We start from the raw sequence: 60948 nt of genomic DNA, 5'->3' as shown, positions 1-60948 counted from the left end.
CAGACAGTTGCATGCCAGCTCCAGGGTGATTTCATTGCCCAGGAAAACACAGGAGGAGGAAGAACCGCAACAAGGCTCTGGAGCCCTGCTCTGATCTCTGTGCGGATCTTTGCAAGCCCATCAATGGCTAGTTCCACTCGTCGTGCAGAAAGGCCAGCACAATGGAGCATGGAAGTGGCCATGAGGGGCTGTATCGAAGTAGCCTTAGTGGTTTTCCCATTGCCTTTGGGAAGGGGACGTCCAAAAGCCCCCAGCTGAGGAGGCCTGGCGGTGGCCGACAGCATCTTCCGAAGGCCTTGCTTTTGCCGTGTGCTCTCCGGGGCGTCTGTGCCAGCCGCCCTTCTGACGGGCAATCCTTTCTGGTCCCAGCTCAAGACAGGCTCTGCCATTCAATGTGCCGCTGGACCGGCATCGCCTGCAGCGGCCAGCTGTCCCCCAGCTGCCGGCACTTCATCCAGCAGCCCAGCCCAGCAGCCCGAGATGAGAGAGGAGCAGGGCCTGAAGACACTGAGTACGTCTGCCGTGTTTCTTGTCTGCCAGAGCAGTGCGTTGTCTGCCTGTCTCGGTGCAGGCTGCGCCAGAAGTTCCTCCTCGGTCTCAGAGGCGCTGAGGCCTCTCTGCAGAAGCTGTTGTTGTGCTTTGAGGCAGCGAGGGAGCGCTCGGGGTGTTCCTGCTGCCTCTGGGGGCACCTGGGCCTGGCTTGGCTCTGCCTGGGCTGCCTTTTGTGGCACGTCGCGAGTGACTGGCCCCTGGGAGCTCTCAAGCTCCTGACAGTGGGCATGCATTTTGGATTGTGTGGGCAGCAAGGCCTCCGGTTGAAAGTGAGCTCCTGGCACTGCTTTTGTCTCTCTCAGGGAGCATTGTGAGTCTGGGCGAGCCAATGAAGAAATACAGGGCATTTGAAGAACTTGGACGAGGGTAAGTGTGACGTCTGCTCCATAGAACAAACTGTGGGCCGGGTCTTCAGCTTGTGCAATATCCAGCGTGAAGTCAGGCCAGTTCCAAACGCGGTCAGCCTCGGGCTTTGCCTCCTGTCACCTCTCAGGACGGCTCAGTCAGAGCAGTCAGGAAGCATCAGCAAAGACAACTTGATGCAAGCGACGCCTTGCTGCAGCAGTGAGGAGCAGGACCTGGAAGATCTCCTGGCCCTGTGTCTGTATGGCCTCCAAGGGCACCTTGCCACTCAAGAGCTGTCTGAGGACAGTTCTTGAAGGCAGTGTTTTCCAAGTTAGTCTTCTCCAGATGTAAGCCCACTTGCACACTTGTGCGCAAAGCCACACAGAGATCGAGCCCCCCTTGCACTGGAATGGAACCAAGTGGGCGTGTGCCTTGGAGATTTGCACGGGTCCTTGGTCTCCATGAGGGAGCTCCGTGTTCCCTGTCCGGCATGGCAGAGGGCTGGTGGGCTGCCGTGCTGCCGGCTGAAGAGACGCTGCAGCCAGGCATTTTCTAAGGAGTCCAGGCAGCCTAGGGAGATCTCCTGCCTAGGCTTGCTTTCACTGCCAGGGCTATAAAGGGCTTTTTCTGCTGCCCTTTTCTTTCTAGGGGCTTTGGAGCTGTTTATAAAGCCCTCGACACCAGCACAGGACAACAGGTAAAGTGTCCATACCCGCGGCAGTTTCTCCCTAAGCTCTGCTGTCTGGCAACAGGGCAGATTGGCACAGCTCGCTGTGTCATGGCACGAGCGCTCGCTCCGTGTTCCTTGAGTCTCGTGCAGGGAGCGACTTCTCAAGTTAATGGTGGCCAATGTCTTTGTAGGTGGCCATCAAGATAATGTCTCTTCAGGAGAAGATGTCTGAGGAGCTGGCTGTCAATGAAATCTTGGTGATGAGGGACAGCAGGAATCCCAATATTGTCAGCTACTTAGACAGGTTGGGGTATTCTCACGTCTATGTAGCTTTAGACATCTGCATGTGCACGGGAGGAGTTTGCAGCTGGCTTTCAGTAATCTCTTCTGGCATGTGTAGCTTGGAGAGCAGTTGCAAAAGCCTGGGTCAGGCCCTCAGGTGCCTGAGCCGTGCCCATTCCTCTCTCTCCATGCCGTGGTTTCCTTCTTTCAGCTACCTGGTGGATGCGGAGCTCTGGCTGGTGATGGAGTTCATGGACGGCGGCACGTTGTTTGATGTGCTCAGGGCAGTGTACCTGGAGGAAGGACAGATAGGCGCCGTCTGTCGGGAGGTGAGGCGTCCCGCTTGTGCTTCCCCTGGCCTGCCCAGGATGGTTCTTGTCAGCTGGTGGTTAAGGAGAGCAGAGATTTCTTGGCCCCGGCTTTCTTTTGGCGCTGCTCTCACGACACAGAGCAGAAGAAAGAGCATTAATCTGAAGGGAACTGCCTGCTGGAGTCCCCGCACGCCTTAGGCTCTGTTCTTGCACTCTTCCATGCTGTCCGTCCTCTGGCGCTCGTGCACACTCACTTGTTTCATTTCCTGGCTTGCTCCTCTCAGCTTTGCCTCTGAATGTTTGTCTGGAGCCTGTCCGTCTGTCCGACATTCCTTGACATTCTAAGCCCGCATGCGGGTGGCAGAATTTCAAGCCGAGGGCAAAGGAGATGTCCTCAGCTTCAAAGCACGGCATTGCAGCCTAGATGGCGAGGGATTCTGAAACAGGTCTAATGTGCTGCTTCCTCCTCTGCTGCCACAGGGCTTGCAATGAAATTGTTGCCATGCTGCTTGCCAGCCAAAGGTCACGTGCTTGGTACCAATGGCAGGATGGACTCGTGCAAGCTCAGATGCCTTCGCTTTGAAATATCCAAAGCACTTCTAAGAGCGTTGAAGCAGCAAGCTCTTGCTCTTGACAGCGCCGTGCTAGTGCTCCCTCCTTCACAATTCCCTGAGAAAGCTGTCAACCTCTTGGAGCCCTTTTCTTTCTTCTGGGATTAAATCAGATGCTGAATGTTAACTTTCCTTCCCTCCTTTCTCTCTCAGTGCCTGCAAGGACTGCATTTCCTTCATTCCCGCCAAGTCATCCACAGGGACATCAAAAGCGGCAACGTTCTCGTGGGCATGGACGGATCTGTCAAGCTGGGTGGGTATCGCCCCTGCTCAGGGGCAGCCTTCCCCGCGTGTGCTGTGGGGCTGCTTTTTGGTGACTGCCACTTCCCCAGAAGCGCTGCTCAGCCAGCGCGTGAATCGTGAGGGTGTTTCTGAAATGGCCAATGCCCTATTTCCCTGGCTCCAGCCACGGGGAAGGCGAGCTCAGCTGCCTTTTCAGCTAGACTGGGCATGGCCTTGGCAGGCTTGGAGTGGGCCATCCTTCAGGCCGGTTTGCCAGCGGTGGCTGGCTTTGACAGGCTTTGTTTTTCTCCTCAGCTGACTTTGGCCTCTGCGCTCAGCTCAGCCCTGAGCGCAGCAAGCGCAGCTCCAGAGTGGGCACTCCCAGCTGGATGGCCCCGGAAGTGGTGAGAGGAGAAGCCTACGGCCCCAAAGTGGACATCTGGTCCCTGGGGATCATGGGGCTGGAAATGGTGGAAGGGGAAGCTCCTTACGAGAGGATGGCCCGTGTCAGGGTAAGGTGCAGCTTAGAAAAGGGGCTCTGTGTGGAGAGAGCTGTTGTGGCTAGGAAAGGAGCAGCTAGAGTGTCCTCTTCCATCCATGTGTTGTAGGTTTTTGAACTGATAGAAACGAACGGGCCCCCGAAACTGCAGAACCCCAGGCACCACTCGGCTCTCCTGCGCGACTTTCTGCGCTGCTGCCTGCAGGCAGACGAGGACAGGCGCTGGTCTGCCCAGGAACTCCTGCAGGTGAGAAAAAGCAAAGGGGCAAAAAGCCCTGCCAGCTGAGGACACCTGCATCCAGGGATCAAGAGGAGTGTGGGCTGCGTGGGTGAGGCAGCTTCCAGGAGAGGAAGGCCCACGGGGAATGTGCTGCCCTCGGTCCTCTTGGTGTGTCTTTTGGGCAGCCAAGGAGTCCTGCTTGGGCCCGTGAGGATGTGCTCGTGGAAAGTAACGGGGGTTCCCTTCTTTTTGGTTTTTCTTCCGGGCAGCATCCGTTTGTGACCTCAGGCGAGCCAGCCTCCAGCCTGGCTGCTCTGGTCACCTCAGCCAAGCAAGTGCTGGAAGACTGGAGAGGAGACGCTTGCGCCTGAGGAGGCCCTTGTGCCGTGCCAGCTCCGAGCAGGGGCAAGGGGATGTGTTGTGTTTGGGCAGAGATTCAGCCATCCCCTGACTTTTTAATAAGGGGCTGTGCTGTAGATAGGAAATGTAATGGTTCCGGAATTTTCTTAGTTTAGCTAGGTTCAACTTAAACCGTTGTTGGGGTTTTTTTTTCATGAAAAGATTAACTTTTAAAACTTAAGGAAATTCAGGCAGAGAATTCAAAGGACTGTAGAATCTAGATAGCTTAGATAGTAGAGGATAGTTTAGCTTAGAATATAGTCTTGTTAATTTAGGTAAGTTCTGAGCTCTCTTTTAAGTAGAAAAGAATGAATTGTCATAATCAGAATTAAGCTGTGAGAGGAAAAGCTGTGATGCAGCAGAAGTGCACTGTGCAGGCGCTACAAGCTGTCAGCCTGATCAGGCCAGCTGCCGGGCAGAATGATAAAGATGCAGAAGTAGTGAGGGGACACTTTGTTTCAGCCAGAGTGGCAATAAAACTCTGACATAGGCCGAGCGTTGGAAGACTCCCTTCCTTGCCATGCTCTAGCTAAGCTGGACAGTCCCTTGCAGAGGCCCAGAGATCACGCTGAGGTAAGCAGCTTTGCTTACCGCAAGTGGGGAAAGCAAGTGCAGGAAAACTGGCGTGCAGACGCCTGCGCCTGAGGAGGCCCTCGTGCCCTGCCAGCTCAGGGGAGGGAAACGGGGATGGATCGTGCATAGGCAGAGCTTCAGCCATCCCCTGAGTTTTACGAGGAGCTCTGCTGTAGATAGGAAATGTAATGTTTTGAGGTTTTCTGAGCTTAGCTGTCTTTAGTTAGGACTAGAGACCATAGAAGGCTTCATTCATGAAGCATTGTTTAGAAAAGAGTAGAGTAGTGTTGATGTAGGGAAGCTCAGAATTATCCCTTAAGGAGAAATGAATGAATTGTCATCAGAAGAATTGAGCTATCCAAGAAGAATGTGGGATTGAGCAGATCTGGAGCAGGCATGTCCCACGAGTTGTCTGCCTGAACTGGCCACCTGGAGGAGGCCACCTGGAGGACAGATTGAGGAAGATGAAGATGGTGAAGTAACCAGGAGATGCTCTGTTCCAGCTCTTGCTTTCAGCATGACTGGCAATAAAACCTCTAAACCCCCCAGAGCCCTGGAGTGTTCCCTTGCGTGTCACGCTGTGCCTAAGCTGGTCAGTGCCTTCCAAGCTGTGCGCTGCGGACGGGCTCTCCCGTTCACGGCTTTGCGCTGCTTCCGAGCGGCCCAAGGCTCTCCCCCTTGCCAGAGTGGCCCTGGCCTGCCCCACACACCTTCCCCGACAGCTGCCCCACACCGCCCCACCTGCCTGGCTGAGATGTTCCCCACCGTGCCCTTGTGTCCCTCCGTGCCAGCTGCCCCTCACGCTGGGTCAGGATGAGGGACCTGGCCTGGCTGTCCCCCGTTTCCTGGCGGTCACTTGGTGCTGAGGAGTAAAGGAGGGTCGAAAGGGCACGTCTTCCTTACGCTTCCCTCTCTTGAACCTCTGGGGCACCAAAGCGCCCTGCTCAAGGGGGCCTGAGGGCCTACACTGGGCTTTCCATGCTACCGTGTCATTCCTCCTTCTCCAAAGCCCTACAATTTGCTGGTTGATGTGAGCGGACTTGGAAATGGGGAAAATGAGATGCTTTCCAATGGAGGCAATCCTTCTGGGTAACTACTGCAGTGTTTCAGCAAGAGAATTTGAAGATAGTGCTGGGCCTTGCATCAATTGCATTGATTTTGAAATGCCACCCTCAGCTTCTGAAGTGTGAGGAGCCCAGGGTAAAGCTCCTTGAAAGACTGGACTGTGCTGTCCACCAGCAGAGGACTTGCGGGTGCGGAGTCACCAGGAAAGCAAGTCTGGCATCCTTGTTCTACAGGTGAACCGAGTTGATTTCCAGAGGAGTTGCGTGCACTTTTCCGCCCTCTCACGCAGTAATTTCTTTCTGCTTTCAAGCTGGCTCCTGGGTCTAGCTGAAGATTTTAACAGAGAGGGGAATGACTACAACTCATTTTCATTGGCATGTGGCTGTGCAAGTGTCCGCCAGGAATCTTACAGGGAGCATGGAGCCTGGGCAAACATCTGTGAGACTGCGGCTTTGGCCTGTTCCAAAGGGCCCTTCCTTGGGCTCGACATCTGCAGGGCGTTGCAGAGCAGTGGGCTGCAGGCTGCTGCCAGAGCTCCAACACAACACAACTGTGGCAGCCCAGGAACCACTGCAGAGCTCCTGTGGTTGTTCTGAGGCTTTCAGTGGCCAGAGAAAGAGCAAGCAGGACAAGAGGAGCTTTGTGTCAAGAGCTAAGCCAGCATCTCCCTGCCACAAAAGGGAGGCCGTGCAGCAAACAGAGTGGGAGAAAAAATCAGCATGCACCGGTGTGCTCAAGAAGCATCTGCACGCTGCAATACTCCTGGAAATTTATTTTCTTTGCTTCTTTTTCCCCCTACATGTCATGGAAGAAGCTGGCTTTTCAGAACCAACTAAGATGCCAGGGAGAAGAAGCACACTTGCTTTCTGTTCTCGCGTGCAGGCTGGGCCGCCGTGTCTTCTGAGTTGCCCTGGGACGCCTTGAGCTCTGGCTTATGGACTGGAAGGACATATTCTGCTGCTTCACGACTGAGCAGAACTTCCCAGGCTTTTCTTTTGCGTCATCTGTACAGAAGGTTTGGTTGCTGGGCACAACAAACCCAGAGCAGCTGCTATTGTGAGGTCAAGGGAGCGGTGCCACGTCACAGTGCCGCGTCACAGCACAGCGATGTCCCCGTGAGCCCGAGGCCTGGTTGTCCAGAGCAGCTTTTCCGCTCGCTCCCTGCAGGAGGATCCTTGCGACCAAGGAGTTCTCAGCAGACGGCCTGCACCCCGAGAGGAGTCTTGCTTTACCCCTTGGGTGGCATTCAGTGTGCGAAGCAGCAGAGCATGGCCAAAATGTTCGGGCAGGTCTGTGCCGCGGTTTGCACCATCTTTACCGTTGCTTATTCTGGATATTACCTGACCCACCTGACTCGTAAGTAAAGGTTTATCCTGGGGCTGGCGTCCCCTGGCTTTTGCTTCGCTCTGCTCTATATGCCGCGGTAGTGACCGAGTTGATCAGGGAACAAAACTGCCGTTAGGATGCCACCAGTTTGGTAAATCTCCTGCCAGCAGCATCAGCTAAGAAGGGGGTATCTGTACTGGGTGGTAGGTGCAGAGCGTTTGCAATGTAATTTGCAGCCTGCAGCGCTTGCCTTCCCTCCCCGGGACAGCGCGTGGCAGTGGAGTGTGTCATTTCCTCAGCTTGCTGCTTCAACCAAGACAACCTGGAAATTGTAGACTCTGAGGGGAGATGCTCAGAAGTACTTCTCAAAACCCTGTGGCTCTCTCCAGGAGTGAAGGAAAGCCCCTTTTGCTCCAAATGCTGCCATTTAGAGGCCTTGGCTGTGTGCCTTGACCCTTTCTAGGCTGCGCCAAGGTAGCCATTCTCCTGGCGATGCAGCACAAACTCCAGTCCAGTTAGGGTTTGCTGCTGAAGGCAGGAGCTGTTCTGGGGCCGCTGCAGCGGAGAGCTGCCACAGCAAAGGGGCCCTTTGTGGAAGCTTTGCTGTTGTATTGTCTTCCAGCAATTGATGGGAATGGCTTGTGCATGCAATTAAAAAAACGATCTATAAAATACTGGGAAGAGAAGAGGAAAAACTGCTTGAGCTGTTGCATTTCCTTGGCCGTGTTTCTGTTTCTTTCCTGGCAAAAGAGGCCCAAACGTAGACAGCGCCTACTCTAGTGTCCTTGTTTGTTCTCTCGCTTGCTGTGGGAAAGGGCTCTTGCTCCTGGAGGCATGTTGGGAAAGGGAAATGCTCTCCGTTGGGAATGACTTGTGCTGTGGGAGCCCCCAGCAAAAGGCACTTTTCTAAGGGCCTCTGGTTCCTTTTCCCTTGCTCCCTGCAGGTCACCTCACACGTGGATGGAGAAAAGCCTGTGCTTTGGTGAGTGGCAAAGGAACCCCTGACGTTGCTGGCGTGTTAGAACTGTGCAGCAAGCTGTGAGCTTGGCCTGTTGCAGTAGAGTGTAGAGTGCCAGCGTGGGAGGCTGAAGGAAAGGCCAGCTGCCTGGTGGCAGCAGTAGTAGCAAAGGGAGCACTGGCTCCTTCCTTATTTTCCCATCAAGAGCCTTTCAAGAGGTGAAAAGCAAATGTGACAGCTCCAAGGTGTCTTGCTGCTTCTAGCCAGCATGGAAGATCAAATGCACAGCAAGAGGCAGTAGCACCTCATGCAGCCATCTTCCTAGGGCTTTCATGACTCAGAATGCCACTTGTATCCAAGTCTATGATTTGCCCTTATTCTGGGTGCTTTCCCAGCGCAGTAGAAAGCAGCTGCTGCAAGGGTTGGCTGTTCCCAGTCTCTCTCACTTCTGTCTGTCTGCAGGGCTCAGCCGCAGGGTCAGCGCCTCGTCTGGCTGGCACTGTTACAGAGGGAGAGGCTGAAGAGGAGCAAAACAGCAGCAAGCTTCCAGCTGCTGTCCCTCCACAGGCTGAACTTGCAGAGCCAGTAAGTGGCATCTGAGGCTGGCACTGCCTTGGGTGCAGGGCCAAGCTTCAAGCCAGGCCTTCAAGCCCAGCCCTTGTTGCTTGCGGCTGAAGATGCTGGGGGCTGTGTGCCTGCCATGACCTAGTGCTGCTTCAGCCAAGCCAGGGAGCCCTGGCCAATGGGTCCTGAACTTTGACACTTGAGCATCACTTTGCTGGGATGCTGAGAGGGCTCGAGAATGCCTCTTGGCATCAGACAAGAGGCAGCATTCAATGATTCCCAGCGTAGAAATGAGCCCCTTGTGCCCCCTGGCGATGCGGGCCACCTGTGGCCAGCGGACAGAGAGGTCCAAAGACTCAGCTGACAGCCTTGCAGGATATTTGGGAAACACTGGCCCCTGGAAGGGACAAGCCACACTCCATGGACTACTTAGGTTCAGGCATGATGTAGACTGCGCTTCACTTGCACATGGTCAGAGCAGGGTTTGGTGAGGAGAATCCTAGAGGGCTCTGCATTGTAAAGGGCGGGTGGGGCTCAGCAGGGCTGGAATGCAGCCCCGAAGGGCCGCCCCCTAATGCCTGAAATACAGAGGGGAAATCGGTGAAAGGGATCAGAGAAGGGACACGCTCTGGGCTTCTGCTCAGACAGTTGCATGCCAGCTCCAGGGTGATTTCATTGCCCAGGAAAACACAGGAGGAGGAAGAACCGCAACAAGGCTCTGGAGCCCTGCTCTGATCTCTCTGCGGATCTTTGCAAGCCCATCAATGGCTAGTTCCACTTGTCGTGCAGAAAGGCCAGCACGATGGAGCATGGAAGTGGCCATGAGGGGCTGTATCGAAGTAGCCTTAGTGGTTTTCCCATTGCCTTTGGGAAGGGGACGTCCAAAAGCCCCCAGCTGAGGAGGCCTGGCGGTGGCCGACAGCATCTTCCGAAGGCCTTGCTTTTGCCGTGTGCTCTCCGGGGCATCTGTGCCAGCCGCCCTTCTGACGGGCAATCCTTTCTGGTCCCAGCTCAAGACAGGCTCTGCCATTCAACGTGCCGCTGGACCGGCATCGCCTTCAGCGGCCAGCTGTCCCCCAGCTGCCGGCACTTCATCCAGCAGCCCAGCCCAGCAGCCCGAAATGAGAGAGGAGCAGGGCCTGAAGACACTGAGTACGTCTGCCGTGTTTCTTGTCTGCCAGAGCAGTGCGTTGTCTGCCTGTCTCGGTGCAGGCTGCGCCAGAAGTTCCTCCTCGGTCTCAGAGGCGCTGAGGCCTCTCTGCAGAAGCTGTTGTTGTGCTTTGAGGCAGCGAGGGAGCGCTCGGGGTGTTCCTGCTGCCTCTGGGGGCACCTGGGCCTGGCTTGGCTCTGCCTGGGCTGCCTTTTGTGGCACGTCGCGAGTGACTGGCCCCTGGGAGCTCTCAAGCTCCTGACAGTGGGCATGCATTTTGGATTGTGTGGGCAGCAAGGCCTCCGGTTGAAAGTGAGCTCCTGGCACTGCTTTTGTCTCTCTCAGGGAGCATTGTGAGTCTGGGCGAGCCAATGAAGAAATACAGGGCATTTGAAGAACTTGGACGAGGGTAAGTGTGACGTCTGCTCCATAGAACAAACTGTGGGCCGGGTCTTCAGCTTGTGCAATATCCAGCGTGAAGTCAGGCCAGTTCCAAACGCGGTCAGCCTCGGGCTTTGCCTCCTGTCACCTCTCAGGACGGCTCAGTCAGAGCAGTCAGGAAGCATCAGCAAAGACAACTTGATGCAAGCGACGCCTTGCTGCAGCAGTGAGGAGCAGGACCTGGAAGATCTCCTGGCCCTGTGTCTGTATGGCCTCCAAGGGCACCTTGCCACTCAAGAGCTGTCTGAGGACAGTTCTTGAAGGCAGTGTTTTCAAAGTTAGTCTTCTCCAGATGTAAGCCCACTTGCACACTTGTGCGCAAAGCCACACAGAGATCGAGCCCCCCTTGCACTGGAATGGAACCAAGTGGGCGTGTGCCTTGGAGATTTGCACGGGTCCTTGGTCTCCATGAGGGAGCTCCGTGTTCCCTGTCCGGCATGGCAGAGGGCTGGTGGGCTGCCGTGCTGCCAGCTGAAGAGACGCTGCAGGCAGGCATTTTCTAAGGAGTCCAGGCAGCCTAGGGAGATCTCCTGCCTAGGCTTGCTTTCACTGCCAGGGCTATAAAGGGCTTTTTCTGCTGCCCTTTTCTTTCTAGGGGCTTTGGAGCTGTTTATAAAGCCCTCGACACCAGCACAGGACAACAGGTAAAGTGTCAATACCCGCGAGCAGTTTCTCCCTAAGCTCTGCTGTCTGGCAACAGGGCAGTTTGGCACAGCTCGCTGTGTCATGGCACGAGCGCTCGCTCCGTGTTCCTTGAGTCTCGTGCAGGGAGCGACTTCTCAAGTTAATGGTGGCCAATGTCTTTGTAGGTGGCCATCAAGATAATGTCTCTTCAGGAGAAGATGTCTGAGGAGCTGGCTGTCAATGAAATCTTGGTGATGAGGGACAGCAGGAATCCCAATATTGTCAGCTACTTAGACAGGTTGGGGTATTCTCACGTCTATGTAGCTTTAGACATCTGCATGTGCACGGGAGGAGTTTGCAGCTGGCTTTCAGTAATCTCTTCTGGCATGTGTAGCTTGGAGAGCAGTTGCAAAAGCCTGGGTCAGGCCCTCGGGTGCCTGAGCCGTGCCCATTCCTCTCTCTCCATGCCGTGGTTTCCTTCTTTCAGCTACCTGGTGGATGCGGAGCTCTGGCTGGTGATGGAGTTCATGGACGGCGGCACGTTGTTCGATGTGCTCCGGGCAGTGTACCTGGAGGAAGGACAGATAGGCGCCGTCTGTCGGGAGGTGAGGCGTCCCGCTTGTGCTTCCCCTGGCCTGCCCAGGATGGTTCTTGTCAGCTGGTGGTTAAGGAGAGCAGAGATTTCTTGGCCCCGGCTTTCTTTTGGCGCTGCTCTCACGACACAGAGCAGAAGAAAGAGCATTAATCTGAAGGGAACTGCCTGCTGGAGTCCCCGCACGCCTTAGGCTCTGTTCTTGCACTCTTCCATGCTGTCCGTCCTCTGGAGCTTGTGCACACTCACTTGTTTCATTTCCTGGCTTGCTCCTCTCAGCTTTGCCTCTGAATGTTTGTCTGGAGCCTGTCCGTCTGTCTGACATTCCTTGACATTCTAAGCCCGCATGCGGGTGGCAGAATTTCAAGCCGAGGGCAAAGGAGATGTCCTCAGCTTCAAAGCACGGCATTGCAGCCCAGATGGCGAGGGATTCTGAAACAGGTCTAATGTGCTGCTTCCTCCTCTGCTGCCACAGGGCTTGCAATGAAATCGTTGCCATGCTGCTTGCCAGCCAAAGGTCACGTGCTTGGTACCAATGGCAGGATGGACTCGTGCAAGCTCAGATGCCTTCGCTTTGAAATATCCAAAGCACTTCTAAGAGTGTTGAAGCAGCAAGCTCTTGCTCTTGACAGCGCTGTGCTAGTGCTCCCTCCTTCACAATTCCCTGAGAAAGCAGTCAACCTCTTGGAGCCCTTTCCTTTCTTCTGGGATCAAATCAGATGCTGAATGTTAACTTTCCTTCCCTCCTTTCTCTCTCAGTGCCTGCAAGGACTGCATTTCCTTCATTCCCGCCAAGTCATCCACAGGGACATCAAAAGCGGCAACGTTCTCGTGGGCATGGACGGATCTGTCAAGCTGGGTGGGTATCGCCCCTGCTCAGGGGCAGCCTTCCCCGCGTGTGCTGTGGGGCTGCTTTTTGGTGACTGCCACTTCCCCAGAAGCGCTGCTCAGCCAGCACGTGAATCGTGAGGGTGTTTCTGAAATGGCCAATGCCCTATTTCCCTGGCTCCAGCCACGGGGAAGGCGAGCTCAGCTGCCTTTTCAGCTAGACTGGGCATGGCCTTGGCAGGCTTGGAGTGGGCCATCCTTTAGGCCGGTTTGCCAGCGGTGGCTGGCTTTGACAGGCTTTGTTTTTCTCCTCAGCTGACTTTGGCCTCTGCGCTCAGCTCAGCCCTGAGCGCAGCAAGCGCAGCTCCAGAGTGGGCACTCCCAGCTGGATGGCCCCGGAAGTGGTGAGAGGAGAAGCCTACGGCCCCAAAGTGGACATCTGGTCCCTGGGGATCATGGGGCTGGAAATGGTGGAAGGGGAAGCTCCTTACGAGAGGATGGCCCGTGTCAGGGTAAGGTGCAACTTAGAAAAGGGGCTCTGTGTGGAGAGAGCTGTTGTGGCTAGGAAAGGAGCAGCTAGAGTGTCCTCTTCCATCCATGTGTTGTAGGTTTTTGAACTGATAGAAATGAACGGGCCCCCGAAACTGCAGAACCCCAGGCACCACTCGGCTCTCCTGCGCGACTTTCTGCGCTGCTGCCTGCAGGCAGACGAGGACAGGCGCTGGTCTGCCCAGGAACTCCTGCAGGTGAGAAAAAGCAAAGGGGCAAAAAGCCCTGCCAGCTGAGGACACCTGCATCCAGGGATCAAGAGGAGTGTGGGCTGCGTGGGTGAGGCAGCTTCCAGGAGAGGAAGGCCCACGGGGAATGTGCTGCCCTCGGTCCTCTTGGTGTGTCTTTTGGGCAGCCAAGGAGTCCTGCTTGGGCCCGTGAGGATGTGCTCGTGGAAAGTAACGGGGGTTCCCTTCTTTTTGGTTTTTCTTCCGGGCAGCATCCGTTTGTGACCTCAGGCGAGCCAGCCTCCAGCCTGGCTGCTCTGGTCACCTCAGCCAAGCAAGTGCTGGAAGACTGGAGAGGAGACGCTTGCGCCTGAGGAGGCCCTTGTGCCGTGCCAGCTCCGAGCAGGGGCAAGGGGATGTGTTGTGTTTGGGCAGAGATTCAGCCATCCCCTGACTTTTTAATAAGGGGCTGTGCTGTAGATAGGAAATGTAATGGTTCCGGAATTTTCTTAGTTTAGCTAGGTTCAACTTAAACCGTTGTTGGGGTTTTTTTTTCATGAAAAGATTAACTTTTAAAACTTAAGGAAATTCAGGCAGAGAATTCAAAGGACTGTAGAATCTAGATAGCTTAGATAGTAGAGGATAGTTTAGCTTAGAATATAGTCTTGTTAATTTAGGTAAGTTCTGAGCTCTCTTTTAAGTAGAAAAGAATGAATTGTCATAATCAGAATTAAGCTGTGAGAGGAAAAGCTGTGATGCAGCAGAAGTGCACTGTGCAGGCGCTACAAGCTGTCAGCCTGATCAGGCCAGCTGCCGGGCAGAATGATAAAGATGCAGAAGTAGTGAGGGGACACTTTGTTTCAGCCAGAGTGGCAATAAAACTCTGACATAGGCCGAGCGTTGGAAGACTCCCTTCCTTGCCATGCTCTAGCTAAGCTGGACAGTCCCTTGCAGAGGCCCAGAGATCACGCTGAGGTAAGCAGCTTTGCTTACCGCAAGTGGGGAAAGCAAGTGCAGGAAAACTGGCGTGCAGACGCCTGCGCCTGAGGAGGCCCTCGTGCCCTGCCAGCTCAGGGGAGGGAAACGGGGATGGATCGTGCATAGGCAGAGCTTCAGCCATCCCCTGAGTTTTACGAGGAGCTCTGCTGTAGATAGGAAATGTAATGTTTTGAGGTTTTCTGAGCTTAGCTGTCTTTAGTTAGGACTAGAGACCATAGAAGGCTTCATTCATGAAGCATTGTTTAGAAAAGAGTAGAGTAGTGTTGATGTAGGGAAGCTCAGAATTATCCCTTAAGGAGAAATGAATGAATTGTCATCAGAAGAATTGAGCTATCCAAGAAGAATGTGGGATTGAGCAGATCTGGAGCAGGCATGTCCCACGAGTTGTCTGCCTGAACTGGCCACCTGGAGGAGGCCACCTGGAGGACAGATTGAGGAAGATGAAGATGGTGAAGTAACCAGGAGATGCTCTGTTCCAGCTCTTGCTTTCAGCATGACTGGCAATAAAACCTCTAAACCCCCCAGAGCCCTGGAGTGTTCCCTTGCGTGTCACGCTGTGCCTAAGCTGGTCAGTGCCTTCCAAGCTGTGCGCTGCGGACGGGCTCTCCCGTTCACGGCTTTGCGCTGCTTCCGAGCGGCCCAAGGCTCTCCCCCTTGCCAGAGTGGCCCTGGCCTGCCCCACACACCTTCCCCGACAGCTGCCCCACACCGCCCCACCTGCCTGGCTGAGATGTTCCCCACCGTGCCCTTGTGTCCCTCCGTGCCAGCTGCCCCTCACGCTGGGTCAGGATGAGGGACCTGGCCTGGCTGTCCCCCGTTTCCTGGCGGTCACTTGGTGCTGAGGAGTAAAGGAGGGTCGAAAGGGCACGTCTTCCTTACGCTTCCCTCTCTTGAACCTCTGGGGCACCAAAGCGCCCTGCTCAAGGGGGCCTGAGGGCCTACACTGGGCTTTCCATGCTACCGTGTCATTCCTCCTTCTCCAAAGCCCTACAATTTGCTGGTTGATGTGAGCGGACTTGGAAATGGGGAAAATGAGATGCTTTCCAATGGAGGCAATCCTTCTGGGTAACTACTGCAGTGTTTCAGCAAGAGAATTTGAAGATAGTGCTGGGCCTTGCATCAATTGCATTGATTTTGAAATGCCACCCTCAGCTTCTGAAGTGTGAGGAGCCCAGGGTAAAGCTCCTTGAAAGACTGGACTGTGCTGTCCACCAGCAGAGGACTTGCGGGTGCGGAGTCACCAGGAAAGCAAGTCTGGCATCCTTGTTCTACAGGTGAACCGAGTTGATTTCCAGAGGAGTTGCGTGCACTTTTCCGCCCTCTCACGCAGTAATTTCTTTCTGCTTTCAAGCTGGCTCCTGGGTCTAGCTGAAGATTTTAACAGAGAGGGGAATGACTACAACTCATTTTCATTGGCATGTGGCTGTGCAAGTGTCCGCCAGGAATCTTACAGGGAGCATGGAGCCTGGGCAAACATCTGTGAGACTGCGGCTTTGGCCTGTTCCAAAGGGCCCTTCCTTGGGCTCGACATCTGCAGGGCGTTGCAGAGCAGTGGGCTGCAGGCTGCTGCCAGAGCTCCAACACAACACAACTGTGGCAGCCCAGGAACCACTGCAGAGCTCCTGTGGTTGTTCTGAGGCTTTCAGTGGCCAGAGAAAGAGCAAGCAGGACAAGAGGAGCTTTGTGTCAAGAGCTAAGCCAGCATCTCCCTGCCACAAAAGGGAGGCCGTGCAGCAAACAGAGTGGGAGAAAAAATCAGCATGCACCGGTGTGCTCAAGAAGCATCTGCACGCTGCAATACTCCTGGAAATTTATTTTCTTTGCTTCTTTTTCCCCCTACATGTCATGGAAGAAGCTGGCTTTTCAGAACCAACTAAGATGCCAGGGAGAAGAAGCACACTTGCTTTCTGTTCTCGCGTGCAGGCTGGGCCGCCGTGTCTTCTGAGTTGCCCTGGGACGCCTTGAGCTCTGGCTTATGGACTGGAAGGACATATTCTGCTGCTTCACGACTGAGCAGAACTTCCCAGGCTTTTCTTTTGCGTCATCTGTACAGAAGGTTTGGTTGCTGGGCACAACAAACCCAGAGCAGCTGCTATTGTGAGGTCAAGGGAGCGGTGCCACGTCACAGTGCCGCGTCACAGCACAGCGATGTCCCCGTGAGCCCGAGGCCTGGTTGTCCAGAGCAGCTTTTCCGCTCGCTCCCTGCAGGAGGATCCTTGCGACCAAGGAGTTCTCAGCAGACGGCCTGCACCCCGAGAGGAGTCTTGCTTTACCCCTTGGGTGGCATTCAGTGTGCGAAGCAGCAGAGCATGGCCAAAATGTTCGGGCAGGTCTGTGCCGCGGTTTGCACCATCTTTACCGTTGCTTATTCTGGATATTACCTGACCCACCTGACTCGTAAGTAAAGGTTTATCCTGGGGCTGGCGTCCCCTGGCTTTTGCTTCGCTCTGCTCTATATGCCGCGGTAGTGACCGAGTTGATCAGGGAACAAAACTGCCGTTAGGATGCCACCAGTTTGGTAAATCTCCTGCCAGCAGCATCAGCTAAGAAGGGGGTATCTGTACTGGGTGGTAGGTGCAGAGCGTTTGCAATGTAATTTGCAGCCTGCAGCGCTTGCCTTCCCTCCCCGGGACAGCGCGTGGCAGTGGAGTGTGTCATTTCCTCAGCTTGCTGCTTCAACCAAGACAACCTGGAAATTGTAGACTCTGAGGGGAGATGCTCAGAAGTACTTCTCAAAACCCTGTGGCTCTCTCCAGGAGTGAAGGAAAGCCCCTTTTGCTCCAAATGCTGCCATTTAGAGGCCTTGGCTGTGTGCCTTGACCCTTTCTAGGCTGCGCCAAGGTAGCCATTCTCCTGGCGATGCAGCACAAACTCCAGTCCAGTTAGGGTTTGCTGCTGAAGGCAGGAGCTGTTCTGGGGCCGCTGCAGCGGAGAGCTGCCACAGCAAAGGGGCCCTTTGTGGAAGCTTTGCTGTTGTATTGTCTTCCAGCAATTGATGGGAATGGCTTGTGCATGCAATTAAAAAAACGATCTATAAAATACTGGGAAGAGAAGAGGAAAAACTGCTTGAGCTGTTGCATTTCCTTGGCCGTGTTTCTGTTTCTTTCCTGGCAAAAGAGGCCCAAACGTAGACAGCGCCTACTCTAGTGTCCTTGTTTGTTCTCTCGCTTGCTGTGGGAAAGGGCTCTTGCTCCTGGAGGCATGTTGGGAAAGGGAAATGCTCTCCGTTGGGAATGACTTGTGCTGTGGGAGCCCCCAGCAAAAGGCACTTTTCTAAGGGCCTCTGGTTCCTTTTCCCTTGCTCCCTGCAGGTCACCTCACACGTGGATGGAGAAAAGCCTGTGCTTTGGTGAGTGGCAAAGGAACCCCTGACGTTGCTGGCGTGTTAGAACTGTGCAGCAAGCTGTGAGCTTGGCCTGTTGCAGTAGAGTGTAGAGTGCCAGCGTGGGAGGCTGAAGGAAAGGCCAGCTGCCTGGTGGCAGCAGTAGTAGCAAAGGGAGCACTGGCTCCTTCCTTATTTTCCCATCAAGAGCCTTTCAAGAGGTGAAAAGCAAATGTGACAGCTCCAAGGTGTCTTGCTGCTTCTAGCCAGCATGGAAGATCAAATGCACAGCAAGAGGCAGTAGCACCTCATGCAGCCATCTTCCTAGGGCTTTCATGACTCAGAATGCCACTTGTATCCAAGTCTATGATTTGCCCTTATTCTGGGTGCTTTCCCAGCGCAGTAGAAAGCAGCTGCTGCAAGGGTTGGCTGTTCCCAGTCTCTCTCACTTCTGTCTGTCTGCAGGGCTCAGCCGCAGGGTCAGCGCCTCGTCTGGCTGGCACTGTTACAGAGGGAGAGGCTGAAGAGGAGCAAAACAGCAGCAAGCTTCCAGCTGCTGTCCCTCCACAGGCTGAACTTGCAGAGCCAGTAAGTGGCATCTGAGGCTGGCACTGCCTTGGGTGCAGGGCCAAGCTTCAAGCCAGGCCTTCAAGCCCAGCCCTTGTTGCTTGCGGCTGAAGATGCTGGGGGCTGTGTGCCTGCCATGACCTAGTGCTGCTTCAGCCAAGCCAGGGAGCCCTGGCCAATGGGTCCTGAACTTTGACACTTGAGCATCACTTTGCTGGGATGCTGAGAGGGCTCGAGAATGCCTCTTGGCATCAGACAAGAGGCAGCATTCAATGATTCCCAGCGTAGAAATGAGCCCCTTGTGCCCCCTGGCGATGCGGGCCACCTGTGGCCAGCGGACAGAGAGGTCCAAAGACTCAGCTGACAGCCTTGCAGGATATTTGGGAAACACTGGCCCCTGGAAGGGACAAGCCACACTCCATGGACTACTTAGGTTCAGGCATGATGTAGACTGCGCTTCACTTGCACATGGTCAGAGCAGGGTTTGGTGAGGAGAATCCTAGAGGGCTCTGCATTGTAAAGGGCGGGTGGGGCTCAGCAGGGCTGGAATGCAGCCCCGAAGGGCCGCCCCCTAATGCCTGAAATACAGAGGGGAAATCGGTGAAAGGGATCAGAGAAGGGACACGCTCTGGGCTTCTGCTCAGACAGTTGCATGCCAGCTCCAGGGTGATTTCATTGCCCAGGAAAACACAGGAGGAGGAAGAACCGCAACAAGGCTCTGGAGCCCTGCTCTGATCTCTCTGCGGATCTTTGCAAGCCCATCAATGGCTAGTTCCACTTGTCGTGCAGAAAGGCCAGCACGATGGAGCATGGAAGTGGCCATGAGGGGCTGTATCGAAGTAGCCTTAGTGGTTTTCCCATTGCCTTTGGGAAGGGGATGTCCGAAAGCCCCCAGCTGAGGAGGCCTGGCGGTGGCCGACAGCATCTTCCGAAGGCCTTGCTTTTGCCGTGTGCTCTCCGGGGCATCTGTGCCAGCCGCCCTTCTGACGGGCAATCCTTTCTGGTCCCAGCTCAAGACAGGCTCTGCCATTCAACGTGCCGCTGGACCGGCATCGCCTTCAGCGGCCAGCTGTCCCCCAGCTGCCGGCACTTCATCCAGCAGCCCAGCCCAGCAGCCCGAAATGAGAGAGGAGCAGGGCCTGAAGACACTGAGTACGTCTGCCGTGTTTCTTGTCTGCCAGAGCAGTGCGTTGTCTGCCTGTCTCGGTGCAGGCTGCGCCAGAAGTTCCTCCTCGGTCTCAGAGGCGCTGAGGCCTCTCTGCAGAAGCTGTTGTTGTGCTTTGAGGCAGCGAGGGAGCGCTCGGGGTGTTCCTGCTGCCTCTGGGGGCACCTGGGCCTGGCTTGGCTCTGCCTGGGCTGCCTTTTGTGGCACGTCGCGAGTGACTGGCCCCTGGGAGCTCTCAAGCTCCTGACAGTGGGCATGCATTTTGGATTGTGTGGGCAGCAAGGCCTCCGGTTGAAAGTGAGCTCCTGGCACTGCTTTTGTCTCTCTCAGGGAGCATTGTGAGTCTGGGCGAGCCAATGAAGAAATACAGGGCATTTGAAGAACTTGGACGAGGGTAAGTGTGACGTCTGCTCCATAGAACAAACTGTGGGCCGGGTCTTCAGCTTGTGCAATATCCAGCGTGAAGTCAGGCCAGTTCCAAACGCGGTCAGCCTCGGGCTTTGCCTCCTGTCACCTCTCAGGACGGCTCAGTCAGAGCAGTCAGGAAGCATCAGCAAAGACAACTTGATGCAAGCGACGCCTTGCTGCAGCAGTGAGGAGCAGGACCTGGAAGATCTCCTGGCCCTGTGTCTGTATGGCCTCCAAGGGCACCTTGCCACTCAAGAGCTGTCTGAGGACAGTTCTTGAAGGCAGTGTTTTCAAAGTTAGTCTTCTCCAGATGTAAGCCCACTTGCACACTTGTGCGCAAAGCCACACAGAGATCGAGCCCCCCTTGCACTGGAATGGAACCAAGTGGGCGTGTGCCTTGGAGATTTGCACGGGTCCTTGGTCTCCATGAGGGAGCTCCGTGTTCCCTGTCCGGCATGGCAGAGGGCTGGTGGGCTGCCGTGCTGCCAGCTGAAGAGACGCTGCAGGCAGGCATTTTCTAAGGAGTCCAGGCAGCCTAGGGAGATCTCCTGCCTAGGCTTGCTTTCACTGCCAGGGCTATAAAGGGCTTTTTCTGCTGCCCTTTTCTTTCTAGGGGCTTTGGAGCTGTTTATAAAGCCCTCGACACCAGCACAGGACAACAGGTAAAGTGTCAATACCCGCGAGCAGTTTCTCCCTAAGCTCTGCTGTCTGGCAACAGGGCAGTTTGGCACAGCTCGCTGTGTCATGGCACGAGCGCTCGCTCCGTGTTCCTTGAGTCTCGTGCAGGGAGCGACTTCTCAAGTTAATGGTGGCCAATGTCTTTGTAGGTGGCCATCAAGATAATGTCTCTTCAGGAGAAGATGTCTGAGGAGCTGGCTGTCAATGAAATCTTGGTGATGAGGGACAGCAGGAATCCCAATATTGTCAGCTACTTAGACAGGTTGGGGTATTCTCACGTCTATGTAGCTTTAGACATCTGCATGTGCACGGGAGGAGTTTGCAGCTGGCTTTCAGTAATCTCTTCTGGCATGTGTAGCTTGGAGAGCAGTTGCAAAAGCCTGGGTCAGGCCCTCGGGTGCCTGAGCCGTGCCCATTCCTCTCTCTCCATGCCGTGGTTTCCTTCTTTCAGCTACCTGGTGGATGCGGAGCTCTGGCTGGTGATGGAGTTCATGGACGGCGGCACGTTGTTCGATGTGCTCCGGGCAGTGTACCTGGAGGAAGGACAGATAGGCGCCGTCTGTCGGGAGGTGAGGCGTCCCGCTTGTGCTTCCCCTGGCCTGCCCAGGATGGTTCTTGTCAGCTGGTGGTTAAGGAGAGCAGAGATTTCTTGGCCCCGGCTTTCTTTTGGCGCTGCTCTCACGACACAGAGCAGAAGAAAGAGCATTAATCTGAAGGGAACTGCCTGCTGGAGTCCCCGCACGCCTTAGGCTCTGTTCTTGCACTCTTCCATGCTGTCCGTCCTCTGGAGCTTGTGCACACTCACTTGTTTCATTTCCTGGCTTGCTCCTCTCAGCTTTGCCTCTGAATGTTTGTCTGGAGCCTGTCCGTCTGTCTGACATTCCTTGACATTCTAAGCCCGCATGCGGGTGGCAGAATTTCAAGCCGAGGGCAAAGGAGATGTCCTCAGCTTCAAAGCACGGCATTGCAGCCCAGATGGCGAGGGATTCTGAAACAGGTCTAATGTGCTGCTTCCTCCTCTGCTGCCACAGGGCTTGCAATGAAATCGTTGCCATGCTGCTTGCCAGCCAAAGGTCACGTGCTTGGTACCAATGGCAGGATGGACTCGTGCAAGCTCAGATGCCTTCGCTTTGAAATATCCAAAGCACTTCTAAGAGTGTTGAAGCAGCAAGCTCTTGCTCTTGACAGCGCTGTGCTAGTGCTCCCTCCTTCACAATTCCCTGAGAAAGCAGTCAACCTCTTGGAGCCCTTTCCTTTCTTCTGGGATCAAATCAGATGCTGAATGTTAACTTTCCTTCCCTCCTTTCTCTCTCAGTGCCTGCAAGGACTGCATTTCCTTCATTCCCGCCAAGTCATCCACAGGGACATCAAAAGCGGCAACGTTCTCGTGGGCATGGACGGATCTGTCAAGCTGGGTGGGTATCGCCCCTGCTCAGGGGCAGCCTTCCCCGCGTGTGCTGTGGGGCTGCTTTTTGGTGACTGCCACTTCCCCAGAAGCGCTGCTCAGCCAGCACGTGAATCGTGAGGGTGTTTCTGAAATGGCCAATGCCCTATTTCCCTGGCTCCAGCCACGGGGAAGGCGAGCTCAGCTGCCTTTTCAGCTAGACTGGGCATGGCCTTGGCAGGCTTGGAGTGGGCCATCCTTTAGGCCGGTTTGCCAGCGGTGGCTGGCTTTGACAGGCTTTGTTTTTCTCCTCAGCTGACTTTGGCCTCTGCGCTCAGCTCAGCCCTGAGCGCAGCAAGTGCAGCTCCAGAGTGGGCACTCCCAGCTGGATGGCCCCGGAAGTGGTGAGAGGAGAAGCCTACGGCCCCAAAGTGGACATCTGGTCCCTGGGGATCATGGGGCTGGAAATGGTGGAAGGGGAAGCTCCTTACGAGAGGATGGCCCGTGTCAGGGTAAGGTGCAACTTAGAAAAGGGGCTCTGTGTGGAGAGAGCTGTTGTGGCTAGGAAAGGAGCAGCTAGAGTGTCCTCTTCCATCCATGTGTTGTAGGTTTTTGAACTGATAGAAATGAACGGGCCCCCGAAACTGCAGAACCCCAGGCACCACTCGGCTCTCCTGCGCGACTTTCTGCGCTGCTGCCTGCAGGCAGACGAGGACAGGCGCTGGTCTGCCCAGGAACTCCTGCAGGTGAGAAAAAGCAAAGGGGCAAAAAGCCCTGCCAGCTGAGGACACCTGCATCCAGGGATCAAGAGGAGTGTGGGCTGCGTGGGTGAGGCAGCTTCCAGGAGAGGAAGGCCCACGGGGAATGTGCTGCCCTCGGTCCTCTTGGTGTGTCTTTTGGGCAGCCAAGGAGTCCTGCTTGGGCCCGTGAGGATGTGCTCGTGGAAAGTAACGGGGGTTCCCTTCTTTTTGGTTTTTCTTCCGGGCAGCATCCGTTTGTGACCTCAGGCGAGCCAGCCTCCAGCCTGGCTGCTCTGGTCACCTCAGCCAAGCAAGTGCTGGAAGACTGGAGAGGAGACGCTTGCGCCTGAGGAGGCCCTTGTGCCGTGCCAGCTCCGAGCAGGGGCAAGGGGATGTGTTGTGTTTGGGCAGAGATTCAGCCATCCCCTGACTTTTTAATAAGGGGCTGTGCTGTAGATAGGAAATGTAATGGTTCCGGAATTTTCTTAGTTTAGCTAGGTTCAACTTAAACCGTTGTTGGGGTTTTTTTTTCATGAAAAGATTAACTTTTAAAACTTAAGGAAATTCAGGCAGAGAATTCAAAGGACTGTAGAATCTAGATAGCTTAGATAGTAGAGGATAGTTTAGCTTAGAATATAGTCTTGTTAATTTAGGTAAGTTCTGAGCTCTCTTTTAAGTAGAAAAGAATGAATTGTCATAATCAGAATTAAGCTGTGAGAGGAAAAGCTGTGATGCAGCAGAAGTGCACTGTGCAGGCGCTACAAGCTGTCAGCCTGATCAGGCCAGCTGCCGGGCAGAATGATAAAGATGCCGAAGTAGTGAGGGGACACTTTGTTTCAGCCAGAGTGGCAATAAAACTCTGACATAGGCCGAGCGTTGGAAGACTCCCTTCCTTGCCATGCTCTAGCTAAGCTGGACAGTCCCTTGCAGAGGCCCAGAGATCACGCTGAGGTAAGCAGCTTTGCTTACCGCAAGTGGGGAAAGCAAGTGCAGGAAAACTGGCGTGCAGACGCCTGCGCCTGAGGAGGCCCTCGTGCCCTGCCAGCTCAGGGGAGGGAAACGGGGATGGATCGTGCATAGGCAGAGCTTCAGCCATCCCCTGAGTTTTACGAGGAGCTCTGCTGTAGATAGGAAATGTAATGTTTTGAGGTTTTCTGAGCTTAGCTGTCTTTAGTTAGGACTAGAGACCATAGAAGGCTTCATTCATGAAGCATTGTTTAGAAAAGAGTAGAGTAGTGTTGATGTAGGGAAGCTCAGAATTATCCCTTAAGGAGAAATGAATGAATTGTCATCAGAAGAATTGAGCTATCCAAGAAGAATGTGGGATTGAGCAGATCTGGAGCAGGCATGTCCCACGAGTTGTCTGCCTGAACTGGCCACCTGGAGGAGGCCACCTGGAGGACAGATTGAGGTAGATGAAGATGGTGAAGTAACCAGGAGATGCTCTGTTCCAGCTCTTGCTTTCAGCATGACTGGCAATAAAACCTCTAAACCCCCCAGAGCCCTGGAGTGTTCCCTTGCGTGTCACGCTGTGCCTAAGCTGGTCAGTGCCTTCCAAGCTGTGCGCTGCGGACGGGCTCTCCCGTTCACGGCTTTGCGCTGCTTCCGAGCGGCCCAAGGCTCTCCCCCTTGCCAGAGTGGCCCTGGCCTGCCCCACACACCTTCCCCGACAGCTGTCCCACACCGCCCCACCTGACTGGCAGAGTGTGGGAACTCATAATATCTCTCAGACATTTTTAGAGATTCTAGGCCATGGTCAGATGCAGTCTGGACCCCGGCAGGCAGCTGGATTTAGCTGTGATTTCGAGTTTGAACCATGGAATGAATTACGAACTTTGAAGGTGGAACAAGCAGTCACAAAATGCTAGATAGTATAGTAAATGCAGTCACAAAGTAGAGAGAAAAATTTTTTGGTAGTGTACAGGGGGGTTGTAGTGCATGTACAGGGGGTTTTTTTCTTTGTACATGGGAGTCAGAAGTTCTAAGATGGAGGAAAGTGGGCTGAACCCATCCTTCTTCTTTCTTCTTCCTTACCTCCATGTTCTTGGTGATGTTGGCACTCACAGATTGGTTTAGAATAGAGAAACACTTGGCAACGTAGGTAATAGGTATTGGGGAATAATTGTAAACATGTTATACGTAATATGTCTTATAAAAGATAGCAGCAGCCCTGGGTGGGGGGAGAGGAGAAGAAGACACCAGACAGTGAGGGTGTCAGGAGTGTGTGCCTCTCTGCCTGGGCCGCTGACCAAAGGGCCGCAGCTCGAGGACCTCATCTGTTAGATAACTAGCAATAAATCATCTTGAGAACGAACAAGAAGAGGCTGCAGAGTTTTTCTTTGGGAACACGGGTTGGAGGAGAAGCTTTACCACCACACGAGACCCCAGACCAAATCTGGGGTTCTCACATCTGGCTTCCCTGGGTGGGCACCAGCAAGAAGACTGAAAAGAAACATCAAACAACATCCAGCCTGCATCAGCGGAGAAGAAAAATAAAAAGAAGGGCAGAGCACACACTCGCCGTAAATTCCAAGAAGAGAGGGAGCGGACAGCTCGAGATAAGAACCTGACCTTCACCGAAACAACTCGCCTCGGGGACTTTCCAGGGAGGAGACGACCCAGAAGTGTGCCTGGGATCTCTCACCTGTGACCTGCTGGACGGTAATCAGTGCCATCTCCGGACTGACCTCGGGCCAACACAGCTTTTGGTGAGAACGGTCAAAATTAAGAACATGGGGGGGGGAATTCTCCCAAGAGGAAAAAGAAATAGTATCTGCCTTCCAGGGCATCATCTCTGCCCATCCGGTGGAGATTGCTCAAAAGGAGCTGAAAGATTTATTATTATGGGTGAGGTGTAACTTCCCACACTCAGATCCAGATTTATTGTATGAGCCAAATTTTTGGCAGGAAATTAATAAGAAATTATATTATCAGGCTATAAAAATAATTAGCTTGCCGCAAAACTTTTATCATCAGCAAAAACAGTTTTAGAGACACTCTCACAACACGGCAGCTCAAGCCAGGCAGCTACGGCTCCTGGTGAAAAACGGGGGGGGGACAGTCCGGCCAGCAGCTTGGGACAGCCCCTCTCAACACAGACAGAGGGCAGGCAGGATTGCTTCCTGTGGAAAATCAGGGAGATGATACCCCATTGCATCCCGTGTCCCAGGGTTCTCACTGTTCCTCAGTTTCCCAAGAGTCCCTAAGCTCCTCCGATGCAGAAATTCCCCAGACGGAGGCGGGCGAGCCAGGCACAGCCGCGACCCTCAGTGGGGGGAAGGCATTGCCCGAGTCCAAACCCACGGTGGGGGCAGCGGCGGCGGCAGCAGCCCCAGTGGAGGAGGGTGCGAACGTGAGCGCAGAGCAGGGGGAGGAGGGAGAGGAAAGTGCCTCCACATCTGCGCAGGCTGGGAGTTCAAAACAGCCCGCACAGAAAGCGAGGCCGGGGAGAGCGGCGGGGGCGGGATGGATCGGGGCGAAAGCGGGGGGTGCGAGTGCGACGGTGGTACGCTCGGAGCGCCTGGTGACGCGTTCAATGTCGAGAATCCGTGAGGCCGCAGAAGCGGCCGCCCAAAGGGCGCGGGAACTTCGCTCCCTGACCGCGGCAGCCAGGGCTGCCGAGGAAGCGGCAGAGGGACAGCGGGAGGCGTTCCTCGCTGCAGCTCAGGCGGCGGGCATGCGCGTGAAGGTCGAGCAGAACCCGACAGCCACGGGTGAAGGGGATTTCTCACATTTCAAACGCGTGGAACAGGCACACAGGGGGCGGAGCCGACGCGCGCGGGCTGTGGGTGCTGGCATGGAGCCAGGAGATGGGCAAAGTGAGACGGAGACATCGGGGCTGGAATGGGAACAGGAGGGTGGATACGTCAGCCTTGGGGGAGATGGCAGTGGCTCTGATTCGGAGGCGGTGCGGGGCGGAGCGTGGCCAAAGCATAGCCTGGGTTGGAGAAGGAGTGTTCACTCCCCTGAGATGAGGCAGGCAGGGATGGGGCGTGGCCAGGAGGTAAACATTCCTCAGGGCACCGTTCCATCACAGTTCCCATGGCAACAGACGGCCCAAGCTCACGGCCAATCCCTGTCTGCTTCTGACATGACCAAATTAGAACAGTTGTTACAACAAGAGTCAGTTTCATCAACTGCAGGGATTGCAAACGTGAATCAGTTATTAGGAGAAATGCTCAAAGGTTTATCGGGAATTAGTGCGGGATTTGCAAATGTAAATCAGTTGACAGAAGAGGTGTTAAAATGTTTGTCAAAAGTGCAGATTGAAGAGCAAAGTGCGGTTCCGACCTCAGCTGGTCAGGCGGCAGCGCCATCTAGCGGCGGAACCACAACATTGCAACAGGCTTCGCAGAACTTGTCGGGTCGAGGCACTGCGCCACCCAGTGGTGGGACTGTGACATTGCAGGACTTTTTTCCAGTCTCTTAGAAGAAAAAATCCAGGGTGAAAAAAGTCACATCTGCACAGCAGCAGGAACCTCCACTGACACCGGAACAGTGCGGGACTCAGGACACTTCTGCTGAGGCGCAGCAACGGGAGGAAACGACACGCATCACCGCTTCGGAGGGTGTCCCAGCTTGGACAATTCCAAAATCAAGGTCTGCCAAACTTTCGGGGCAGGGAGAGTCAATTCTAATATCAAAGGGGGTTGTTGAATTTCTTTTACGATATTTAAGCACAGCCTTGGAGTCACAGCCAGAACTGTTGGTTCATCTTCCAAAAATTTTCCAAATAATGCAAGGCAGTCGTGTGTTCTCCTCCACAGCAGATGCTTCACTTTTCTCCAGAGGCTTCCACCCTTCATCTTCGCAGATGCTGCAGACGCCATTGGTATCGGTGAGTGCTGCTGCACCAGAACTGCAGCCACAGCACATGACTCCACTCTACAGGCAAGTACCCACTGAATTTACAGCTTTGCAGAGCGCAAAAGTGGACTGGCAGGACATTCGAGCAGAGTTGGAGAAAGAGAAAGGTTTATTGCAGGGCTCGGGAAATATAATGATGCCAGTGAACTATGACTCTCAGGGCCAAAACCCGAGATGGGAACGCCTGGACCATGGAGCAATCAAAGATTTAGCTAAGGCCATTCGGGACAATGGGTTGTCATCACCATATTTCAAGCAAATGTTAAAAAGTATTTTTGGAATGTATGACTTAACACCGTATGATCTTAAATATCTTGCGACATCAGTTCTTACAGACACCCAAGCTCTCATGTGGCAGAAGGCGCGGAGGAGATCCCTGGAGGAGCTGAGAGCCAGATACCAGGGCAGGCTGAATGCGAAACTCACCGTGGTGCAGCTTGCTGGTGATCCTCCTGAGGACGATCCAACTCCACAGGCGGTGAGGCTCCCGCGTCACGTGCTCAGTGACATCAAAGAGGCAGCATGGAGGGCGATTCTTCAAATTGCTCCAGCGGGGGTCCAGGACACAATCTACACCGAGATCAAACAAGGTCCTGCAGAGCCATTTTCTTCATTCGTGGATCGTCTTTCTCAGGCGGTGGAGCGGCAGGTGAGCGAGGAGGGAGCAAAACCACACCTGATCAAAAGCCTCGCATTCTCCAATGCCAATCCGGAGTGCAGACGGATCATCAGCATGATGCCGCACCAGGCCACCTTGGCAGACATGATCGAGTCGTGCAGCAAGGTGGGGACACCACAACATGTTGCTTCCATCATGGAGGAACACTTGGGGGATCAAATTGAAAAACGTGTTAGGGAAGTTCTTGCAAATTATACAAAGAGCAACCCTAATGCAGAGAGACGGTGCTTTGGGGGTGGGGCACAAGGACATATTAAAAGGAACTGCCCACAACTTTCAAAGCCCAACAAGCCACCAGACCTTTGCCCTCGGTGCAGGAGAGGGAAACATCTCGCAAGTGAGTGTCACTCACAGACAGATGTGGATGGGAAACTTCTTCCTATTCCGGGAAACGGGAAAAAGAGCGTGAATCAACGCCAGCGCGCTCAGACACAAATCCTGGCAGTGACACAAAACCAGCAGGGACAATCCTCAGGGAGCAACAAACAGAACCCCTCAGCAGAGCAATCTCCAAAATCCCCAGCGACCCAGACTTGGTACCACCCGGATTCCAATGCGTCCTGGCAACCTCCAAATTGACGTGTCTTTTGGACAATAGCCATGCAGTGATACCTACAGGTGTCACAGGGACTTCTTGGAAAAGGCAGGATTTTTTAATAATGGCCAGGGACAGGAGCAGTATCCTTGGACTTGTTGTTTATCCATCTTTGATTTCAGCAAACCATAATGAGGAGTTGATGGTCACGGCAAAAGCCTTGCGACCACCTCTGACAATTCCACAAAACACACCGATTGCTCGAGCTATGGCTTTGCCATCTCATCCAGAAAGGCAAGCCATGCCGGTGTTCAACAAACGGGACTCTTTTCCTGGTGATCAAGCAGAAGTGCATGCATCTTGGGTGAAACATTTGAGCCGGGATCGTCCCATTGTTATTTGTCAGTTGACTTGTAACGAGAAGACAATTGCTATTACAGGGATGCTTGACACAGGAGCGGATGTTACAGTTATTTCATACATTTTTTGGCCTCGGGAATGGGACTTGGTTGCACCTTTGGGTTCTCTCACAGGCATAGGGGGGAGTTCCCTGTGCATGCAAAGTGAGAACGCAATTGTTGTCACAGGTCCGGGAAAAAAGACAGCAGTTGTCCGTCCTTTCATTGTGCAAAAGCCCATCACAGTATGGGGAAGGGACCTTTTGGCACAATGGGGACTGAAATTAGAATTGGATTTTTGACAGGGGTCACTGTGGCACTCGCCACTTTGAAACTGACCTGGAAAACAAATGATCCTGTTTGGGTGGATCAGTGGCCCCTGGAGCAGAAAAAATTGAGTGCATTGAAAAAGTTGGTCCAAGAACAGCTGCAGAAGGGACACATCAAACCAACAAACATCCCATGGAATTCCCCAGTGTTTGTCATTCACAAGAAAACTTCAGGGTCTTGGAGACTGCTTCATGATCTCAGGAAAATCAACGAGGTCATTGAGGACATGGGGCCACTGCAGCTTGGGCTTCCATCTCTCTCGATGATCCCGAGGGACTGGTCGCTTGTGATCATTGATCTCAAAGACTGTTTTTTCAGCATTCCACTTCATCCAGATGATGCTCCACGCTTTGCATTTTCTGTCCCAAGCATCAACAGAGAAGAACCTTTGCAGAGATACCACTGGACGGTTCTTCCTCAGGGACTCAAAAACTCTCCAAGCATTTGCCAATGGTACGTGGCCCAAGCTTTGCATCCAGCACGAGAGAAACATCCAAAACCAAAAATTATCCATTATATGGATGATTTGCTCATTGCAGCACCAACAAAACAGGAGGTGCAAGAAGTTCGTGACTGTGTGATTGCGCAGGTGCAAAAAGCAGGACTGGAAATTAGTACACCAAAAATACAGGAAATTGCACCTTGGAAATACCTAGGGTGGAAGATCACGAAACAAACAATAAGGCCACAGAAACTGGAAATCAACACAAAGGTCACCAATCTCCAGGATTTGCAACAGCTTTTGGGAGAGATCAACTGGATGACACCGATCCTGGGAATTACCAATGACGACATCTCGTCGTTGCTCGATCTTTTGAGAGGGGACAATAACATCAAATCTCCCAGAACTCTGACGCCTGAAGCAAAAAGGGATCTTGAAAAGATCACAGACATGATTCAGCAGAAACAAGCACATCGCTTTGTAGAATCATTGCCTTTTCATTTAGCAGTGTTGGGGGAAACAGCACAGTTATATGGGTTGATTTTTCAATGGGATTTGTCTCAAGTGGACCCTCTTTTGTTGATAGAGTGGGTTTTCTTAGCTTACAGGCCCTCAAAAACAATTCTCACGGATTTAGAAATGGTAGCACAGATTATTATTAAGGCGAGAACCAGGTTGCTGACAATGTCAGGCAGAGATTTCTCAGTTATTCATGTTCCTTTGAAAAAAGTATATTTTGAATGGGCGATGCAGAAATCACAGGATTTTGCAATAGCTTTGTTAGGTTATCCAGGAATTTGTACTGTTCATTTTCCAGCTCACAGGATGCTGAATGCGAAAGTAAGTCTCAGAGAAAAGCCAAAAATAAGCCAGGAACCAGTGGATGGGGTGACAGTGTTCACCGATGGTTCAGGAGAAACTCACAAATCAGTAGTTACATGGCAAAATTCAAAAACAGGGGAGTGGGAATCAGACATAAAAATGGTACAGGGTTCACCACAAATTGTGGAATTGGCAGCAGTTGTCAGGGTTTTTCAATTGTTTCAGGAACCTCTCAATCTGGTCACAGATTCAGCATATGTTGCAAATGTGGTCAAACGGTTGGAGGGGTCACTTTTGAAACACACTGACAATGAAATTTTATATTCATATCTGTCATGCATGAGGACAATTTTGGAAAATAGAGAACACAAATATTTTGTTACACATATCAGGGCACACTCATCACTCCCAGGGTTCTTAGCAGAGGGAAATGCTCAAGCAGACAGACTGACAATGACCATATCTCAGACATTGCCGGATATTTTTGAGCAGGCAAAATTGAGCCATGCATTTTTCCATCAGAATGCACAGGCATTGATGGAATCCTTTAGCCTCTCCAAAAGTCAGGCGAGGGAGATCATCAATGCTTGTCCAGACTGTCAGCTTGTGCAGCCTCCTGCGTCTACAGGAGCTGTCAATCCAAGGGGATTGCAGAGTCTTCAGCTCTGGCAGGCTGATGTCACAAAATACCCATCTTTTGGGAGGCTCAAAAATATCCATGTTTCAGTAGACACATTTTCAGGGGCGATTTTTGCATCATTACATACAGGGGAAACCGCAGAACATGCCTGCAGACACATTTTGCAAGCTTTTGCATCACTCGGGGTGCCACAAGAAATAAAAACAGATAATGGTCCAACTTATACAGGCAAAATGCTTGACAAATTTTTGAAAAAATGGGGAGTGAAACACATTTTTGGTATTCCTTATTCTCCCTCAGGTCAAGCAATCATTGAAAGAACACATCACACCCTGAAATCCCTTTTGGATAAACAGAAAAGGGGAGAGGCAGGCTCAACACCTTATATGCGGCTGAACAAAGCTCTGTATGTATTGAATTTTTTAAATGGTTCTTTCTCAGAGCCCACACCACCAATTGTTAGGCATTTTACAAACAGTACACAAGCAAAGTTAAGGGAAAATCCTTTGGTTTTGATCAGAAATCCGGAATCAGGACAAATTGAAGATCCATTTACATTAATAACTTGGGGCAAGGGTTTCGCTTGTGTTTCCACCGAGCGAGGACCAAAGTGGGTGTCGGCGAGGCACGTGAAACCTTTCCGGGTGCAGACGCAGGTGGATGCAGACCCGAGGAGCAAAGAAGAGAGCACGCAGACGGAGGCAGACAAGGACGCTGCAGACGTCTCGTCAGACAACAATTGATTATTCAGAGACTTGGGGTTTTTCGGGGAATTAAGTGTCATTTGAACATTGCTGCATTGCAGGGTTTTTCACAAAGGTTGGGGACATGGACATGGAGTTCAGACAGGTAGTGTTCATGTGTCTCATTCTCTTGTCCGTTGCTTTGGACAATGAGACAGACTTTCCCATGAAACAACCAAGGGAAAATGTGTGGGAAACTTTGGCAAAGGCAGCGGGTCTAGACAGTATTTGTCTGACTCATTCAAAGCCAGGGAAACCATTTTCAACATGTTTGGTAGGTGTGCCAGTGAAGGAGTGGCCGATTCCAAAAAATATCCCTCCAAAGGTTTTAAAAACCTTTTCAGATCCTATGGAAGGGTGGCATGTTTGGACACCATACCTTCCTGTGGCTCACCTGGAACCTCCAGAGCTAGATATTTTTGGGTCAACAAAAATAAAATATTGCATCAAATTTGATCCAGTGGGAGTGGCAAAGACAGATAATCATACAATAGATGTCACTCCAAATCAATCTTTTTATAAAAATGCATCATCTTGGTGCAATTACACCAAGGTGACAAGCAAAGCATCCCTTCAACACCCAGTCACTTTACCGAAGGGAGTGTTTTTGATTTGCGGGGACAGAGTTTGGCCTGCTATCCCTGCAAAAATCAAGGGCGGTCCATGCAGCATTGGGGAGCTCTCATTGATAGCACCTGATTTGAAAACTTTAAAGGAACAGACACGCAGGGAAAAAAGATCCCTTGATCAATATAGTCCGAATTGTGATGATGATGTCTATACCTGGGACAAGGCTCGGAGAATTGCAGTTGCAATTTTCTCACCCCAAACAGCATCGGGGGTGGCCTTGACACAATTGGACCACATAGCTTGCTGGTTGAGCAAACACAGTCGTGCCATTTCGTCTGCACTGAGTGACATGTTAACAGACATCAGCAGTGCAAGACAGGCAGTGCTTCAAAACAGGGCGGCAATTGATTATTTGCTGCTGTCACATGGGCACGGATGTGAAGAATTTGAGGGGATGTGCTGCATGAACTTGTCAGATCATTCAAAATCCATTCATGAAAATATAAAACAAATAGAAAGTAGTATCACCAAGCTGAAAAAAGTAACAGGGTCCTGGTGGGATGATTTCTTTAACCCTTTTGATCTCTCACCAGTGTGGAAAGAAATTTTGAAAGTAATATCTTATATTCTTATAGGGCTTGTAGTTCTTCTGCTTGTCATGCCATGCATTTTCATGTGTATTTGAAGGGCCTTGAACAAAGTGGCAAAGCAGGTGTTTTTGGTTCAAACAGGGAGGGGAGATGTGGGAACTCAAAATGTCTCTCAAACATTTTTAGAGGTTCCAGGCCAATGTCAGAGGCAGTCTGGACCCTGGCAGTCAGCTGGAATTAGCTGTGATTTCCAGTTTGAACCATGGAATGAATTACCAACTTTAAAGGTGGAACAAGCAGTCACAACGTGTTAGATAGTATAGTAAATGTACTCACAAAGTAGAGGGGAACAATTTTTGGTAGTGTACAGGGGGGTTTTAGTGCATGTACAGGGGGGTTTTTACTTTGTACATGGGGGTCAGAAGTTCTAAGATGGAGGAAAGTGGGCTGAACACATCCTTCTTCTTTCTTCTTCCTTACCTCCATGTTCTTGGTGATGTTGGCAATCACAGATTGGTTTAGAATAGAGAAACACTTGGCAACGTAGGTAATAGGTATTGGGGAATAATTGTAAACATGCTATACGTAATATATCTTATAAAAGATAGCAGCAGCCCTGGGCGGGGGGAGAGGAGAAGAAGACACCAGACAGTGAGGGTGTCACGAGTGTGTGCCTCTCTGCCTGGGCCGCTGACCAAAGGGCTGCAGCCCGAGAACTTAATCTGTTAGATAACTAGCAATAAAACATCTTGAGACCGAACAAGAAGAGACTGCGGAGTTTTCCTTTGGGAACACGGGTTGGAGGAGAAGCTCTACCACCACACGAGAACCCCAGCCAAACCCGGGGTTCTCACAAAAGGGGAAATGCATCTAAATTTATTAGGATAACCAGTTACTTTGCAAATAGACTGATAGAGAAACTTAGCAATTTTTGCTGGAGAATGGTTGCAGGAGAGGGGTCATGGATTAATGGAACAGTTATTCATTGATACCACTGTTTAAGACCCCAGAATCAGAATCAGCCTGTGTCTGGCCTGGGAACAAAACTTGGGAAACAGGCTCTGTGTCTAGGCCTGGGAAACTGTACAAGGTCTCTCTAGGCCTGGGAAATAGAGCAAGTTCGGAATGAGATAATAAGGACAGGCATAGCCTCAAAGATATGCTCTGTCCTTGGAAGGCATGACTTAGCAATGAGTACTTGGCTTGGAGAACTTAGCTACAGCTGTAACCACCCGTAGGAGAAGTAAAACAAAGACCTTTGTAAACTTGACCAATGAGAGCTGTTGCTGACTTTGCTTGTAGCAAACCCTATATAAACTGACAGGATTTTTGAATAAAAGAAGCTTGCTTATCAATCATACTGACTGTGCTTGTCTTCCCTCTGCCCGCGTAATCACCACTTGTCCATTCTTTGTACAGAACAATCTTTTAAACGTTTTTAACTTAATGTGAACATGATACATTCCTAACCTTCATATTGCAACATATTTTCTAATTACATGATTCTGTAAGCCCTTGTAGACCATGTGCAATTTCTACAGGAGGTCGTCGTCAGCCTCTGGTGGTCGTTTTGGTTGAAGGCTCAGAAGGCTTCCTCGGGCTTCAGCTGTTTTACCTCTGTTTCTGCACATGCTCTACAAGATTGTCTGCTCAAATAGCCACTGGTGAGACTTTTGCAGTTAGCTGCTTCTGCTAAATTTGCTGATTTCTAGAAAGTGCTTCATTCCCATCCCCGGGTACAAAGTAACTACTTCTTTCTGCACAGCTTTTAGCCTAGCTCAAGCATTATCTCATTGCCTCGGCACCTAAAAGAAGGTAGGGAGGAGGGGGCAAACCAGTGAGAGTGATTGGTCACTATCTTGTTACCCAGGTATCAATTCTTAGATTAACTAAGGGCTATTCTTGTCCATAAAGTACGTGTGGGAATACCACAAGGACAGAGGAAACGCATGGATTTGGAGCGCTGGGGTTGGCACCAAAGTCCTGCTCTTGAGAGGGGTGCAGGGACACAGGGAATGTCAGAGGACAATGAGAGACGGGAACATGAGGCCATAATGGGCCAGGCATGATCCTGCACAGGATGGCAGCAAAGAAACTTCCTCACCATGGCTCTGGCACTCCAGGGCACCCCAGAAAGGGCCGAGGAGTCCTATGTGTAACCAGGAGGGAAGACTGACATCACTGTGGGTCCCAGCATTCGCCAGTCCCTTGCTGGCCATTCAGTGCACACTGGGGACGCTGGGCATGTGTGGGACATGGGGATGGGGTGCACAAAGTTAAAGGGGGACCCCAAAGTGGAAGGAGTGGAAGCCAAAATCGCTGGGTGGAGATGCCCAAAAAGGAGGTGTGGTATCCCAAAATGAACGGAGGACACCAGAAAATTGGGGCAATCCCCCAAAAGGACACACAAAACTGTTCCCTCCCTCCATTACTTACCAACAAGAACTATCTACCAACTGCGATAATCACATCAGGACCATTTATTCCATAACCAGCTAAGAACAGGACTGAAGAGTAGTTTTGTAGAGTAGGATTGTAGAGTAGGATTATAGTTTAGGATTGAAAATAAAGCTTCTGAAACTTTAACTTGCCTGGAAGATTCCCTTTTTTTCACCCTGGGAATACACTCAGCATTTCCTTCTGAGTTGTCAGCTGTCTCTTAAAGCTACAAAGTGACATTTCTTGGTGTCTTTGGTACGGTTTGAAAGTGGGGATGGCTCTTCTTCATTCATGCCCTCCAGACTACACTGCCCTTGGCATATGGGCCACTGGCCCCACTTGGCACATCTGTGGCATTCTAGATGCAGGCAGAACCAAAGCAGAAGTGGTGCAGCCGCAGACATCTCTGTGATGTCGCTTCAATCCTATGAGCTCATACAGCTTTTTGTGATGTCACAATGACATCACTGTGATGCCACAGAGCTGCCTGCGATGTTGCATGGACATCCCTATGATGTCATACTGACTTCTCTGTGATTTCACACAGCTGATGTCACACTGACCTCTTGGTGACATCACACAGCTGTCTGTGATGTCACATGGACATCACTGTGAAATCACACAACCTCCTGTTATGTCACACAGACATCTCTGTGATGTCACACAGCTCTCAGCGCTGTCACATCCACATTTCTGTGACGTCAGGATGACATATCTGTGATGTCACACAGCTGTCTGTGATGTCACACTGACATTTTTGATGTCACAATGACATAATTGTGATGTCACACAGCAGTCTGTGATGTAACCCTGACATCTCTGTAACATCACACAGCTCTCTGTGAAGTCACCCTGACATCTCTGTGATGTCACACAGCTGTCTGTGATGCCACGCAGCTCTCTGGCATGTCACAATGACAACACTTTGATGTCACACAGCTGTCTGTGATGACGTACTGACATTTCTGGGACATCACACAGCTCTCTGTGATGTGACACTGACATCTCTGTGATGTCACACAGCTCTCTTTGATGTCACAATGACATATGTCTGATGTCACACCGATTTTTGTGACATCACAATGACATCACTGTGATGTCACACAGCTGTCTGTGACGTCACACTGACATCTGTCTGATGTCACACAGATTTTTGTGATGTCACAATGACATCACTGTGGCATCACACTGCTGTCTGTGAGGTCACAGAGACATCTCCCTGATGTCACCCTTACATCTCTGTGATGTCACACAGACATCTCTGTGATGTCTCATAGACATCTCTCTGATGTCACTTCGACCGCATGAGGTCACACAGCTTTTTGTGGTGTCACACGGACATCTCTGTGATGTCACGCTTACATTTCTCTGACATCACACAGCTCTCTGTGGTGTCACAATAACATCTCTGTGATGTCACACAGCTGTCTGTGATGTCACACTGACATCTGTCTGATGTCACACAGATTTTTGTGATGTCACAATGACATCGGTGTGATGCCACACTGCTGTCGGTGATGTCACACAGACATCTCCCTGATGTCACCCTTACATCTCTGTGATAGCATACAGCTGTCTGTGATTTCACACTGATATCTCTGCAATGACACAGAACTCTCCATGATGTCACCTGGATATCTATGTGACATCACAAAACCTCCTGCGATGTCACACAGACGTCTGTGTGATGCCACATATCTCTCTCTGATGTCACATTGACATCTCCGTGATGTCACACAGCCATCTCTCTGATGTCTCAGACACATCTCTTTGATGTCACTTTGACCCCATGAGGTCACGCAGCTTTTTGTGGTGTCACATGGACATCTCTGTGATGTCACGCTTACATCTCTCTGACATCACACAGACATCTCTCTAACATCACACAGCTCTCTGTGATGTCACAATGACATCTCTGTGATGTCACTCAGCTGTCTGTGATGTCACCCTTACATCGCTGTGACGTCACACAGCTCTCTGTGATGTCACACAGACATCTCTGGGATGTCACAATGACATCACTGTGATGTCACACAGCTGTCTGTGATGTCACATAGACATCTCTTTGAGGTCACACTGACATCTCTGTGATATCACACAGACATCTCTGTGATGTAACTTTGACCCTATGAGGTCACACAACTTTTTGTGGTTTCACACTCACATCTCTGTTGTGGGAACTTAAAATGTCTCTCAGACATTTTTAGAGGTTCCTGGCCTTGGTCAGAAGCATTCCAGACCCCAGCAGGCAGCTGGAAACAACTATGATTTCATGTTTGAGCCATGGAATGAATTACCAGCTTTGAAGGTGGAACAAGCAGTCACAAAGGGTTAGATAGTATAGTAAAAGTAGTTACAAAACAGAGGGGAAAATTGTTTAGTATTGTACAAGGTGGTTTTAGCACCTGTACAGGGGGGTTTTTACTTTGTACATGGGAGTCAGAAATTCTAAGATGGAGGAAAGTGGGGTCATCCTGTCCTTCCTCCTTCTTCTTCCTTGCCTCCATGTTCATGGTGATGTTGGCATTCACAGATTGGTTTAGAGTAGAAAAGCACTTGGTAATATTGGTGGTAGGTATTGGGGAATAATTGTAAACATGTTATATGTAATATATCTTATAAAAGATAGCAGCAGCCCTGGGTGGGGGAGAGAGAAGAAGAAGACACTGGACAGTGAGGGTGTCAGTGTGTGTGTGTCTCTGCTGCGGCCGCTGATCAAACAGCCGCAGCTCGCGAACACAATCTGTTAGATAACTCGCAATAAACTGCCTTGAGACTGAACAACAAGAGCCTGCGGAATTTTTCTTTGGAAGCACGGGTTGGAGGAGAGACTTTACCACAACACGAGACCCCAAACCAAACCCGGGCTTCTCACAGGGGATCAGAAAATTCTTTCGGGGTTTGGCTCATTCTCTCTTATTTTCTACATTACTCAGAATTCTCCCCATTTGGGTCTACTTCTGGATTAGGAGTCTCATCAGCTCCTCTGGACATCTTAGCCCTCAGTTTAGAGAAGCTGTAGACTGTATAGAGGAAGCTTACTAGATTAAATATGAGGAAAGTGGTTTCTTTAACATTCAGGGAAAACTGACCAATTTCAAAAAGAGACATAACAGATTCAGAGAAGAAGGAAAGGAAAGGCTGGAAAGCTTCATCCCCTGTTTTTCCTCTAATCAACTGGGTGTAATTTCTAATAAACCCCCAAAACATGCTACTGGAACTGGGACCTAGGGTAGGATGAAGAAACTATAAACCAAATATATCTTGGACAGACTTCAGTACTCTTGTTAACAATTGTGCAACTTCTTTATTGCTAAAGTTCAATACTAAATTCTGTAATCTTAGATTAACTAATCCTATGTTTTTAACAAATAATCATCTACTCAATCCTAACTTGAAGAATCCTAAAAACGTAATCTTCTTTTAAAATAAAACAGCTTGAGTTCATAGATGTTTCCTTGCTGAAGCAGACGACTGGTGCCAGGACTCCACTTGTTGCCTGCCAAATTCAGATACTCATTGCTAAATGTGGGACAGCTTTTTGTGGAGGTACTGGCATCTGCTCTTCATCTCAGAGTAGCTGGGGCTACCCTAGGAAGAAGAAATAAAAAAAAAAAAAAGATTCAGTCATGTCAACATTTCTGCAGAGTTTAGAATTTCCTGACCTTTTCTTTAAAATAGCCTTGAGGCAGACTCAGAGGCTACCAAGCCAGGCCAGTCTGATTTTATTCATGTAAAGCAGTAAGAACACTCTCAGACTGACTTTGGAGCCTTCTGGGAAGTTTGCAAACTGAGGCTGTTCTTTTACAACAAACTCTAGACAAGTCTGAAACCACAACAACAACCCAAAGCCCAGCAGCTGATAAAGAGGGCAAAACTCATTCATGCTTAAAGCCACTGAAGGGACTCAAACCTTCTCCCTCAAATCAATAGGTGTGAGGTCAAGCTCATGATAGAAATCCAAGATGAAGTGGCAATGAGAATAATACTGTCACACCAAAGCTTCTGCTCTTCTGGGCCTGAAGATCTGGTTCTCTTTGGAATGACAAAAACTCATTCCACATGGGAATAAACACTTCAAACCATCCTGAGATAAATATTTACAAGCAATAAATCTTTACCAGGTTAAAATTCAGTATAAGAAGAGACAACAACAAATGCCAGGGATGCATCCCAGGCCAGATGCACCTGACTGGTGGGCAGGACATGTTAGAAGAGAAAACTACAGATGCCTTTCAACATTTTGAGAGGTTCCTGAGAAGCAGTAGCTTGGACTACTGGCCTCTGCCCAGTGACATTAGCTAGCAAGAGCCCTAGCACAGGCCTCACTGCACTGCTCCCCTGCAGGGCCAGGCTTGCCCTCAGCCTTCCACAGAGCATCCCTGGCTGCATCCAGTGCGAGCCAGAGCCCTGCCTGCTCCAAAGGCCACAGCTGCCCCACAGCCCCAGAGCTGCAGGGGCCTGACTGCCCTTGCCAACATCACTGCTCTGAGACAAGCTGGGCGCAATTTCCAGTGTTTTATACCACACACACACACACACAGACACACACAGTTCTCCCTCCCCTCCTGCACTGCAAATGCAATGAGGGGATGCAGCACCACTGCTGCAGCTGAGCCTGTGCAACTGCACTGCAGGAAGGGAGGGCCTATGCGGGCCTAACCCACCTCGGTGTTCATCTCAGCACTTCTCCCCGCCTGGCCCATCTCCTCCTTTAGCTTTCTATCCCTCTAGTTCACATTTACTATTAAATAATGTCTGTACTAGTGACTCTGGAATAGAGTCTTTCTTGCACCTTAATTCATGCAGAGGCTTCCCTTAATCATCAAATCTTTATTCCATCATTATCCACACTGGAGTTAGGAAAAGCTGCACACTGATACCTTCATTGAGATCCAAGGGACACTACTGCTTCAGCCTCCCAAATTCTCTTCACATCTTTTTTCACATGGTAGTCTTCAGCACATGATTGCTGTCATTGTAGAACTTCTTAAACCCAAAAGCTGCAGGGGAAATGGAGACGACATTAGGAGACAGGTAAGAAGTAGAATGGGATGTCAAAGCCAGCAGCCAGGAAGAAGAGCGGCCACCAGGTGCTGGCTGGAGGTAACTGAGCTACTGCTCAATCCTCTGCTTCTTGCTCATCACAGGTCTGCTCAAGACAGAACCCCGTTTCTACAACAATAACAAAACAATTCATTACTCTCTGACCCAGATCAAGTTTTGCTCCATTCTAAAAAAGCAGGATTTGTGAACTAGCAATGGTTGAAAACACATGTTTGTTTTTTTTTTAAATAAAAATAGCTGTCAAATATTGGAAGACCTCCAGGTAAATATCTGCTCTATTGCATTCCTAGTTTCTCATCTTAGGACTTAGCAAGTCCTTCTCCAGGTCTACTGTTAAAAGGCTTTGGGAGGTAGCTCCCACTCCCTTCAGCATCTCCAGCAAAGCCTCCCTCAAAGAGGATGTCCTGTAAGTTTTATCTAGGTCCCAATTTCTGCTTGCACACACCAGGAAAATACTCAGCTTTTGCTGTCAAACTCCCACATGACTTACTGAAGAGGCATCTGGTTGTTTTAGAGTTTTATGTGTTAAAAATAAGATTAGTGCTTCGCTATTAGAATACAGGAGTGCAGGGTGTGATGACTGGTTGTGAATTCTCATCAGGATGAACAAAGACAGCAGCCACATGTCAGGAAACTCTTGTGCTTTTAGGTACAGTAGTCTAAAATCCAGCAGGCTACCTGCTGTGCAGACTCAAAAGCTGTTGGCGAACAAACCCTTAAATTTGCACAAGAGAGTTTCACAAGTGCTTACCAATAAGCCCTCACTGCTGCTCAGTGCCCTTCAATCATCTCTCAGCTCCTCCCAAGGACCTTCTCAAAGCTTCTGACTCACAAGCCACAGCACATGGCCACAAGCTCCCCACACCCACTGCAAACTTCTGAACTGAGCATGGAGTAGAACAGGACAGCCGTGTGTGCCCAGGCAGAGTGAGGGAGGAGCGAAACAGAGACAGAGGAGGGACTGAGGGAATATGACCATTCTGTAGATCCTGTGTTGGTGCAGCCACGTGGATAGTGCAGGGCTGGAGTCAGCAATGAGGGTGACAGAGAGACAGAGGGACAAGAGGGCGAGAGGGCCCCATCTGCCCAGCCCTGGGGCAGCCTCTTATGTACAGGAGATTTTTCCTGCAGAGCCAGCCTTTTGAGGCCTCCTCCAGGGAATGAGTTGAGGTGGGGACTGAGCTCAAGTCTTCAGGCAGAGGAGAAATTTGGCTCAGGACAGTGCTGCTCCACCCCTGCAGGATCCTCTCTTCTCACCACAGCCTTTCTGTCACAGCACTTGGAATGTCTGAAGCAAAACATGCTTAGGCCTGCTCCTGCACATTCACATCACAGCTTTTATACCACCAGCAAGTCTGCTGAAACTTTACACAGAGTACAGAATATTAAAAATGCACAAAATACCTGAGCAGGTCTTGCTGGAGCGTTTCTCTCCGAAGGCCCTGGAGATGTTGCTTGGCTGCTGCTGGTGGGGCTCTGAGATGGAGCTGTTTTTCTGTAAGGATGGTCCAATATTTCAAGTTACAAGGCCTAAATATCAACTGTTATAGTCCTTTCCTTGCAGAGCTTCAGTGCCAGGACTCAAGGAAACAGCATGAAGCTGAGTTGAAGGAGCTTTAGGCAGGATATCAGGAAAACATGCGTGCCCCAGAGGGTGCTTGAGCACTGCAGCAGGCTCCCCAGGCCAGTGGTCACTGCAGCAAGGCTTCAGGAAGTGTTTGGACAGCACTCTTGGGCACCTGGTGTGATTCTGTGCAGGGCCAGGATCCTGGCAGGTCCCTGCTACCTCAGCATATTCTAAGAACCTAGGCTTCATTTCCCAGGGCTTTCTTCTAAAAAGGCTCTTTTCCTTCCCCAATAGACTGAACTTACCTAGAAAGTATTAACTTCAACTTCGCTCTATCGTTTTTACTGTAGCCAGCCCAATCAGTCTGAAGGGTTTGAAACAGATGTTCCTTCAGACTGAAGGAATTATCCTTTGCATTCAGCTCAGCAACCTACAGGCACACATTTCAGAAAAGAAATGTTCATTACATCTATGTGCAAACTACAGAAATCTAAAAGGGCTACTTCAGTTGGGATGGCAAAACATGGCTCTCATGGTATTGTGAATGTCCTCAGGGTGAAAAATCCCTGCCACTGCCCTGGGCAAACACAGCAACAAACGTCACAGCTTCAGGGAATCAGTTCCTTAAAGTCACTGTAGGATCAACTAAAAGTGTGTCCATGTTGAATTTGCGTCCTTTGACTAGGTTCCAAAATGCTTTTTCCTAGCTAAAGTGAAAATATTCCTATCTGATATAATAATGCTTGCATTATTCAGGAAAATGCTATGCAGATGGGGAATATTTAAAAAGGAAGGAAGGAAGGAAGGAAGGAAGGATCTCCTGCATCTTTCAATGGGTGTGCATTTTATGAAAGCCTATGAGAAAGAAATCCCAGTGGAACTTGACTCGAAGGACTATTGGCAAAGTCTCTAATTTCAACTGGTGGAGAAGTAGTAAATTATGAATAGTAGAATAGCATGATGGAAGAAGCACTGGCACAAGTTCCACCATCTCACCTCCTGAAGGATTTTTCCAAGGGAATCCTTGTCCTTTTGCCGGACTCCATCTCTCTGCAGCCGAGCAAGTAACTCTGGCTCCTTGTAATCCCTCAGAGCAAGTAAATGAATCACCCTGTCCCTGTAGGGCCGGCCGCAAACAGCAGTGCAACCGCTCCAGTCAATGTCTGCAAGTCTCACAGTCATCATCCTCCTCTTCTCAGGCACAGGAGCTGAATTGCTTTGTTGGGCTCCTCTGACCTCTGCTTTTTCTCCTAAAGTGAGGGAAAACCAGAAACAAATAGTTCAAATGGGAGGTTTGGAGAAGGAAAGGAAGTTGATTCAAAAGGATGTACCAAGACTTTTGAGCCTCTGTTCAGTATTTACAGATCTCCAAGAATCTACACAGTGAAGCATTAAACAGAAACAGTCATTAAAAGCTGGTAAAGAAGTGATACTGAATGGGAAGTTTTTATGAAAAATATTTCATGCATGAAGCTTTTATGTGATTTCCCCTGTTCGTAAGCTCAAGCATTGAGCTATGTCTAGAATGACATGGACAGTGGGATTAAGTGCACTCTCAGCAAGTTTGCAAAAACCAAAGGCATGGGATGCCATCTGGAAGGACCGGGAAGTGGGGCCTTTGGAACCTCATCAGATTCAACAAAGCCAAGTGCAAAGTGCTGCATCTTTGGGTTTGGGACATTCCCTGACACCAAGAGAGGCTTAGAGATGAAGGTGGGGAGGACTTGGAGGTGCTGGTAGATGGGAGGCTAGATATGACTAAAAAACCATACAGATATCCAGTAAAAAATGAAATGGAAGCATATCTAAAAGTGGTCCATCAGTTTAATACCCTTCATGCTGGGATCGTGTGGCTCCTTCTGTTCTTGGCTCCTGCACTCTCTGCTCATCTCTTTGGCTTTGCTCATGGCAAGCATTTTATCAAAATCAAAGGATGGGATTTTTTCACCCTGTCTAACTCTGTTTTCTCACCTTTGGAGCTAGAAATCTTCCCCTGCACCCTGACAGGCACTGGGATTCCAGATGGTGTCCGAAATTTATCTTTCTCTTGTAGCTCATGCGTGGAGGTGGAAATGGAGCTGACACTTGGGGGGAGGTTCAAAGTTGAGCAGGATGTGGAAGGCAGGTCCAAGGAAGAAGGACAGCGGCCACCAGCTGCTGGCTCGATATCACAGGGCTCTTGGTCAATCCTCTGCTTCTTGATCCTCACAGGATTGATAAAGGCAGAAGCCAGAGGCCGTTTCTGCAAAGATGATCCCAATTAGTTTTGCTCTGAAAAAGCAGCATTTCTGACCTGGCAATGGTTGAACACACACCTTTCTTACCTAAAATGGCCTGTCATACAAGGAGGTGCTGCAGCTAAATATGTTCTCTATTTCATTCCTACTTTCTCACCTGAGTATTCAGCAAGTCATCCCCCAGCTCTGTAGCTAAATGGCTTTGGGAGAGAGACATTCCCTTCAGCACCTCTATCAATCTCGTTCCCTGTTTCTGCTTAGACACCCCAGGAACACACTCAACTCCTGCTGTCACACACCCACACAATTCACAAAGCAACCCCAAGAAGCCGCCGGTACCGTGCTGATCACAGCGTGTTCAGTGCAGAGATGATAACAACAGAGAGAAGCCCCAGTCTGACTGCAGGTCCCATTCCTGCTGTTCTCCAGAGGAAACCCTGGATCACAGCCTCTTCCCTACTGAGCACACGCTGCTCCCACCTGTGCACAGCAGCATCTCAGAGCAGCACTGACAGACACAGCTCTGTGCCCGCCTGCTGACAGAAATTCTGTAGGCATGGAGGTAGGACATAAGAGGATGCTGGGCCCTGCAGTATTTCCTGCTCTGGCTGGGAAAAGAGCTAGGGAAAACCAGAGCTGTTTAAAGACAATTCTTTAAGGTATAGAAAATATACCTTTCATGCAGTGTTTTCCAAGATTCTTTCTGAACTTTTTCCTTGCCCTCTTGTATTGATTTTAAGCCTGACAAGTCCAAGGTATTCCCTGATGATTCAGAGTCCCCTCCTCACACATGGGATAGCCTGAACCAAAATGGGAGCCTAAAAGCTGCTTAGGACAGAAAAACAAGTTTCCTACAAATGCCTCAGTACTGGAATTTGTCTTTATGCTAGACTTCAATAAGATTTCTCTTCAAACAGTAGCACTGGCATTACCGTGCATGATTTAGGTACTAGAGCTGCCATATCATCAACAACCCTGCACAGACACAGCTAGGTACCAAAAAATATGTCCACATCTTGTCCTTAGCAGAGTTCCCTACCCACTGTGACAAACAAGTCATGTGTGCAGCTTGTTGCAGGCTTTGACATTGTAACCATCAGGAAAAGTATACAGGAATCCCAGTAGAAGTATACACTTGCAAGTTTATATACTATAGAGACAGCACTACTGCTTGGACACCAAGAGCAAGCGGGAGAAAACATCATCTATGGTAGAGAATGCTTAAAACTTCACAAAATACCTGAGCAGTTCTAGGTGGAGTATTTCTTTCAGAAGGTCCCAGAGACAGTGACTGGCTGGTGCTGGTGACATTTGGAGCTGGAGCTGTTTTTCTGTAAGGATGGTCCAACATTTCAGGTTACAAGGCAAAAATAACAGTCATCATTTTTACCTCACAGCGAAAACAGACCTTCATTTCCCAGAGGGCTTTTTTGAAATGGTTGTTGTCCTGACTGAACTTACTGAAAAAGAGTCACCTCCAATGTCTTTCTATCTCCTTCACTGTAGCCAGGCCAATCAACCTGAATCTCTTTGAAGAAACGTTCCTTCAGACTGAAAGAATTCTCATTTGCATCCAGGTTGGCTACCTACAGGCAGACATTTAAAACATCAATATTCATTACACCTGAAGGCAGACTACAGATGTAAAACTGGTAGTACAAAGCTAAAGCAAAGCTGAAAAGAAAATCATGCACCAGTTTTCCAGGATTTTTGTTTGATGTTAAGAACAAAGCAGCTGTCATGTAAGAAGCAACAATATTAAACACACGTGGTCCATTTGGGCTGTAGAAATTTGGATGCAAGTAAATGCCAAACTGCTGCAAGCACGGAGGAAATGGACGCTATGAAAACCTCTCCCTGCACCAGGGATCCAGGTTTTTTGGTTTTTACACAGCTTTGGGAACCAAGGTACACTATGCCAGAACTCTCAGTCTTCACCATTTGAAATACATGGAGAGACCAGGTTTTTCCTTCTGTTTTCATTTTCTTTTTTTGAGTAGGACCTGAGGAACGTCATCTCCATGAGCAAGTCCATATTTTTCCAGCCTCAGGAGGACACCTGCTGCCCTCTTCTTTCACCCAGCTACATTGCCATGGCAGAACACAGCCTGGACCTGTAAGGGGCATGATTTCATCATCCTGTGAAGCACCACAGGATGTTGGCATTTGTCTCTGCAAACAGAACTGCTTTTCTTCCTCAAGTGTCTGCTCAGAGGAAACTACAGCTTCCTATGGAACGCTTATAGGAGATAACCTACCCTAGAGCTACACTTCAACAGCTTAACAGTAACAAAGATACCCAGAATCAGGAATTCACTTTTTAAAAGCAGAACTAAGGCTGTGTTGGAAGAGAAGGAAGGCTGTGAGTATAAGAGCTCAGCAAGTTCTCCCTACTGGTTTTTCATGTATAGAAAAAAACAACACCACCTCCCTGTGAAGCTAAGAAAAACGTCAATAACAGTTCTTCAGGATGTAGTGCTGTTCACGCAGCCCTTTCGGAATGCAAACCAGTATCTTCAGGCAGTTCACACTGCAAACAAGAAACTACTCCTTCAAAATCTCCTTAAACATGAACAAGAATAAACAGAAAGGAGAATTTTTTTCATCTCTTACCCTCTAAGGAGCTGAGCTTTGAAATGTTATCATCACTTTTTTCATAGCTAAAAAGGAAATATTGCTACTTGATATATTAATGCTTGCATAATTCAGCAACAGCCTACATTGAGAATATTGAAAAAGGGGAATATTGAAAAAGGAAGGAAACAGCCCGTGCATCCTTCAGTCCAAGTCAATCATATGAATGGCTGTAATAAAGAAATACCAGAGGCAGTAAAATGACAAATGGAATATTATGAGAAATAACAGGTGCCAAGGAAGCTGAAGACTCAATGCACACAACAGCAAAGAAACTCTGTGCTCAAAGTTAGGCCACCACCTTTATCATGTAGGATTTGCCTGGAACACCATTCCCTTGAAGGCAATCCCCACAGATCCAAGTAGAAGGAAATACCATTGAGAGACCACCAAATCCGTTCAAATGATATACTGCCCTATACAGCTACCAAAATTCTCTCCTCTGAAACTTGCCCCAGGTATTTTAAGGACCTCAGCTAAGTGTTTTGCCTAGCTGAGAGTTTCACCCTGTGAAGTTACTTTATGAAGCAATGTAACAGTGCAAGGAAAAGAGGGAGGATTAAAATAAGGCATGAGAAGCAACAACATTACAAAGAATTTATCATTGCCAGCTATTCTAGAAAAACAACAACAAGGCCTCCAAAGTTTTGAAGATTTCTTTCTTTTTGTCACATGGACTTGCAGTTGGGTGGAAACTGGGTAAAGTTGATGGGAAAATATAAACAAGGAGCATTTCCTAAGCCTGTCATTGGTTTCTAATTGAAACCCTAAAGTAAGGCTGCTAAGAGTTAGCATTGCTGGCAGCAGCTCCAGGATCTCACCTCCTGAAGGATCTTTCCAAGGGATTCCTTGTCCTTTTCCACAACTCCCTCTCTCTCTAAGCAGGCAAGTAGCTCTGACTTCTTGTAATTCTTCAGAGCCAGTAAATGAACCACCCTGTCTCTGATGGGTCGCTGAGAAACAGTACTGAAAAGTCTCCGGATGTATTTTGCAGGGTTCATGGGCATCGTTCTCTTCCTCTCAGGCACAAGATCTGGAGAGCTGTGTGGTGCTCTCCTGAGCTCTGCTATTTTCACTTCAGTAAAGAAAAAACAGAAAACAAATTGTCAAATGGGGAGCGGGAGGAAGCAAGGCAGTTGATTCAAAAGGATGTACCAACACTGTTGAAACGCTCTTTCTTCAGAATTTATAGATCATTACAAATCAAGATAGGAAAGCATTGGGAAGAAACAGTCATTAAAAAGACCATGTAAAGGAGTGATACTGGAAGGGAGGTATTTATGAAAAACTCTTTATATGCACAGTGGTTTTCATATGATTTCTCCATTTTGTAAGCTTAAGCACTGAGCTATGCCAAGAGTTATATGGACAGTGGGATTAAATGCACCTTTAGAATGCTTTTACTATCCTTTTACTCTGGAATTTTATGATTTCTCCTTGGAAGATACGGTCGTAGATGTGAGAAGGAAGGACGTTATACGTGATAGGTAATAGCTTGTCCCACACGCTTCTCTCTTGTCCCAGAGCACAAAACCAGCATCGGTGTCTGCCCCAGCTCCCTCTGCTCCTGGAGAAGAAGAGGAGCAAATTGAGCAGTATGACTGTGAGTCTCCATCAGTGGTCAGAGCAGAGCCTGAATCTTCTGAGCCAGTAAGTGCCAGTGTGGGTGGTGCTGTCTTTAGTGCAAGGCAGAGCTGCAAGTTTCTGACCAGCCAGCACTTGCATGTTGCTTGCTGAGGATGCCGAGTGCTGCAATCCTGTGGGACGTAGCCATTTCCTGCAGGCAGTGGCCTCCAGCTAGAAATTGGCCTTTGACCTGTCACTTTGAGGCACTGAAGGTCTGGGGGCTCTGGCTGAGCTTCTGGCTGCTCGGCTCAGGGAAGGTCGATCTCTGGGCTTCTGCAGCGTCGTGGACAAGGGCACACATGGCAGTGCTGCAGATGGCAGGGCTTTTTTTGTCTGTTTTCCCTTTGTGGAAAGGTGCGTTTGGTTTGTGGAAGTGTTCTGCAGTTTTCTGGAGCACTTCTTCACTTGTACAGTCTCTTTTGTCTTTTGCTAAGCTGGAAGAAGGTGATTGTGTTTTCCAGGAATCTGTGAGGCCCCATTCTTTTCCAAGCTGTCTGTATTCCTTTTTAATCTGTTCTTTCCCTTTCCTCACAGTCAGTCGCTCTTGTCTGAGAGGGATAAGCTGTTGTCTCTGACTGCTATATTCTGTTTGACTTGAGGTGCCTGTGTTGATATCTCACCAGGCAGCCTCCAAAGACCTCCAAGGACACACTGGCCGTGAAGATCACCAAATTTGTCCTGGATCACTGGAACTTCCCCCTCCTCGAAAAGTGCTGCTGTTTCAGCACATCTGCACGGGCTCTGGTCCCAATCCTCGCTCTGCAGTAGCATTACTTAAAGGAACCTATGATGTGGAACCTGTGAACTCAATCTCAGCCTTTGGTGATCTCCTTCTTCTCAGCTCCTTCATCTCCCTCCACGTGGCTTCTGAGAACCAGGAGACTGAGGAGCAGTACCTGCGTATGCTCTGTACGTCTGGTGTATTTCTTGTCTGAGGGTCAGTGGATTGTGTGCAGGTGTCAGCAGAGCTGTACCTAATGTTCCTCCTGAGTTTGGTGTCACAGGGCCATTTAGGACTCCCCAGAGGAAGTGCTGTGCTCCGAGGCAGCGAGAGAGAGAGCTCTGGGTGCTCCTGCTGCCTCTGAAGACAGCTTGGACTGGCCTGGGTTTGCCTGAGCTTCCCTCTCGGCTAAAGGCTGAAGCAGGGATTTTTCTTGCATCAGCAGAAGGCTAGGCAAGTTCTGCATGCTAGTGGCCAAACCAAAGAGAATTTTTAGCTTCCTAATTTCCCCTTAGACTCCTGAGTTCCAACCAGTCATCAGAGCAAAAAATCTTCACAAAAATTTACTGGGTTTAAAGTTTTGTCTTTTTGGTTGGGGATTTTTTTTTTAGGGGGCTGGTGGTTTGGAGCTTTTTGCTTTTTCCCTCTTTATTTTTTTATGGGGTTGTTTTTTTGGTTTTCGTTTTGATGGGTTTTTTGGTTTTCTTTGTTTCTTTATAGGGTTTTTTTTTTTGGTGGAGTTGGTTTATCTCCATCCTGAAGGAGCCCTTCTGCCCCACATGTCTTATTGATGCCATTTTTATGACATTTTTACGTTGCCACTACTACATATGCAGTTTCTTTTCATGAGAATGCTATATTTTTGTCAATAAAAACTACTGTGGAAGAATATCAGGTTACAGGAGAAATAGAGAGCAGGAGGTGTTACCCGTGTGCCCCCAAAGAAAAAAGCAGATACTTTTATAACAATCTGTATTTCATATCCTAGTTTTATGCTTCTAAAGATGTGTCCAAGAGAAACACATCGAAGTGGCGCGATCAGATAAATCTGTACTGCAGGCATTTCTCAGGAGACAGCCTCCAGCCCATCCATGGTATATTCCTCAGATCCACGGCACTTTGTCGTACCTTCCCCACTCTTTCCCATGACTCTTAGAATCCTACCCATTGGCCTGAGCCCTGCTCAGATCTAGGAAAACACATCAAGTCCTCTGGGATTCTGCAGCACAGCCCAATGAATCTGCTTCTTGCCCGTAACAGCTGCCAGTGCTGAACTCTCAGATAAGACCTGGTGGGGCTGAGAGCAGAGCCCAGTGGATTCTGTGTCTACCATCACCTGTTGGGACAAAAAGGGCATTGATCTGCACCTCGGTGTGTCTGATCTCAAAGCCCATCCTGTTGTGGCATGAATGGGGGCAAAAGTTTGTACGGGGCCCAGGCTGCCTGTGGCTTCTTCCCATTGCTTGTCAGTACTCATGCTTGGGCTTTGCCAGCCTTGTTGTGGTCGCTGCCCTGTCCCTGAGGGCTGGTGGGACAGGGCTGGAGCCTTCCTTAGCCCCAAGATGGGTGTCTGTGAGCTCAGCCTGCTCATGAAGGGTGAGGGTCCCGATGCTGAAAGCACTGTCGACATTGGTTATAGCATGAACTGCTCTGGATTACAGTTGGAAAGGCATTGTTTGGGCAATGTTTTGGCTGAAAGCTGGAGAAGATGTGCTCCTCTCCTGGGAATGCATCTCCCTGTGCTTTGTTTCCTGTCAAGAGAACTCTTCCAAGGGCTCTACACAATCAGTCTCTGTGCCAGCCATCTGTACTGCAGGGCTGCCTGTCCTGTTGATGTTGTTGCTGTTGTTGCAACTAGCTGACTGCCTCCAGACACTGGGGCTGCTTTTTGTATCTCCTGGAAGCTGGGATCTCTGCTTTAAAGTGAGCATCTTGCATTTTGTTTCCCTCAGGGAAAATGGTGAACGTGGAAAATCCCAAGATGAAATACACTGAAATGGAATATATTGGCAAGGGGTGAGTCCAGCCACACTTACTTCTACACAACCATGGGCCAGGGGTTCTTCTGGTATATCACTGGTATATCAGGAGTTCCACTGGAATATCTATCCAGTGTGAAGTCAGGTCAGCTGCAAACATGTTCAGACACTGGAGATAGATTGTCCTATCTCTTCAGTGCTGCTCAGAACTTGTGAGGGTGCTCAGAAGGCATTGTCAGAGACATCTCCATGCTGCCAAAGTCTGCCTACATCAAGGAGCAGGACCTGGAAGATCTCCTTGTCTCTCAAGTGTGGGACAGCTCTGTGTTAATTTCTTCAGTATTTTTGTATGTCTCAAAACCACACTGCCACACTAATGAATAAAGAAGAATGTTGCTTGCCTGAAAGGGCAACCTAGCCCCTCTCAAAGCTGTGAGATAACAGTTCCCAGGAGCGTTTCATTCAATCCATGGTTCTTGGAAGGAAATGCTCCATGCTCAGAATAGGAACCACAGAGTTTAGAAACTCAAACCTAAGATGAAAGAATAAATTCCCTTTAGGAGCTGAGGCAGTAAACGCCAGCGCTTCTGCAACCGGCCCAGGTACTGCCCATGCACTTGAGAGGAAAATGCATCATCTGCCTTCTGGCAGAGCCCTCCTGCATCCTGCAGGTTTTAGGCATTTACAGCAGAGATCTCCTGTGTGGGCCAGCTTTCACTCTAAGAAATAAACAGCTTCTCCTTTCTCTGCTTCTGTTTTGTTTCTAGGCATTTTGGATCTGTGGTTAGAGCACTCAACCAAGCCACAGGAGGAGAGGTAAATGCCAACATCCCCTGCAGACTCTGCTGCACTCAAGAGCTTTCCCCTCTGGTGGGAGCAGCTGTGGCTGGAGCTTTGGGCTGAGTTGTGCTGAAGAGGCAAACGAAACCACCCTGCAAAATACATTGGGGACAGTCTTTGTCCTTCTCAGCTGCCAGAAGGAAGTCACACAGGGCAGCAGTTCATTTCAGAGAAGGATGTGCTCACTCGCTCTCAATTGCTAAAACAAAGGTGGTGCCTTAGAGCATCTCACTGCTCTTTGGGGCTACAGCTTCAGAGTCCTGAATTCTCACTTCTGGTTGCCAGCAAATACATCTGAAAGTTACTGGTAGTTCTTTAGCCACCTGCTGTGCTGCACTTGGGAACTGCACATAGGGAGAGATCTAAGAGGCGTCCCTAGAAACTCGAAGCCCTGCCCATAGCCCAAGATGTAGGCACAGAGTATTAAGGCATGGATTACTTCTTCTGAATCCCATACAAAGCAGCAGGGAGTGGGCTCAGAGGTTTGTGGGTGATAGTTGAGACACCAGTGTCACCAAGTGTTCACGGCAAAACCTCAGTGGCCACGTGCCCTGTAACTGGCCCCCAAGGGAGTGGAGAAATGGGCTATTGCAATGTCACTTCCTAATTACTGCAATGCCTAATCACAAGGCAGTTTGGCACAGCTCAACTGTGTCATTGCAAAATCACTTGCTCGATGTGCCTTGTGGCCTTGTGCCACCAGCTTCTCAAGTTACTGATTTTCAGTGTCATTTTAGGTGGCCATAAAGAAAATAAGCCTTAAGGGACGGCAGAGGAAGCAACTAACCGTTAATGAAATCACAATCATGAAGAAGCATAGGAGTCCCAGTGTTGTGAATTATTTAGACAGGTGAGTGGTCATGGTCTTATCCTGTGAATATGCATGTACATACTGCAAACATGAGAGGTTAAAAATCCACTTTGGTCACTTCTAGAAAGTAGAACTGTTAATTATAATGTATTAATATTTCTCTACTCATCTCCAATGGAAGAGAAGAGAGTGCATCTTGTCTGCATGAGTCTTCCCTGGCACACGTAGTTTGAAAATTATTCCAAAATTATTCAAAACCAGGATCAGCTGTATCATACGAAGTTAATACTTTCTAAGTTCACTGCCTCCACATTCTTTTGGAATTGATTTTTTAAAGTTTCTTCAATGCTGAATGATGAACCATCCTAAAGTGGATTTCCCTTGGATTGTTGCCCCTCCTTTTCTTTGCTATGCATGTCAGGAAGACTAGGTGCTTATTTCCAGAAACACCACGCGTGACAGGCTTTTGATCTGGGCTCTTACTAAACCACACTTTTCACTTGCTGGCCATCTAAGACATCTCCTTTTTCACAGCTGTGCCTTTCTCCCTGAGACTGCACAGATTGCAAACAAAGCACAGCCAGGAGGGAATGTCTATTCCTTTTATTCTGTCCTTGTCACAAAGGGCCTTGGAAACAAGAAGCCCGGAATCAAAAAATCAACCTAGCCATACATGTTTATCTTCACGCCCTTGTTTCTTTCCTTCAGCCACCTTCTGGGTGAGGAACTCTGGCTGGTCATGGAGTACATGGATGGAGGCGCTCTGAGCGATGTCATCAGGAAGACCTTCCTGACTGAAATCGAGATAGCAGTCATCAGTCGGGAGGTCAGCAAGCCCACCTGTGCTTCCAAGGGTTTGGGCAGGATTATCTGGGAAACAGGGGCTCAGAACAGGAGAGGTTTCATGTGCCAAACTTTGCTTCTGCGTTGCTGGTATGCTATGGGCACGTAAAAGCATCTCCAGTGAAATGCCTGGAGTGCCCCTGCACTCACTCTACTCAGTTCTTGTACTCTTATCTCCTGCTGTTGTATTCTCACTCTGCCTCTTGTGTTTGCTGTTCTCCATCTTGCCTCCCTAAACTTTTGCCTGTCTTCACTGCATTCCTTACTTGTAGAAGCAAGGTGCTGGTAGCAGGATTTGAAATGAACAGCAAAGGAAAAAAAAAAGACTCATTTCTCTCAGTCCTCAGCTAAAAAGGATACTAGTGCAGCCAAAATGCTCTTTGCTTCTGAGCACATCCACTGCAGCAGCAGTCATCTTGGCTGGTTTGCAGGGGACAGTCTACAACAGCAGGTGCTGTTGCTCTTTCAAAAGCTGACATGCCTTTCCTTAGAAAGGTCCTGCTCTGCAAGTGTTGGAGCAGCAACTCTTCCTCTCAATGGCACTGTGTTCTGCCATTACTCGCCATTCCCCTGGGGAATGGGAACCTTTTAGAGTCTCTGTTTCCTTTCTGGTTTGATGAAATCACTGGGATTTGCCCTCCTGGTTCTGTTGACTCTCTCAGTGCCTGCAAGGATTGGCTTTTCTTCACTCAAACCAAGTGATCCACAGAGATGTGAAGAGTGACAACATCCTTCTCAGAACCGACGGCTCTGTCAAGCTGGGTCAGTATATTCCTGGTCAGGTGCAGCGTTCAGGGATGTGGGGTGAGGGACTGCTTTGAGTGGCTGCCAGCTCCCCAGGAATGGTGCTGGTGGCAGTGCAGGGACCCCCTGCTCTGAGCTGATGACACGGTTGCAAGGTGCACAGAGGTATGACAAGGAACAAGCAGTCAAGAGTGGTGTTGCTCTGTGTGTGTCCATTGCAGAGGGAGGGAGCAACAAGTCTAAAGCTTCCATAGAACAAAAGCCACTGCTGAAGGCAGTATACAAAATGTGGGGATTTGGCTAAAATCCTGAGGAAACAGAGCAGGGACAGTTTTCCAGGAGATTCAACATCACATTCTCAAAGTTCTACTGGGCAATTCTTTTGCTTGGTTTCCTAATTGCACAGAATTCAAATTAAAGCAGTATTCTGCTTTCCCCTCAGCTGATTTTGGCATCTCTGTTGAGCTCAGCCCTGGGAAGAATAGACCGTCCTCGGTGGCCGGGACTCCTTGGTGGATGGCGCCTGAAGTGGTGATGGGTCAACCATATGGCCCCAAAGTGGACATATGGTCTTTTGGAATTGTGGGGATCGAAATGATAGAACGGAAAGTTCCCTACTGGAGCCGAAGTCCTGCCACGGTAAGGAGCAAATACTCACTGATCCCGCTTGTCTTTCTCACCTGCCCTGTGTTCTGCATGCCATTGGACAAAATCCCATTGCCATCTGCTGGAACTACTGCCACCAAGGTCCCGTCCTAAAAATGTCCCTGCAACACATCAGCATCTGCTGTAGTTTTGGTTGCATCAGTGTGGAACTCAAGCTATACCACATGCAAACAAACCCCATGCTCAGGCAACACTTTCCTTTGGGTTGTAAGTGGTTCCAGTTCTTTGGTCTGTGCAGATGGCCACAATAAAAGGAAACAAGCATCTTAGAATTGGTGCTATACTTCCAGAAATGAAGGAAAGAAAGCCAAACCTAACAGAGTTTCTAAAAGAGTGGTTTTAGTGAGGAACTGCATCCCCTGTGCAGTTTCTGCCCACTGAGAAACATGCCTGGAACCTGGACATGAGGCTGCAAAGGCCACAGAGTCTCTTCTGCTTCTTGTGCAGTGTTGCTGAAACACTTAGTGACTGTGTTTCTCTCATAGCCCAAGCCATCTTCTCCACATCACCAAGCCGGAGCCTGGTGAGAGGGAGAGCCTGCCAAAACCTCCTGTTTGTTTCCTGGCATTTTCTGGGATGGGCCTTCCATTCATGCATTGACTTGTGTAGCTAAATGAGCAGAGGGTGTCCGCAGGGATGGCACCTCTCCATCTTCAGAGCAGGAAAAGTTTTTCTGTTGCTGCGTAAGGGAAGCTGAAATTTTCAGGCTGCTGAGAGACAGAGCTGCAGGTGGCTCCTGTGTGCCCAAGCAGGCATTTTCATCCCCATACATTTGTGCATGCACCTTAATGTGTCTGTGTTGAATATGAGATTATAAATGTTTGTTTCCTTACCTGGGGATTAACTGATGGATTTCCTTCCTCTTCTTCCAATTACCATTGTTTTCAAGAACAGGGCAAAAAACTTGATGAGTCTTGTTGTATGGCAACTGGGCTGAAGGGACCCACAAGCACTGCAGAGATGCCTTTCATGTCCTAATTCTTGGAAAGAGTTAACATAGCAAAGTCCCCCTTCCAAAAAGGCTGCCAAGCTGGTGTGAATCCTCAGAGAAGCAAATGTGCTTTTGCTGATGTAGTTCCCAACTAACTAGGTCAGTCAATGAAATTGGCTGCCAAGGCAAGATCTGCGGGATGGTGGAAAACCTGTGGCTGCATCAGAGTTTGGTTTTTTATTGGTAAAGGAAAGTCATCTCTGGGTCTCTGCCAGGGCAGAAACTGCCACTGAAGAAGAGAGGTTAAACAATTGGTCCTGGGAGGGCAGTTACAGATGGGAAAGAAGCAGGTGGAGCCTTGTGTTTCCTGTTTCTCCAGACTAAATTCCTGATAGCCACAGCAGGGACACCACAGCTGCAGCAGCCCAAGCTCCTCTCGGCTTGGCTGCGTGACTTCCTGAGCTGCTGCCTGCAGAGAGACGAGGAGCGGCGCTGGTCTGCCAACGAGCTGCTGCAGGTAAAATGCCAAGGGGCTGAGGTGAAACAGTGTGCGAGGGATGGGCTCCTCCTCCACCAACGTCCGAGGCATCAGATGAGCCCCCTTCCTCCTCACCACCACTCTTGGTGCTCTTCAAATGAAAATGCTGACGAGTGCTAGACTGGGCTGGGCTGGCAGGGCTCTGTAATGTCCTTTGGTCCAAGTGTCCTGCAATGAGCAGGGACATCTTTAGAGAGATCAGGTTGCTCAGAGCCCTGTCCCACCTGACCTGGAATGGTTCCAGGGATGGGGCACCTACAAGCTCTTGGGACAGCCTGTGCCAGGGTGGCACCCTGCTCTGAGTAAACAAGGTCTTCCTTAGACCTACTCTGATTAGATCCCTTTGTGTTTGAAACTATTTGCCCACATTCTATTGTAACTGGCCCTGTTAAAAACGGTGTCCCCCACTTTCTTCAAAGCCACTCTGAAATCTTGCAAAGTGGCAATAAAGTTTCCCTGAGGCCTGTTCTTCACAAAACTGAATACTTCCACCTCTCTCTGCAGAAGATAGGACAGGTGTTCTATTTTCTGACTCTTTTTGTTGCCCTGTTTTTTAATTTGGTGGTGTATTCTGTTTTACCTAACAGCAAAAGAATTGACGTAGAGCATTGTAGAGAGACATGAAATGGTGGTGGAGGAAGCCAGGGCTGCCAGTCCTGGCAGAGCACTCTGGAGAGATTTGGCTGTGGGCAGGAGGGGCTGTGAGGGACTCACTCTGAGCCTCTGAGGGGCCCTGGTTTGTGTCCCCCACCCCACCCTTAGAGGTTTCTGGCACACAAACAGGGACAGCTGAGAGGAACTTGTCCCAGCCCCATCTGCTGCCTGGCACACTCAGGCAGAGGGGAACTGGCCCAGGCTGACTGCCAGGTTGTGTGGCAGAGAGGGAACTGCAGGACCTAGCGCCACTCGGGTGGCCCTTGCTGGGAAGGAAGGTGCCATGCAGCACAGGAGGGGCAGGGCATGGAAAGGCAGACACTGCTCTGTGTGCCTGTGGAAATTAGCACAAGACAGGGACCTATGGGAGTCATTGGAGCTTCTTGAAAGGAAGAAACCCCAGGGACAGAAAGCACCATTTCTAGAGCACTGGCAGGGCAAAAACCCCAGCAAGGTGGAGAAACCAGAATAAATGGATGAGTGGGATTCTGGGCCGGGTTTGCCTGTGATGCCAAGATCCTGCACATGACAATAGAGGAGCAGGTGGTCGCATTGTTTTCCTTTCTGCGTCTTTCTAGGAACTAGAGGAATCCTGATGGAGTATGTGAGGCACTGAGCTTGGAAGGTCATGGTTCACTGTTCTTTGTTGTTTTTTTTTTCCTTTGGACAGCATCCATTTGTAACATCAGCCAAGCCAGTGTCCATCCTGGCACCACTCATCACCGTTCTCAAGAGGATGCAGCAGAGAAGAGTGTAACAACCAAGTCAAGATGTCATCACCACAAGGAATTTTGAGCATTGGAGGATTATAGGAGGAGGATTGTTGATAAGGTTTTATAGAATAGGATTGTAGAGGAGGATTGTAGAGTAGGATTGTTGAAGAGTTTTGTGGAATAGGATTGTAGAGTAAGATTGTTGAAGAGTTTTGTGGAATAGGATTGTAGAGGAGCATTGTGGAGTAGGATTGTTGAAGAGTTTTGTAGAATAGGACTGCAGAGTAGGATTGTTGAAGAGTTTTGTGGAATAGGATTGTGGAGTAGGATTGTATAGTAGGATTGTTGAAGAGTTTTGTAGAATAGGATTGTAGAATATGATTGTGACTGAGGCTTGGTAGAGTAGGATTGTTGAAGAGTTTTGTAGAATAAGATTGTAAACAAGGATTTTCATTAAATAAAGCTTCTGAAAAATAAACTCACTTGGAAGTCTGTCCTCTTTCTGACCCCTTCAGAAAAGTCAACATTTCCTTCTGAATTACCAGCTGGTTTTTATGGGTGTTAAGTCACACTTATGGCTTCTTTTGTATGGTTTTTAAGTAGGGGAAGGCTCTTCTTCATTCATCCTTTCCAGACCACACTGTCTTGGGAATATGGCCAACTAGGCAGCTTTTGGCCAGCTGTAGTATTTCTAGTTGAGGCAGAAAGGGCAATGGCATTTGCAGGAAAAAGCAAAGGGCAAGTGGTGCAGCCAAAATATCCTGTGCAGATGCAGGCCTTCAGCTGTGACTCAAGAGCATTTGGGTGCCTGCCACTTGGATTTGTATCGTGAAGGGCAATGTCTTTGGCTGGAGGAGAGCCTCGCTCAGCGGAGAAAGCAGAAAGATCAGAGAGGTGCTCTGAAAGGTCTCCTGCGGTGCAGAGCTGTCAGCGAGTGTGAGCTGAGAGCGGGCCCGGCCCTGCCCGGCGTGGAGCCGCAGCAGAGCCCTGGCAGAGCCCGGAGCAGCCTGAGCCTCGGCAGGGCCAGGCTGCAAGGAGGCCCTGGTAGCTGCAGGAGGCACAGCCCGGCCCTGCGTGCCTCTTGCTGGCAGCGGGCGCATCCTCCGCTCTCAGAGCCCAAGCGCAGCCGGCTGCTCCCGAGGGCAAGCGGAGCCCTGCTGGGCACAGCCCAGCCTGGAGGCATTGGCCCTCTGGAGTCTGCCCGAGGAGAGAAAGGCCAAGGGCAGCCGAGGCCCGCTGGCCTGGCTCAGCATTCCCACTCTTGTGCCGCTGCCCTGCGACTCCTGGCAAAGGTCAGCAGTGTGTGCAGCACCCTGGGCACCGGGGCAGGGAGCCGGGCTGCTCGGCAGGCTGGAGCACAGGGCAGCGTCCTTCGGGCACGGCACTTGTGCCAGGGGACCCGAGGCCAGCGGGAGGCAGGGACAGCTTGTCAGCTCACGGCTGCAGGAGCCAGTGCCTCACACAGCTCTGGGAGGCAGCGCCTGCGATCCTGCAGCTCTGCACTGAGCCACAGCAAAGCTGGGAGCTGCAGAGTGCTCTGCAGAAATATTCAGGGCCGGCAGGCCAGCCTGCTTTGTGCTCTCTGGCACACAGCAAGCGTTGTGCCACACCGCAGCTCGGAGCTGCTGGGAGAGAGGTGTTAGAGATAAACTCTTAGGTACATTTAAATGGAGACAAAGTCATTAAAGCAAAAGAGAACCTTCTTAGCAGAAGGCTCCTCTTGAAGCCAATAGCAGGTTTCTGAATATAGCAGGAATTGGATTAAACCTAAAAGTCTGCCACCGCTATGACTGAAATACCAATTTGCATGTTTTCTTATTTCGGAATCAAAATATGACCATGGCTTTTAATGTTGGGTTTTTTGCAGCTAAGAGTTCAGATGCAATAATCACAGAACTCAGGTCATTTGAGATTACAGAAAGGTTAAAACCTATGCATGGGAAGGTAATAACAGGAATTTCTAACTAATAACAAATGGATTGTCCTGCAGCCTTGAGGTCATATCCTTCTACCCTTCCCAAATGAAAACCTATTCACTGAAGACCCATCATCATCCCAAAACCATGTTTAAATTAATTGGACCTGTTGATTAGCCCATGTAAATTAGATCTTTCCCTTTTATTTTCACTGACAAACTCTGATTCAATGTCAAATTATCAATCTTTCAAGGAAAAAATATACCATGCAGAATAAAACCCAGGGCAGAGGCTTCTATACATAGTATAGAAAGATGGGGAGACCCGCTGTGTACCACAGGGAAACTTGGTCTTAAGTGAGAACTGGGTGTAAGATTTCATGGTGTGCAGATGGAAATAGAATAAGGGGTGGAGAATGTCCTGGGTTGTAAGATAAGCTTAATTTTTCATAAAAACTTCCCATTCAGTATCACTTCTTTACCAGCTTTTAATGACTGTTTCTGTTTAATGCTTCACTGTGTAGATTCTTGGAGATCTGTAAATACTGAACAGAGGCTCAAAAGTCTTGGTACATCCTTTTGAATCAACTTCCTTTCCTTCTCCAAACCTCCCATTTGAACTATTTGTTTCTGGTTTTCCCTCACTTTAGGAGAAAAAGCAGAGGTCAGAGGAGCCCAACAAAGCAATTCAGCTCCTGTGCCTGAGAAGAGGAGGATGATGACTGTGAGACTTGCAGACATTGACTGGAGCAGTTGCACTGCTGTTTACGGCCGGCCCTACGGGGACAGGGTGATTCATTTACTTGCTCTGAGGGATTACAAGGAGCCAGAGTTACTTGCTCAGCTGCAGAGAGATGGAGTCCGGCAAAAGGACAAGGATTCCCTTGGAAAAATCCTTCAGGAGGTGAGATGGTGGAACTTGTGCCAGTGCTTCTTCCATCATGCTATTCTACTATTCATAATTTACTACTTCTCCACCAGTTGAAATTAGAGACTTTGCCAATAGTCCTTCGAGTCAAGTTCCACTGGGATTTCTTTTGCATAGGCTTTCATAAAATGCACACCCATTGAAAGATGCAGGAGATCCTTCCTTCCTTCCTTCCTTCCTTCCTTCCTTCCTTCCTTCCTTCCTTCCTTCCTTCCTTCCTTCCTTCCTTCCTTCCTTCCTTCCTTCCTTCCTTCCTTCCTTCCTTCCTT

At 49.9% G+C, this 60948-nt stretch overlaps 2 protein-coding genes and 1 pseudogene across 2 annotated transcripts; all 3 read left to right on the top strand.

Moving 5' to 3' along the window:
- Positions 1–5497: 5497 nt before the first annotated feature.
- Positions 5498–13322, top strand: LOC144248326 (serine/threonine-protein kinase PAK 3-like). Its single transcript, XM_077790409.1, has 15 exons — positions 5498–5543; positions 5924–6037; positions 6917–7105; positions 7539–7549; positions 8020–8057; positions 8496–8509; positions 9573–9749; positions 10093–10156; positions 10784–10832; positions 10998–11110; positions 11300–11417; positions 12164–12263; positions 12548–12744; positions 12841–12978; positions 13221–13322. The coding sequence occupies exons 1-15, from the start codon at positions 5498–5500 to the stop codon at positions 13320–13322; spliced, it is 1470 nt and encodes a 489-aa protein (XP_077646535.1).
- Positions 13323–14736: 1414 nt separating this feature from the next.
- LOC146763725 (serine/threonine-protein kinase PAK 3-like) lies at positions 14737–22561 on the top strand. Its single transcript, XM_085568000.1, has 15 exons — positions 14737–14782; positions 15163–15276; positions 16156–16344; positions 16778–16788; positions 17259–17296; positions 17735–17748; positions 18812–18988; positions 19332–19395; positions 20023–20071; positions 20237–20349; positions 20539–20656; positions 21403–21502; positions 21787–21983; positions 22080–22217; positions 22460–22561. Exons 1-15 carry the CDS (start codon positions 14737–14739, stop codon positions 22559–22561), a joined length of 1470 nt encoding a protein of 489 aa, XP_085424126.1.
- A 6072-nt stretch (positions 22562–28633) lies between these two features.
- Positions 28634–33937, top strand: LOC146763724 (uncharacterized; annotated as a pseudogene).
- The last annotated feature ends 27011 nt before the right edge of the window (positions 33938–60948 follow it).

The sequence above is a fragment of the Lonchura striata genome, chromosome Z (genome assembly GCF_050655825.1).
Source record: "Lonchura striata isolate lonStrDom1 chromosome Z, ASM5065582v1, whole genome shotgun sequence".
Lineage (NCBI taxonomy): Eukaryota > Metazoa > Chordata > Aves > Passeriformes > Estrildidae > Lonchura > Lonchura striata.
This window is presented reverse-complemented; position numbering and strand designations above follow the sequence as displayed.

Bases quoted from the DNA above. Each gene is read 5' to 3' on its own strand.
- LOC144248326 (XM_077790409.1), top strand. From the start codon at position 5,498: ATGAGGGACCTGGCCTGGCTGTCCCCCGTTTCCTGGCGGTCACTTG. The intron at 6,038-6,916 runs GTAATTTCTTTC...CGCTCCCTGCAG, and splicing joins CTTTTCCGCCCTCTCACGCA to GAGGATCCTTGCGACCAAGG. The intron at 12,979-13,220 runs GTGAGAAAAAGC...TCTTCCGGGCAG, and splicing joins CTGCCCAGGAACTCCTGCAG to CATCCGTTTGTGACCTCAGG.
- LOC146763725 (XM_085568000.1), top strand. From the start codon at position 14,737: ATGAGGGACCTGGCCTGGCTGTCCCCCGTTTCCTGGCGGTCACTTG. The intron at 20,072-20,236 runs GTAAAGTGTCAA...ATGTCTTTGTAG, and splicing joins ACACCAGCACAGGACAACAG to GTGGCCATCAAGATAATGTC. The intron at 22,218-22,459 runs GTGAGAAAAAGC...TCTTCCGGGCAG, and splicing joins CTGCCCAGGAACTCCTGCAG to CATCCGTTTGTGACCTCAGG.